The 51,494-nt window shown below is 39.9% G+C and overlaps 1 protein-coding gene across 2 annotated transcripts; it reads left to right on the top strand.

The window, feature by feature from the left end:
* Positions 1-25,518: 25,518 nt before the first annotated feature.
* LOC122671720 lies at positions 25,519-49,931 on the top strand. Of its 2 annotated transcripts, XM_043869105.1 has the most exons (7): positions 25,519-26,167; positions 26,385-26,722; positions 27,385-27,537; positions 28,039-28,131; positions 41,699-41,757; positions 49,271-49,364; positions 49,527-49,931. In XM_043869105.1, the coding sequence occupies exons 1-7, from the start codon at positions 25,663-25,665 to the stop codon at positions 49,746-49,748; spliced, it is 1,464 nt and encodes a 487-aa protein (XP_043725040.1). In that variant the 5' UTR covers positions 25,519-25,662; the 3' UTR covers positions 49,749-49,931. The 2 variants fall into 2 exon arrangements, with proteins under 2 accessions (XP_043725040.1, XP_043725041.1); XM_043869106.1 differs by lacking the exon at positions 49,271-49,364 and having other exon boundaries at positions 49,527-49,727.
* The last annotated feature ends 1,563 nt before the right edge of the window (positions 49,932-51,494 follow it).

Here is a 51,494-nt window from a genome sequence, read left to right as displayed (position 1 = left end):
TTCTTTTTCTCAATGACTTTCACAAACAGGGGTGGTAGGGAATGTAGTGGAGGGAGGAAGAAATGGGCCGGTCGGGTAGGGTGGGACGGGAGGAAGAACAAAAGGTGGGGCGAGAAGGATTGTAGAGGTTAAAGAAGAAGATGAGGGCAAGATCATTGTTTAAGAAGATTGTCTACGCCCATCTCACATATGATAGGTAGAGAATATGGTCAGTGGTACATGTACTACGATAGTAGGCATTGACCCACAATACCATAATTCCCTCCAAATTAAGGGTATGCACTTGACTTGAGTGTGTGTCAGCCGATAGGAATGGCATGGCACTCAGGATGGCTAAATTACATTGTAAGTCTAGGTGACGGACAGAATTGTCCACTCAACCAACATGCAAATGATGAACTCCGTTAGGCTAAGTTAGGAGCATAAGGTTTGATAAGTTCCAATACATACCTTATAAGAGAAGAGGGAAGCTTAAGGTATGATTAACCATTGATTGTGTTTTACCCCTATTTTTCAATGGTTATTGATCGTGTTAATCGTTATTTTTGTACATTGTGTAGATTTAATACTATGTTGACCCAAATCAACTACGTTAACCTTATCAAAGACCATATTTTCACTGGCCCAAATTATGTTGATTGGAGGAGGAACTTCAAATTACTCCTGTCTGCAGAAGATCTAATGTCAGTCCTTGAGCAAAATGAACCTAATTTCCCTAAAACCGAGGACCCTGAAGCCAAAGCGGCCTATGAGTTGTTCCGTCAGAATAACTCTAAGGTCAAGCTCCAAATATTGAATTCTGTGGAAAAGATCATCGCTGATTCTGTCAAGGATTTGTTCTTGACAAAGGACATGATGGAGGAGTTAAAGGAGATGTATGGGAGAAAAGAAAGACATGCCCATCATCAACTGCTGACACTTCTCCATAGCACAAAGCTGACCCAAGAAACTCCATTTATAGATCGTGTGGTGAAAATGCGAAACTTGTTCCAAGAACTGAAGAACCTAGGGATATCTTTCAAGTTGAATTATAGAATGGATGTTATCTTCTACTCTCTGCATCAAGATATCTACGGAACTTTTATTGTTAATTATAACATGAATAAAATCTCCGTCGAACTTCCTGAGCTTGGCAACATGTTACAAGAGGTAGAGGTTGCATTCCAAAAGCAAGAAGTGGAGGTCTTGACTCTTGACCACGGAGGATAAGCCTTCTTCCTCTAAGCCTAAGGCTAAGAAGAAAAAGAAGAAGACTGACAAGGGGAAGGCCCCCAAGGTCAAGTCAAAGGGAACTCAGAAAAATAAGAAGAAGGGAACTTGTTTCTATTGCAAGCAGGACGGGCCTTGGAAAAAGGAATGTCGAGCTTTCCTAGCATCTCAGAAGAAGAAGCTAGAAGAAGGTATTTTTGAAATCTTAGTCCTTTTTTAGTTTAATTTGTCGGAGGAACCTACTAATTTATGGTTGGTGGACTCTGGGTCTACTGCCCATATTTGCAACATGTTGCAAGGGTTCAAGCTGACATAAAGGCTGAGTAAGGATGAAGTTCGACTGAGAACGGGTACAGGAACTGAGGCTATAGGAGATTTTACTTTGCATTTTAATAAAACTACTTTAGTTTTGAAAGATTGTTTTCATGTCCCTTCTTTTAGGAGGAACATTACTTCTGTTAGTAAGCTAGTTTTGGACAAGGAGGAACATTATTTCTGTTAGTAAGCTAGTTTTGGACAAGGTTTAATATTTCACGATATCTCGGTATCTTGGGCCTACCGAGATATCCGCGATACCCAAAATATCACAAAATATAATCGAAATATTGCATTTTTTCTGTAATATTTTGGGGGTCCATCTCGAGGGGTATTTGGCCATATCTAGGCCTGAAACTTCATGGACAGTCTTATTTAAGCTTAATAAATACATTTAAACCATAAAATTGTAAAAATGTGAATTCAAATTGGTGTTTTGGGCTTGCACCCTTGATTGACATACGGTCACCGACCCTAATGTATAAATAGTTAAATACACATAGATTAGGCAGTTAATATTTAATAATAGTATTTAACTTCATCACATATCAAGTTAAAGCCAATACACATTGATGAGTACCATGATTCTCATAAACTCCATAATATTCAATAACTCGCTTAAAGCCTTAAAGGCAATACACTAAGTGTCAAAGTTAGTAAGTCATAAGACTCGCAACTCGCAAGTCACAATTCACAAGTTCATAGATCAATGAAATCAAAACTTAAGTTACAAATTACAAGTGCTAAACTGCTAATAGTTGTTGTTGTGCCTCCCTAGATCAATCCCACTCATGCCTCGCTGGGGTCGACGTCTATCGCTCTCTGTTTGAAGGACATATGTGGACCACGGTATAGAATCGGAGAAGAAACGAGTGTAGTCATCCACAAGTGTCACGTAAATGGAATCATCAACATATTGTAGGTAACCTATCCTAGGATATAAACTAGGGTTACCAATCGATCCAATCTGTGAAGAAGATGATCCACGTGATATGATGTTGGCGCCGGCGCAAGAGGCGATGGCATTGGTTGCATGTATGGCTGGTGAGGTTGGTAGCTAGGTCCGCTAGGGTATGCAAAGATGTTATCTACAAAAGATGATCCAGTATGTCCCGGGATGGGTGTAGTCATAGTCCCCTACCCCACTAAACGCCCATATGATGATGATCCATATCCATATCCACCGTAAGGTTGTGATGTACCATAATCCGATGCCAATGGAGTGGTATGTGAGTCAAAAGATGGGGCACGCCAATGTCCAGTCGGTCCTCCCTCCCTATCACCCATACTCAAACCACCAACGTGAGCTAGATAGGTTATCAATGTCCATGTGATCGGGTTGCAAGCTGTGTTTGTCGACCCCTACGCTTCTGTTGTATATATGTAGGGGGCCTCTTGAGGGTGGGGGTGCGGGGGCACGTGCTCTGTGGTCCGTATCTTGTGTGGCATGATCAAACTGTGTCTCTCTAGTGAATTGAAGTGGCTCTACAGGTGCCATATCCTGGGCCTCCTGGCCTACCACATAATGCTCTCGCATGCCGTCAAATTCTTTACCAGCATCACCACCACCAACATCACCACCACCAGCATTACCACCACCAGCATCACCATCACCACCACCAACATCACCATCATCACCATCATCATCATTTGAGGACTTAGACCAGTCTTCATCATCAGCAACATTGCCACCAGTGGGCTGGAATGGTATGGGTGAGGCTTCCCTTGCATGTATCGACCTCGTCGCCATATACTCGTCCACATCAACCCCAATCTCGGAAGCTATCATGGGGTCGGGCCTACCTCCTCCTCATCCAACACTGGCTCACCTCTATCCCTCACCCAATCCATAATAGGGTCCTCATCGTCCGAGTCAACTTAAAAGATGTCGGCTAGATCAATGGTGCCCCTCTGTCCCTCATGTCCCATGCGTATGTGTTGCGATTTCAGCCTCAAGTTGTAGTGCACATACACCATGTCGGATAAACGTTGAGACCCCAATCTGCGCCTCTTGGAGTAGATGAGTGCAAAGGTACTCCGGTTTCTCTCACAACCAGATGCAAAACATGTTTGGGCAAGGACTTTAATTGCTATTCTTCTTAAGTTTTCACCGATTCCCCATACAACACCCACCATTCAGCTGCATTACAAGTTTACAACAAAAAAGACATGTGTCAAATGTTGTTTCAACTTTCAACTTTCAAACTTCAATACATATGTAATTTAAAACTTAAAAGAATTACTAGCATCACCACGTGCTCTGCCTTGTATCGCAGCCTCAGTTCCAAAACTTCCCAATGCATCCCTAAAGACCTTGATCTACACCCATGTGGAAAATTAGTAAGTACTTCTTCACTACTTATTTGAAAGCATCAATAAGTTGAGTTTCCAAATGAACTCACCTCATTGTTGCAAATTACTTGTAGTGCACCATCTGGCTCCAACTTCTTCACTACTTGTTTCACAACATCAATAAGTTGAGTTTTCAACTCAAGCCTATTGTTATATTGATACTTAGGGTTCAAGTAGTATGCTGAAATATGACATATAGAATAGAGGTATTGTCAAATGCATAGGTAATTAGTAAATAATAATACTATGAATTAGTAAACATAAAACAAATTTACTCACCAGTCTTATGCAGTGGATGCATAAGTTGATTCTCCCAGCGAGCATTTATGATATCTAAGAAGTGTTTGCTACTGCGAGGAGCCACACCATAGACACTATCTTTCATCAAGTCTATTGCAGCATATAGGTGGCATGGTTGGGCCCTTCAGAGCGGAGTCAGCAACATGTAGAACTTTAACTACTGGCTCCAAAACTTTCACCACTTTGCTTAGTTTGGTCCAGAAGTCCTCAGATGATATCGTTGCTTGTGCTTCTCTCCCATTTGCAGTCTTGGAACCCTTCCATTCAAACCACTCCTTAGAAGCAAACATGCTTCTCAGCCCGGCCTTCTTTGTCTCAATGCTTTTGAGGGCAATATAGTTGGTGGCAAATCTTGTGATGCTAGGCCTAACCAAGTCACCCCCACATTTTTCCCTCAATAGATTGAGTGCATAAGAGTGGTTGTATACAAAGTTGGTGACTTATCTTGCACTTTCAACCACAGTCTTCATCAACTTTAACTTTTCCATATCTTTTAGCATTAAGTCAATGCAATGGGCTGCACAAGGAATCCAGAAGAGCCGGTACTTACTATTGTTCATCATCTTCTCACCGGCCAGCTTGAAGTTACTTTCATTGTCCGTTACAATCTGGACAACATTCTCAATACCCACATCTTTTTCCACTACTTCCTTTAACAATCAGTAAATATATTTTGCATCCTTTATCTCTTTGGATGCATCCACAGATTTGAGGAACACTGTCCTCCCATCACAATAAATCATGAAATTGATGATGGACTTTCTTGTAGGCCCAGTCCATCCATCTGCCATTATAGTCACCCCATATGTCTCCCACATATTCCTCATCTTACTAATGTACTCATCAATCTCACTCTTTTGTTGAGGTAGATAAATATTCATTACCTCATATGGGGTGGGGCCCTTGAATCCTGGGCCAGCCTCGCAATGGTATCTATCATGGTATCATAATGGGGGCCTTGTGCGATGTTCTTCGGGATGGTATGGTATAGCATCCACTTAGCTATTGATTCTTTAACCAATCCCTTCATCCCCTTCCATGCTCCTCGATTCTGGTTGTTGCTTCCTTTCTTCTTATGCAATTTAGGATCGATGTTGATGGTGGTACTGCATCTGTAGAGGTGTTGGGGCTGCCCTCACACTTTGTGATCTTTTAAAAGGATTCAAAGTTCTAGGACCTCCGAACTGCTAGCTCCTCCACTACCCCCTACTCTTTGTCTCTGTGATCATCTTGAAAACTTACTCTACTCCTTGAAACAATCCGCCTAAAATCCCTAGCCTCCTCTGCTATTTATATGTCATCAGTATTGCAATGTCATCATCGAGGAGGAGGAGGAGGAGAAGTCATCATCATCATCATTGTATCGTCTTCCTCCTCCCATCGAACTCCTCACTTGTATCCTCAAGTTGTTCTCGTATCCTTTGCTTGTCGGCCTTCCTCTTCTTTCTTCCCCTTAAACTATCACCAATCTCTGGCTACTTGAGAGGGACCATATGACAACCTACAACATCTTTAGATCCTCCAATCGATGTTGTTTAAGTCTCTCTGGACCCACCTCCCATAAATTGCATGTGACAATAGTTACATATAGATTTTCTCTTATCCCCATCAATGGGAGTACCATGTAACCATGCAATGTCACCCTATCTTTGTGGTGGTCTCTCTTGTTCCCTCTGTTCTCTTTGTTCCCTCTGCCCCTTTGTTGACTACTTTCCCCCACCTTTTGCTTGCCCTTCACACGTTGTCTATCACGATCCGCCATAATGATACTTGTTTACTGTAATGTAAGTAACACAAATAATTAAAAAACTTAATGTAGATGCACTTCAATTGACACTTTTAGATTACTAATACACTTGTATAGTTATTTAATATTTTTCTCCTAACCCTTATATTTTTCACATAATTAAAACCAATTTTTTATATATAATGTTAATATAAGTATTGACCTAACACAACAAAACCAAAAATTAGTAAACATAATATACATGTAATGCATCTCAAAACATATAGAAATAACTTTCATATTTTTTCATTATTTTTTAAACTTAAAACTCATATTTTTCCTTATTTATTTTTATTTTTTTAATTTTTAATATATTTTTCTTAATTTCTAAAAATTAAAATAATTATTTAAGAGCAGAAAAATAAATCCGACACTATAAAGCCGTAGATCGGCCATTGGTGTCTAACGTATATTTAATTCATTACCATCTAAGTCATATTACTCCTAATTATTTCCTATTTTAGTTGTAGGAAAATGAATTTTTAAAACCAGAAAAAAATAAGGCTATATTAATATCATCAACATCCAACAACATTTGTACAAAGTATTTTTAAAAAATAGTTTTAGAGAAATAGAATTTATCTTAAATAATGAAAATAGGCTTGGATGATGAGCTTAGATGACCCTCCGACGTCTTCCGGCGACAAGGAGCTTCAACAATGCTTGGATGAGGCTTGGAAGGGAGGAAGAAGAGCAAAAATGAGGAAGAAGAGAGAAAAATAGAGTTTCAGCAGCTCTCGATCGAAATATCGACCAAGAGCTGCGAAATATGGTATAAAATGGCCCTTAGTGTCACATTATTTGTCACTTTTTCAATATCTGGCGATATATCGTGAGATCCACGATATCTCACGATATATCAACGAGGTATTGTATTTTTTGGTTTCGGATGTGTTTCGTATCTCGGACATGTCGAGATATACGAAATGTGGCGATATATCGCCGAAATTTCACGAGATTTTATACCATAGTTTTGGATGGTTACACTTTTCAATTTGGTGAAGGTTTTTTTTTTTTTTTTTTGGCTAAAGGTTAGCAAAGGTCAATTAAAAAAAATGAAACAAAAGTTTAATGTTCAGGCATACCCAGACGATTACAAAGACACATAAATAGGGAAAAGAGCCCTACCCACAAAAACTCCACGAGGGAGAAGCACACTAGCAAAACCTATACCGAGGATGACCTAAAGCATCTTCGAGCAAGGGCAAGTTAATAGAAAAAGGAAAATCAAAGATTGAAGGAGTAGACCGCCCACTTTTCGTTGCTGATTTGGCCAAAAAATCCGCCACAGGGTTAGCCTCCCTAAGACAGTGAGTAATCTTCCAGTGAATGGATCGAAGAAAAGATTGGAGACCGATCCATTGTTGTCTAACGAACTAAGGAATTACCCCTGAATTGAAAGCTCCAATCACTGCCACAGAATCACACTCTATCCACAAACACGTCACACCCATCTCCTTAGCCCTTAGAAGACCATGCATGATCGCCCAAAACTCCACCACATAGTTGGTCCTAGTGCCAAGGAAAACATTGAAAGCCGAAAGGGAGACAGCCTAATCATTCCTAATGATGCCACCCGCACCAGCCCTACCTGGATTCGCTAAGGAGCATCTGTTAGCATTAAGCTTAACCCAACCCCTTGGAGGTCTACACCACCATACTTCCCTAATCAAGTACGTCGGTGTAGGAATCTAAGGGATATTTAACCGCCTGGCACAACCAAATCTTGGGTAGTTGACACCAGGATAGAAAAGGAACCCGAAGGCTCCCTAAGGGAATTAAGGACCTCAAGCAAAGACGCATCCACCAGTCTAGCCTTACCCTCAAACTTCCTACACTCCTTCCAAACTTCCTGGAGTTATTGCATTGTGCAACTTACTTTACAAGTTCATTTCAAAGATTTTGGCCAATAGGATCCAGAAGGTGGTTGGCCTCCTTGTCTCCCCTAACCAATCTACATTTATTAAGGGGAGAACAATTGTAGATAACATCTTGTTATGCCATGATGTTGGTAGGGGGATCACTAAAAATAATTCCTCTCCTGTGGCCATCCTCAATATTGATCTTTGCAAACCTTATGATTCGTTGAGGTGGAGCTACCTATTCCATATGATAGAGTTGATGGGGTTTCCTTATAGGTTTATTTTGTGGGTGAAACAGTGGGTGATGACTCCTATGTTCTCCGTTCTTGTGAATGGGAGCCCTGCAGGGTATTTTGTTGGAGGTAGGGAAATTAGACAAGGGGATCCTCTATCCCCTTACCTATTTACTATAGACATGGAAGGTTTTTCTATGAAGTTGAAGCAGGCTATGGTGGAAGAGCGGATTCAGCTTATCCCTAGGTGTAAACCTATGATGCTATCCCACCTAGCTTTTACAAATGATTTGATGGTTTTTGTTCGGGCGGAGTGTGATTCTATGTCGTCTGTGATGGAGACTCTCAGTACCTTTTCCAATAATTCAGGGCTTCAAGTAAACCAAGCCAAGTCTTCTATCATTATTGGCGATGTTAGCCCCCAGCTTCGGGAGAGTCTATTAGGAATGACCGGTTTCATTGATACCATTGATACCCAACTACCTATTAAGTATCTTGGAGTTCCATTGATCTCGGGAAAATTGAAAGCCATTGATTGTGCCCCTCCTTTTTATTTTAAAGGGATGGAAGTCTAGGTTTCTTTCTTTTGCTGGCCGCCTTCAGCGTATTCTTTCAGTCCTCCAAGGAAGATACATTTATTGGTTAGGATTCTTTGGGCTTCCTAGTAATGTTACCAAAAAGTTGGAATCAATGTTTTCTAATTTCTTGTGGTCTGGTCCATCCATGGAGAAGAAAATTCATTCTATTACTTGGGATACTATATGTAAGCCTAAAAATGAAGGAGGTCTTGGAGTGAGGCGTAGTAAAGATATGAATGTGGCAGGGATTTTGAAGCAAATTTGGTGGGTGGCTTCCAAAAAAGATTTTGTCTGGGTGAAGTGGATTCAACATGGATATTTAATGATGGAGACCATATGGATTGTTCAACCGGTCCAAAATTGCTCCTGGGTCTGGCAGAAGATATTGACGTACAATCACCGTGTGGAACCTTATATTCAGCATATAGTTGGTAATGCAGCATCTACATTGCTTTGGCTTGATCCTTGGCACCCTGTAGGAGTGCTTCTCAACAGATTCGGGGATCGCATTCGGTATGAGGCATACTCTAATATAATGGAAAGGGTACAAGCCATTATGGTGGATGGAAGTTGGAGACATACGCCTCCCACTTCTTCAGATCTTAGATATATTTGGGGGTAGCTTGTGGAGGATGATTCAGTCATTTGGATGTCTTCTCGTTCCGCTCTATTTTCTACTAAATCAGCATGGAATTTTGTGAGGTGTCGTTCCCCCAAGGTGGATTGATCGTCAACGATAACTTGGAGATGTTTGGTGGATGGTCTCTCTTATAAAGATCAGCTTTATAAACGTAAGATGTTGGTGGCTCCCTTTTGTAGCTTTTGTTGGGCGGGATTAGAGAGTAGGGATCATTTATTTTTTTGAATGCTCCTTTACCAAAAAAATTTAGAAAGATATATTGAGTCTTTATCATCCTTTTAGAAGCCCAATAGAGAGCATCCTATGGGAAGCAGGATGGATTGGGAAGACTTTCAAAGGAGACTCAATAGGATGTATAGCCAAGCTGGCATTCAATGCTACAGTTGCCCACATTTGGAAGGAGAGAAATTTGAGGTTATTTCGTAACAAGACAAAGACATTGACTTGCATCATAGAGGATATTAAAACGGATGTCGAGGACAAGTGTAGAGTTGTTGTTCCTAAGGGTAGGAAACCCCCAAGAACCTCTACCTAGCTCAAAAATGGGGTGTTCATCCAATCTGGATTGAAAGACGCAAGCCCCTGGAGATCTAATCCCAATGGTTGTTCCTTAAATTTTCTGTGCTTTTTGTTTGGTCTTTTCGAGCTGTACTGGCCTTGTGGTCCTAGTAGCTTTTTTAGTCTTGGGGGCCTTTCCCTTCAAACTTAGATTAGCTGCCTTTGAGTTGTAATTGTTTTCCTTCTTTTTCAATAAATTGATATTACCTATCCAAAAAAAATAACACCACACCTAACATCCAAACACTAGGAATGGACGCCACTTTGGATTTCCTCTTCTACCAAATAACTAAATCCTCAAAAGATGCCAAACCCGGCCAAAGAAAACAAAAGAATTCCAAAAATATTTACCACAAGAAATAGGAGAAAGCACATTCAAAAAATAAATGAGACGCTGACTCAACAACATCTTTGTAAAAATCACAACAGGACACCATCTGCAACCCTTTGGGCGATAGGGTAAGAATTTCTGTTGAAATTTTATTATGCGTCAATCTTCCAACAAAACAGGAGTGCCTCAGCAAAAGCACCTTGTTCCAAATGACACCGCTCCAAGGGAGCTTTGGGTTTCTCTTCCTAATAACTTCCCAGGCCGACTGAGCAATAAACATCCCTAAAGGGGTAAGACCCCAAAACAGAGATCCGCACAAGGCAAGGATGGCAACGGAATATTCCGAATAGAAGAGAAAATTTCCCCAAGAAAATTTGAATTTACCTGAGGGAGAGACCAGGTAGAATCCAAATTGAAGTCTGCCACCTTCGAAGATTTATCCTCAAAGTAATCCAACCCAAGACCCGACGTCGAGGCTATGGACTCGCTACCCACTCAGCAATCATTCCAGAAATTTACAGAGGACCCATTGCCAATAACCCATTGTTGATTCTGCTTCACCATATTCCATACCATTCTAAGGCTAGGCCAAATCGAGGAGGAAAAATAATGATTTTTCAAGGAACTATCCCCATTAACAAAGCGCCCCCTAAGAAAGTTTCTGACCAAGGAATCTTCATGCTTAACCGACCAGGCTAATTTACAAAGAAGCTCCAGGTTGACATCGTGAAGGCGTCTCAAGCCCAACCCCCTTCAAATTTGGGGCTACAAACCACATCCCACTTAACAATCAGAATCTTCCTAGACTCAATGTTCCCAGCCCAAATAAAATTATGGATCCATCTCTCCATCAGCGCCACCAGAGAAGCAGGCCACCAGTAAACCGAGAAGTTATGAACCAGAATACTCAACATCACCGACCTCACAAGCTCCACCCTACCTGCAACAGAGAGAAGCTTTCCTTTCCTCCCGGCGAAGCGATTCTTGAAATTATCAATCAAAGGCATCTGACTATCCTTGCCCTTCCCTTAAAAATTTCCACGCCCAGATACTTGGTAGGAAAGCTACAAATGGGAATATTCAGCAAATCAGAAATCCTTCGTCTTCTAGAGAGAATGATAAACCCGCAGAACAATTTTCTCTTTTCCAAATTATTTTTTTGGCCTGAAAAACATTGATATTTTTCCAAAAAAATCCTTCAACTCCCAAACATACCTGAATGTACCATTAATAAAAATAAAAACATCGTCAGCAAAAAGGTGACCAGGAGTAGGAATACCCCTAGGACTCAAAGGAAGAATTTTATTGTTCCACCACCATCCTTTTTAGGCCTCTACACAGAACTTCCTCCCCAATGATAAAGAGTAAAGGGGAGAGAGGATCTCCTTGGCCCAACCCCTGCTCCACCCCAAAGAAGCCCACCGGGCCGCCATTAACAAGAACAGAGCTTCAAGTAGAAGACAACAACTGGTGCAACCACATAACCCATCGATCACTAAAGCCAAATCTGCTCAACACCTTGAAGAAGAAATCTCAAGAAAGAGAGTCGTATACCTTCTGCACATCAAGCTTAAGACCAATACCACCGCCCCTCACCGCCTTATGCATCAAATTGCTCAATTTCGAGGCCAGACTGATGTTCGAAAAATATCACCTTCCCCTTCTGAAAAGCCCCTTGTTCCTCAAAGATTAGACGAGGCAAGAAGTCACTCAGCCTATTAGCCATAATTTTCAAAATAAGTTTCAAACAAAGTTGCCCATACAAATAGGGTGAAATTTCTCCAAGGAGACAGAACCATCCACTTTAGGGATCAATGTAAGAAAGCAATTATTAATTGCTTTAGGAATAATACTTTCCTTAAAGAAATTTGAAACTGCCATGCACACATCAACAACCACCACCTCCCACACTGCCTAAAAAAGCACCTTGAAATCCATCAGGATCGGGCGAACTATTAGGGTGAAGGTCCCACACCGCCTTCTTTATCTCCTCCCCCATGAGAATAGAGTCCAGCTTTACCTTATCATCATCACCAACCACAGATGGAATCACATCAAGAATATCCAAGTGCTCCTCAAGGGGAACAGATTTGTGAAAATTTTCAAAGAACTCACTAACATATTCCACCACACCATTCGGATCAGAAACCAAAGTACCATTGCTTTTTTAAGATACCTAATCTAATTTTTAGCACTTCTTAACAGCGTAGAGAGGTGGAAAAAATTAGAGTTGCGGTCCCCTTCTTTTAGCCATTTAATTCTTGACTTTTCATGTCAAAGCCTCTTACTATCCTTCAAAGCTAATAAGTATCTAGTCTTGGCATCCGCCTCCAAGCCAAACAAAGATTTATTGACCCCTATTGTCTCCATGGTCTCCTAAACATCATCTAAATCCACTTTTGCCTCCTTCAACCTCAAGTCAAAATTTGGGAATTCCAAACGTGCCCAAGACCTTAGCACTAGTTTGAGGCGTTTGAGCTTTTGACTCAAAATGAAAAGGGGAGTCCCCACCAAAGGCTGAGACCAAGATTGCTTCACCACATCTACAAAACCAAGATTATCCATCCAAAAATTATGGTAGTGAAAGGGAACATTTTCTGGCTTACCAAACGAATCTGAAGCAACAAATAAATGAGAGTGATCCAAAGCCACCCACGGCAAAACCCTCTGGCTACATGAGTGAAAAAATTCCAGCCATTTACCATCACAAAAAATTCGATCCAAGACCACAACCACATGACCACGGATCCTATTATTAGACCAAGTGAATTTATTCCCAATGGAGGAAATGGCTATGAGGCTACAAGAGTCGACCATGGCACCAACTCCATAGTCAAACCTAAAGAAAAAGCACTCAACCCTCTCTTCTCATTAGACAAAAGGGTAGCATTGAAGTCCCCAATCATGAGCTAAGGAGCTGAAACAACATTCAAATGACCCAAATCAAGCAACAGGTCCCTCTGATTAACTCTAAAACAGCTAGCATGAATTAGAGAAATGAAAACCACATTTTCATTCCATTGAAATGATAAAGAAAGTTGCTAATCCAAACTTGAAATCACAGAAGGGTGAGCCAAAACCAATCTCCAATTCACCCATAAATTTGGAACTAAGCTCGATTGGAAATTCTGAATAAAATCAGCCACATATCCCTTTTTATTAAATAAAGCTGGGAATCTACTAACCTCCACTTTAGGTTTTGCAATGCAAACCACATCCGGACAAGTCTCCGCTAAAATAGATGACAACGCCCTCGGAGCAACACTCTTCTTAATACCACAAATGTTCCAGAAAAGAACCTTTATTGAGCACTAATTGATTTAGAAGCCAGGCAGTCCGACCGCTTGCAACTCGGCTGTTCCCCCTCATGAACTTTCTTCCCTCTACGTTGCCTTTGTTGCACAAGAGAATCCTCCTTCTCTGCTACCACAGCAATGTGTCAATGTCAGCAACCTCAGCTGCATGTGCACCACCACCATACCATCAGGAAAAGAGGTAGGGGCAATAACAACCACCACATGAGACACCCCCACCAGAAGCACCACTTCCAAATCTCCCCCAACCATCGACAAATTGCCCTTGCCATGAGGAGGTAAGGGATGATGAATACCAGCATGCTTGCCCCCACGTGTAGAACACGCACGGAAGCCCACTGAAACACTAACCCTTTGCGACATACCACAACCATGGCCCAACACTTTGGACCCTCCATGACCCAAACCACGACCTGGACCCTAAGTTAGCTCCACAAATTCATTCAAATCTGAATTTGAGGAAACAATCATGGTCCGATCTTGTGGAAGATATGATTGATCCTCCACCACACCAGCTTCCACAAATCCAGCACCCACCAAGGATTGCAAATTATCTCCTTCCAAATTAGCCAAATCAGATTGATTTAGATTTGTAAGATCCCCTCCTAAAGAATTTCTTTCCAAAAAAGGTTCCACACCTTCAGTGCCTCCGCTCTCACCAGAATGATGAGAATCGGGCACCCTTGACAAAGATTCTGGTGACTTACTATGTCCACCACCACCTACAAAATGCGAAGAATGTAGTCTCGATGAAGATCCTTTACTGCCAGCACACGACATGTCATCCCCTCCCATAAGATCAACCTAGTCCTTCAACACCTTCTTAGCCTCCACATCAAGCCTTTCTTTATAGTTTCTAAAGGCATGACCTACCCTCAGGCAGAACCTACAATGCTCCATATTATCCTCGTATAACACCACTTATCTAACCAAAAATACTCCGATGAACCACAATGTTGGCGTTCCACCATTATCTCCTCAAGTCTATCTGCAAAGAGCTCCATATACACCAAGACTCAAGCAAAATGGCTAGTCGAACCCTCTCTAGTTCTTCTATCAAAGGCCACCGGAGTCCCTAATGCCTTCGCCAAAGAGAGAAGAATATTAGGATGCCAATACGCGTAAGGCATATCCAGAAAATGAACCTAAATGAGCTTCAGTGACTAGTGATTACCATTCACATTAAAATCGAAGCGCCATCTCTGCGAATAAGCTGATTCCCCCCTTATCGGACTACACCTCTAATTGATACTTATATCCGTCTCAGGCGAAAATCGAAAGATGATGAAGCCCTTACCAATCAGAATAGTGTCTACAGATTCCCTAAGCTTCCAAGAAGTCTTAATATCCTCCCTCAATTGAGCAAAAGTTACCGTTGTAGATTCAGCCTCCCAATCAATGCAAACTCAATCTCTGAATCGAGATTCATACATCCCCGAGGGATCTTCACCGAGTGATACCTCCTTCATGAACCAGGAGAAGGAACCATTATCACATCCGGAAGTATAGTCTCCCCCAGATCGACAAAATATTTGCCCCCGACCTTGGACAAAGAGGCATTAGGAGCCATGCCAGGAGCCAACCCTCCTTGAGATTCCTTCCACCATCTCCAGGATGAGGAGGATCATCATCATCCACATCCTTAAAGGAAGCATTCTCCACCTGGAAAACTCTTGCTAACCTTCCACTTGCCATCCTCAAGTTAAGTTAACTATTCGATTTAATAATTCTTTTGTTACTACTGGCTTACTAGATAACGGTTTATATCTGTTAAAACTAGTATTTGATGTGAATAAAATCTCCAATATATCTATAAAAAGAAAATAAGCTCAAGATAATTCAATGTATATTTTTCACTTAAGGTTAGATCATATTTGAGTAGAAAGGATAAATAAGTTGGTAAATGATGGACCTTTGGATTCTCTGAAGGCAGAACCTTATCCAACTTTTATGTCATGTCTACAAGGAAAAATGACCAAGAAACCCTTCTCTAACAAGGGAAGAAGAGCCAAAGTTTTGTTAGGATTGATACACTCTGATATATGTGTTTACATTATTGTTCAAGCGAGCTATGGTTATGAATACTTCGTAACTTTCACTGATGATTACTCTCGTTATGAATATATACTTGATGCACTGCAAATCGGAAACCTTTGATAAATTCAAGGAGTTTTGAGCAGAAATTGAAAAACATCTGGGTAATTGCACCAAGTGCCTCTAATTTGATCGAGGAGGAAAGTATATCAAATGAGTTTAGGGACTATCTGAAAGAAGCTAGGATAATATCTCAGTTGATGGCCCCAGGAACACTTCAACAGAATCGAGTCTTAGAAAGGCAAAATCGAACCTTGTTGGACATGGTTCGGTCCATATTGAGTTATTCACAATTACCATTGAGTTTTTGAGGTTTTACACTAGAAACTACAATCCATGTACTGAACAGGGTACCAACAATATCTGTACCTAAAACACCTTTTAAATTGTGGTATGGGTGCAAGCCCACTCTCCAACATATTAGGGTGTAGGGTTGCATAGCACATGTACCGAAGCAACAGACGGATAAGTTAGAATCTCATACAGATAGATGTTATTTCCTAGGATATCCTAAGACTATTATAAGCTACTATTTCTATGACACTATGAATTAGAAGGTCATAGTTAGTAAGCATGCGACGTTTCTTGATGATGACATGATCTCACTGAGATTAGATCCAATGGTCATAAAAGAAATATCTAATGACCAGGTACCATTTGCACCCATAGAAATTTCAGTTGACGAATTCATTGAGGAGCAACAACCTCTAGAGCCTAAACGGAGTGGGAGATCTATCCAACCACCAACTTGTTTGAATCTTCTCACAGAGGAAGATAAAAGAGTAGAAGAATTCCATATGATGTCTGATTGTTCAGACACGGATCCATATACCTATGTTGAGGCTCTAAAGGATGCTGACTCTGACAAATTGTAGGAAGCGATATGCTATGAAATAGATTCCATGCATTCTAACGATGTTTGGACTCTTAAGGATTTGCCACAAGGGATAAAACCCATTGGTTGTAAATGGATCTATAAGAGGAAGAGAGGTATTGATGGAAAGGTGGAACGTTTTAAGGCAAGACTGGTTGCGAAGGGATACACTCAGAAAGAGGGTATCGACTATGATGAGACCTCACCAGTAGCGATGATTAAATCCATTTGAATTCTATTATCGATTGTTGCATACCATGTTTATGAGATCTGGCAGATGGATGTACAAATAGCTTTTCTTAACCGATATCTTGATGAGGTCATATACATGGATCAGCCAGAGGGTTATGCTTCTCCTGGGGAAGAAAATAAGGTATATAAGTTGTTGAGGTCCATTTATGGGTTAAAACAGGCTTCTAAAAGTTGGAACATCCATTTTGATCAAACTATCAAGGATTTTGAGTTTGAATAAAACATTGATGAACCATGCGTGGATAAGAAAATCATTGGGTGTATAGTTTGTTTCCTTGTCTTATATGTGGATGATATACTGCTCATTGGAAATGATGTGGAGTTACTTTCATCTGTAAAGACGTGGTTATCCAAAACATTCTCAATGAAAGATCTGGGTGAATCCAGCTACATCCTAGGAATTAAGCTTGTGAGAGATCGCAAGGATAGGATGTTAGGGTTATCATAATCTACCTAGATTGATAAAGTGCTTAACATGTTCAACATACAGGATTCTAAGTGTTACGCTCAGGCCCAAAATCCGAGTGGTTGTGTTTGCCTAATTTAGTATATTTTGAAGATGCTAATAATTACAAACAACCCTCATCAAAACCCCTCTCAACCCCTACCTAAACATCCTTGAAGTAGGAGAAATCATCGGAGTCAATTTGTTTCTAGTTTGCTGTCATTGCATAACAGCCAGTTTCGAACCCAATTTCAAAGGCCTTCCCTTTTGATTTTGTTTTCTTTATGAAGAATGTAACCCTTTAAGTCTAGTTTACAACATATTTTGAATCATGTCATTTCGTTATGTATAGACCGAGTTATGGCCAAAACAGTAGGCAGAGGTCAAACCTTACGGATGATGCATTGAGCGAACGATGTACACAGTCCGCTCTATCCTTCTGTTGTATCATCCGCACAGGCCAAAAAGTGCCCAAAAATGTATTTTGTCTTATGGTTCCATCATGCCCAAGCTTGGGGCTTAACCCCTGATTATTTTAGACCTTTTATGACCTAAATGACCTAACCAAACCCTAAGATCACTAACCTAAGACCTATTTGGACTCTAATGGGTTTTAATCATCATTTTGGACCTTAAACCTACTCCCAACCAAACAAGCCCTTAGATCATTAGCTAAACAATATCAAAACCCTATCACTCTCCTCATTTCTGTCATTCTAACACCTAAGAGAGGAGATAAAATGTGGGAGACTGAAATAGAAGGAAGAAGGTGAAAGAAGAAGAAGAAAAGAAGGAGAAGAAGATGGTGGAGTGACTCCATTGTTGTCCCATCTTCATTTATGAGCTAACCTTGAGCTCCAATCTCATTCCAGCACCATAGGAGCTCATCCCAGCCAAGGAGATCATGGAGGAAAAGAAGATTGAGCCACTCCAAGCTCAAGAGCACCTCCTACAGCTACTTCCATCGATCTCCATTGTAAGCAGCCCCTTCCTCCCTTTGATTCCATTGATTTTTACTAGATTTCTCATGAAGATTGCTTAATTAGATCCCAAACCATGGGGCTTTTTGTTCTAAGTGTTTTATTCCTTCTATTTGATGTTAAAGACATCAACTATTGACCTAGAATCGCCCATCCACAGCCCCATGGCTTAGTTGCCATGAAACCCTCTTGGAGAACCTCCAATTGGAGGATTCTTGATGATGGAACCTATCCAATCTTTAACCAAACCATAGGGCTTCTTGCTCTATTGTATTTAAGCCTTCTAGTGAATGTTACTAATGCCAATTGATGACCTCTAATGACTGATTCCTGAGTCCATGACCAAACCACCATGAAACCCACTTGAAAAACCCCAAAAAAATGAGGAATCTTGATGCTAGAACCTAATCTTGTGTATGGAGATCCTATTTGAATTAAACCCATGTGTAATAGATTCCTTGGAGGCTAAGGACACTCCCCCCATAGACCCCCTGCAGGCCCCATGGCCATTGACCAAAGAATGGTTCGAGCTCAAGCTAAACTACAATAATTTTGACCTGAGCGGACGATGCATTGAGTGGACGATGTATCACCGCTCAGCCTGTTTGAAGCTGACTTGGAGATTGACCCCAAACTTGGTAGCCAGACTCTCACTCACCTATTATATGCTTGTGTATTGACATGTTAGGGTAATGTACACCTACGACAGAGGATGTACACTACACGGAACCCGTTATTGCATACACTTCGATGATTGTGAGTGGATTTGATACTTGGACTTAATTTATAGAGTGTTTTTGTGTTACTAGTGTAGAATGCCATTCATACATGTTTGTGATAAATAATATGCTGATCTATGCTAATTTTAATGCATGCTACTAATGATGGATCATAATAAGAGTGGTTTAAGATTATCATGTTGAATGCTAGTTGTTTAGGGGTTTACGATTATACTTGAACTGTTATCGTGAATGTGGATATTGGTTATGTGTTGAGACATGAATATGAGATGTGATTTCATAACGGTTATGCGATGAGACGTGAATGTGAATGATGGTTATATGTTGGATATGTGATATGTATGATGAACATGTGTGTTGGGATCTAAGTGTCATAAGTATGTCTTGGACTTGGGATCGCCATGAGTGTACGGGTTTTTGACCGAGCCGACCGTTATTCAGTATCACATCCATCGTATTCTCGCATGTGCATGTGTAAGCTAGAGGGGGCAAGAGGATAGTCGGACCGACCGTGATTTCACTACTATAGACTCGACCTCTGGCTTATACATGAGTGTGCACCCTTCTTTTTAGATGCATGGTTAGGATTACATTGCTTCAGCGCTACACCCCTTACCAACAGGGGGAAAGGTGTTGGGTAATCAATGGTGACTTCTAACGGACCAGGGTGCCATTCTCAACAGACCACCGTTTTGGGTGAGAGCTTGGGTTATCTCGGGGGCTTGTGAACAACCCGATGAGGGGGTCCGGTCTCACATGCTTCCAACCGCAACTCGGGTGCCATTGCCAAATAGTCACCATGTTTGACTATGAAGGTCGGGGATGCTACCTAAGGGATGTTACAGTAGCACTTTGTCCCAAAGACTTAAGCATTTTGTTTGTTAGGTGGAAAATAATAAAATGACCTCATTACATATTCTTTGCATGACTGTAAACTGGATTTGATGCACGAATTGTCCTAGATGTATGGGATATTATGGGATTCATCTATCATCTGTGGTTTACGTCCTTACATGATTGTTTGCGTATGCTTGTTTGATCTAATTGCTCACTAGGTTTAGTTGGAAGCTCATCCCTCAAGGGACCTCTCTTTTTAGATATGGATCCAGGTTTGGTGAAACTGGCTGATGGTGATTCGGCGTATTTGTACGTTGATGGCTATGAGACTTGGGATGTTCCTGGCAAGAGGGAGCAGGGACCGAAGTGTGCGTGTGAGACCTATACTCATGGTGTGGCTTAATGCGGGCTTGAGACCCACTTGAGTCTTGGACTGGTTTTGAAGGGTGATGTAATTGAGTATGAGCTTAGACTTGGAATTTATTTACTTGTATTTACATATTAATAGTTAATGTTTTACAAACTTTAAGGTGATGGAATAAGATGCCACTTATATATGATATCACATGTTTAACTTCTGCACTCTGATATTTTATATACGTTATATAGCTTTCGCACACACTCTTATTCGATTTGTTATTTGGGATCAGTGACCATGGTACTGCAAAGTGTAGATCTTAGGGTTAGTGTGGGATACCAAGGGTATTCCAGTCACACGTCGTAGGTGTAGAGGGATGGGTGTGACACTAAGAGAGGTAATATGCCTCTCAGACATGGAATCAAGTTTTCAAGTTACAATGTCCTCAAACTCATGAGGATGTTGAGGTTATGAAGAGAGTTCCTTATGCTTCGGTAGTAGGAAGTCTAATGTATGTCATATTGTGTACCAAGCCAGATATTTATCATGCAGTAGGGATTGTGAGCTGATATCAATCCAATCCGGGAGAAGAACATTGGACAGCGGTCAAGGGGATCCTCAAGTACCTAAGGTGGACCAAGGATTACTTCCTTGTTTTTGGTTTTGATCAGTTGTCAGTAGTTGGATAGACAGGTTTGGATTTTCAAATTGACAAAGATAACAAAAGTCCATCTCTGGGATGGTCTTTATGATTGGTGGCGGTACAGTGATTTGGAGGAGTGCCCAATTGAAGTAAATCGTCGATTCCACAATAGAAACTGAATACTTGACAGCTAGTGAAGCAGCCAAGGAAGGGGTCTAGCTCAAGAAATTCTTGACCGATTTAGGGGTGGTACCTGAGCTAGTGGAGTAACTCATACCATTGTTATGTGACAATAGGGAGGCTATAGCACAAGCAAAGGAACTAATAGCTCATCAGAGGAATAAGCATGTGGAGCGGAAGTATCACTTGATTCGTGAGATCATACAATGTGGTGATATAGCCATGGCTAAGGTTGACACTGTAGATAATTTATTTAACCCCATGACTAAAGGCTTATCTCCTAGTGTTTTTGAGAAACATGTTAGGAATATGGGCATAAGGTTAATGGGAAATTGGCTCTGATGTACAAACTCTTTTTGAATTAATGAATTTAATTTTGATTAGCATGATCAGTTCTTGAGCTCAGTTTTTGTCCATAGTTATACTTACCTAAAATTGTTCACCACTAGGGACAAGATTTGGCATCCTGTCTAGTATGGTGGTCACACTGTGTGTGCTTAAGGAGGTTATTTTTTTCAAGACACAAGTGTGAGTGTACATACGGTGTATACATTGGACTGGATCACATGAGAATTTCACATCTGGTGTACTGTCGGTTTATAAAGAAAATGAAATTAATTATCTTAAGTAGTTCACGATTGGTGCCTTGACCTGAGGGGTCCTTATCGTTGCATTCATATGTTGTGCGTTTTGGTGCACCAATGGTTGATGTCTCTTTGACTATATATCGGAACACTGGATTCACAGTAACTGACTGTATTCAAAAGAGATGTCTAACATGAAATCCACAACCCATACGTTAGGAGTATGTTGAGGAGAGTATTCTATACAAGATTGGACTCAAACCCGAATCTGATAGCATTTTCCAAATGGTTTGAAATGTTTTTAGATATATATAACCATTATCTATTTTCTCGAACCTTTTTGTTTGAAAATATATTTTCTTGGTCCAATCAAGGTAATAGAATCTCTTGTATAGTATATCGATTCATTGAGGATTGACAGTTTCAACACATGCCTTATATTGAACCATACAACATTGTGTTTGTGGGGGACTAATGTGTGTCTTAACTGCTTACCTTGGGTGTTGATTGTTACACCTACTTGGCACCTTTTGTGTTGGACACTTTAGAAGCTTAGTAGAATCTCATTGCAATCCTAACCCTTTCCTTTCAGTTCCATTCATTTGCACAACACAGTTGATCATGATTTCTTTTTCTTGATCCTCTTGTAAGATTGGATCTTATAGTAGGATGGAGGAGATTGTTAGAAAAGGAAAGATGTTGAGTCAATATTGAATATTGGACTCAATATTGGATTCCTCTAGCAATAAGGATCTTTCCTTGTCTGGAAAGATTTGAGGGCTTGGAGATTGAGTCCTACTAGGAAACTTAATATTCCTAGCCCATGTGTGCTACCAATTTAGGAATGGGAGAGTTATATCATACTTATACATGATATTACTCAAATCTCATGAGAATCTCACATCCTTGGAAAAATGTGGAGCACTCCCCTCCCCTAGAAACTTTCCTCTCTCTCTCTCTCTCTCTTGGTGTTTGATCTTGGAGCTAGTCTAGGGTTTTGAGAACCCTAGAGTGTGGAGGAGCTTGCTTGATTATTTGGGAATGCAAAGTTGTACGTGGTGTGTGGAACGAGTGTGAAAGGCTATATTCGATTGGAGGTTTTGCACTTGTGAAACTCAAGGTAACAATCGAAACCCTTTGTTGTTCTTGTTAATATCTCTCATCGGTAATCTTGATCCTTAATCGCTGACTTTCTTACACTTGTAACCCTCATCAACCCCCCTGTAATCCCCCCCCCCCCCCACCCCTGTTCTTGCTCCCTCCCTACCCCCCTACAACCCCTTACAGAAACTCCTCATCTCAATTCTCAAAAGTCTCTGAAAACCAGCAGTGCACATTAGAGATAGATAGAACTTCTATTAACTTCTTCGTATTGAAGTACTTTGTGTATATACATGTCTGAAACAAAATTAATTATTTTAGTGGTAGAATCCAAAAACTATTACATGTCTCAAGTTTATTAATTTGAAGGAAGGCCGGAACTGGAAGCATGGGAGAAGGATCCATCATCGAATTGAAAATTTAGAACTAGTCTAACAAATAATATGCAAAACTTTCTTGCAATTATTTCTTGTTATTTATAATAGGTTTTCCTGATCGTTCATCTATGTATGTTTTAGGGAAAATTTGGATTTGATTCACATTAATGTGTTACCAATTGTCAACACTGATTGAAGATGGTGCATGGTCCAAAGTAGTTTGAATTCAAACCTGTTTTTCTCATTGACTTTCACAAACAGGAATTTAGCTCGTCTCCAAGGAGCCCAGCACGCCCAGGGTGCATCCATCCGTTGGGCTGGGCTGCACACATCCCTAGGCATGCTCCAAGATGTGTGCGGCATAGCTCAACCGTTGGATGCCCCCCTTGGCGTTGGGCTCCCTAGAGACGATCCTGATCCCACAAACAGGGGCTGTAGGGATTGTACATGAGGGAGGAAGTAATGGGTTGGGCAAGTAGGATGGGACAGGAGGAAGAACAAAAGGTGGGGTGAGAGGGATTGCAGGGGTCAAAGAAGAAGAAGAAGAAGATGAGGGCAAGATCATTGTTCAAGAAGAAATAGTATGTAGTTTGGAAATACTACGGAAGGGAGGGGCAAGGGGTGGGGTAGCAGGGCGAGTGCAGGTGTGGGGTTGCAGGAACGGAGGGGCGTGAGCAAGGTTTAAAATTCAGATATCGGTCTCGGTATCGGTCATGGCCGATACCTTTCTGGATTGGGCTCAGATCGGTACAAATCGGTCGGGATCGGTCAAAAAACCCCCCAAAATCATTTTTTATGGATCAGGTAGTGTATTAGCCAGAATTGGTGGGTGTTGTGATCTCGGGATCAGATCGGCCGATATTATCCAGATCGGATTGATCAATATCGGTTCGTATCGGTCAGTATCAGTCAAAATAATATAAAAAATAAAAAAACTTAAAAAGATTTGAAAAAAAAATCCAAAAAACTTTAGGCAGATTGGATCGGATCTACCGATCCAACCGTATTTTCCGATCCCATAGCCGCTCCATCAGATCAGTCAAGGATCAATTGCATCTCGGGATCAACCTCGGCCGATACCGATCCGATCCGGCCGATATCAGCCAATCCGATCCGAAATTACGAACCATGGGTGTGAGGGAAGGAGAGAGACTATTTTGTATAGTTTTGCAAAAGCAAACCTGATTCTGTGAAACATTGGGTGCTTAGTTTTGTAAAGGAAAACCGAAAAGTGGGTAATCATGTAATTTTCTTTTCTTTTTTTCCTTTTTTTTCCGGGTAGATACCTCCGAATCTAGAATCATTGTCCCCTCCAATTCGCTGCCCCCTCCAATTCCTCCAATTCCTCACATGGGGGCAGAAATGACCACCCTATCCCCTACCCGAAAACATTGCCCCAAGGTGGGGTCCACTCCCCTATTAGAGGAATTGGAGGTGCCCGCGAATTGGAGGTGATAATTATTCTAGAATCTATATCCCCTACAATTCCCTGTCCATCCATTTCCTGCAATTCCTTTCATAGGGGTGGAAATTAGGGATGTCAAACGGTCACTTCGGCTCGGTTTCGGTCGGGCTGAATCGGGTTTCGATCTCGGAATGGTGAGACCAAAACCAAACCGTTTAGAAACTTTGGTTTTTGGTCGGTTTCGGTGCAGTGCGGTTTCAGTTTATTTTGGTTTTCAATATCGGGTTAGTACCGGTTTAGATCGGTTTGCTTTCTGGTTTGAGCCACAATGAAATCTTAAATTCATAATTTGTAGTGAGGAAAGATTCGATAACAACACTTCAATTCACCTTCCCAAATACAAAAAAAATATACAACCAAAAATAAGAAAATTGATTTTATTTGTTCATGTTGTAATCCCATCAAAGAAGAATAAATTATATGGGGAAGAATGGAAGATAATTACTATTCAAATCAATGGATAAATAGAGTTTGCAGTGAAATCATTGTTACAAATCATATAGTTATTTATCATTAATTGTAAGGAGAAGATACTTAAAATTGAAATTAATGAATAATCACTAAGAAGATAATTAATACTGAATCACAGAAAGAACCCTACTATCAAATTATTTTTTGATAATCAACTAATTTTGTATAGGAAACAAGGAGATCAATGGAAGAAGCATGGTTACAAATCAATTTCCTGTTTTTTCATAACCTCATACTCATTGATTTGTAACAATTCTCCTTACAACCAGAAAATTGCTCACTAATATTAAAATCAATGGATAATCAATCCACCTATTCATAACTTTATACTCAATATTTTTTTATCGATTTCATTCGGTTGGTTTTTGGTTTGTTATCAATTGATCCAATTTTTAGTCGGTCCTACATTACCCCAGTCCAAAACCAATCCAATAAGGATTGATTCAATTCGGTCTGAATTTTTTCGATCGGTCTTAACAGTTCAGGCTAGGTTTTGACATCATCCTACACCCTGCCTGAAGTCCAGAACACATTGTTGGTGTGGGGTCCACCCCTATTAGAGGGATTTGGGGAAATGGACCGGACTGAGAATTCCAAGAGATAATTTTCCGGATACCTCATGGATGTTATGTTAACTTCCAACGTTCCTTTATCCCAATGGGAAATCTGACTCACCGAAGGCTGGCTTGAAAACCCAGAATCTCGTAGCCATGGTTTCTCACCAGCCTCACCTCATTCTGTTCACAGAGACTTTCTCAATACCCTAGCCATATACTGTTAACCATGGATTCCTTAGCTCAATCTTCATGGGTTTTCTCTCTCAATTCCAGTAACGGCGTCTCTTTTTCTTCTTCTTTCAAAACCAACACTTACCCATCAACGTTCCTTAAGGCAGTGTCTTCAAGAAGTTTAAGAATCTTCTCGTCTCTAGAGAATACCAATTCAGATTCATCTCCATCCAATTCAGCAAATGATTCAGAGAGAATTGTTGGGGGCAAACCGGAAACAACCGACCCAGTGAAGCTTGCTTTTGCCAGAGCGAAGTCCTATAAGAAAGCGTTACAATCAAACCCGAGCCCCAAGAAAGACACGAGCCCGGTATCAGAAACTGTTGGCAGTGGAAATAGAACTGAAGGTTCGGTTGCAGAGAATGTTGACGGAAATACGAAGGAAGTCCCGATTTCTGTTAAGCTAGCAATGAAGAAAGCTAGAGAATATAAGCAGGACAAAGGAATTATAGGAAATTCGGGTAGTTCCAGCAATGTTGGAGAAACAGGGAGCGATTCAGGTATTCGCTGGAAATGATTCGTGCTTTTACAGTTTCCAATTGGATTTTAGTTGAATATGATTAACTTGAGTTGTTCTAACAAGTTCTATTCGCATATCTACTGACTGTATATAAAAAAGTTCTAGAACTAGGACTCAGAAATAGGTATTGAATTCTTTTGTTTAGGGGTTGATGGAAACTATTGGAAAGTGAATCGTCTTTGTACTTTCCATTCTAGGACTAGAGGAAGCCAAGGTGGGGACTTTGGGAGATGGGTTTGTTGAGAAAAGAGTTAGCAAGAATGAAGAGCCAATGATTTCTAGTATTGACTTTATGGGCCTTAATTTTTCGGATAAGAAGAAGAGCAAAGGACTGCCTGCAGGTTTGGCTCCACTGGTAGACCCTTTTGCAGATGGGGATTTGCCTGAGGTGGAGTTCATTGTTGGGGACTCTGGCAATTTCGAAGCTCCTACGCCTACTAATCCAGAGTTAAAGAAAGAAGTTGATTTTGATCTCTACAAACCTAAGGTTTCAACATGGGGAGTTTTCCCAAGGCCTGGCAACATTTCCAAGACGGTATGATATTGGTTGTCCATCTTCCATCTGTTACAAGCGCCACACAGTTCTCTCAACTGATAATGCTGATTTATATTTTCATATCCCTAGTAGGGGATGGCTGTGGGGACTAATTCCCTGATTACTTCTTCACTTAGCAAGCAATTGAGTGAATTGGATATGACCAATTTCCAATTCACCTCTGTCATTGCTAGCTTCTAGAAATCTACGGTTTTTTTTTCTCTGTGAGCATGATTTTCTCCCATATTGTTATATTTCACCTGGCTTGTTTATTATCTCTACTAAAAAAGTGTATCGCCCTTGAAAGTAATTTATGTCTGAACATTCTGTGATTCAGTAGGAAAGAGAAAGGAACTACCACAACCATATGGTTGGTTACACATTAAAATTTGGCCCGCTTTCCACATTTAGGTAAGGGAATCCTAATATTGTCACTTTGATGGATACGGCTGATACACACATTAAGTTTTGTTAGTCAAATTCGCACTAGGATGCGGTCTATGACTTCAATATGTAGCTTTCAATCCTTTTTCCTATGTCAATTTTCTCCATATTATGCATTTGTCTGATGCTTGATAGGATGTTGGAACATTATCTATATTTTAGTTTGTTTAGTTCTCATACCTTTGCTCCAATCTGTCTACAATGCGGTCTGATGTCAGTTTGGTGGTGGAAGAACTATTCGCCCTGGGGAGGTACTTGAAACTGCTGAAGATAAAGCTGCTAAAGAAGCACGCACTAGACAGTTACTTGCAGCCTACAAGAATAAGATGGGCTTAGTTATTGACCCCAAATTGAAATCTGAATGTAAGAAGGTATAGTTGAAACAAGGGAACCTTTTCCGTGTTTTCACATTCACAGTAATACTTTATGTGTGCTTTAGGAGATACCTATACATCACCTTTATAATCACATCTTTTAAACAACTATTCATCAGGGGGTGAGGGGATATCTTTTAACAACTGGCATTGACATAGATGGATATTTTTCATGGATGCTTAATGTGGGATGACAGACATTCAGAATCATCTTGCTTTTCAGAAACTACTACAGATTAGTTAATAACTTACCTTTCACAAAATCTGGTAAATCTGGTCTTACATGTTGGGAAGTTAAATTTAGTACTTCCATTGGCCACTATTTCGAAAATAAGCATAATTTTTCCCTTTCTTTGCATGCATGTATTGTCTTAGATATTTTATGATTCTAAGGTGCATCTTCTATACTTCTCTAGATGCATGATATTTTTTTTTTTCCCTCCTAATGAAGATCAAAAAAATATCATTGGCCTAATTACTTTGTTTGCGCAATAGTAGGCTTTGAAAGATGGTGACTACTTGATGGATCTTGGGAAGCTTAAGGAAGCATTGCCTTATTATGAAAAAGTGATGAAGGACTTAGCTTTTCAGGTAAATCTTTTTAATATACAAGACACTCTTTGAACTGATTTGAGCTATTGACAAGGTCAGGAATTTCATTCTCACTAATTTTCCAGTGTATTAAAACCTACAGGATTCAAATGTTTTCTCTATTTTCTTGTGGAAAATTTCTCAAAAGAACTGAAGTACTAAAACCATAGAACCAGATGTACACCCATGACCCAAGTGAGAATGTTCAAACACCATATGTTTTTCTTTTGACAAGTAAAATTTGTAATAAATAAAAGAAAAGGGCGGTGATGTTATGAGTTGGAAACAGAAAAGCTGGCAAAAGTAGGGATGGCGAGAACTTCATCCTACAGTATGAACATATTTTATGAGCAAACCTGGACTGTACAACATGATAAGCTTACATCACTACACTATCCCTCACTAAATATAGGACCCTGTTAATCAGCTGCCTATAGAAGATGCCAATATGGAATCCTCACCTACAGAAGAAAAAGTTGCTGGCTTTGCTTGATGGTGGATCTGTTGGACCCATCTTTGGGCTTTAGTGTTTCTTTTTGCTTTGAAGTATTCTACAACAACAATAGCAACATAGCCTTATCCCAACTGGGGTTGGCTACATGGATCCTTGCTCTCCTATCAGCTCTATTCTAAGTTATCCAAGATACAAGACCTAAGCTATGCATGTCTTTCCTTACCACTTCACTTAGAATTATTTCAGGCTTGCCCCTGGCTCGTTTTTTTTTTTTTTTTTTTTTGTTGGGTGAATAGCACATATGTCCAAAAAAGCACTGAAATATACAAGACACCCGAGAGAAAGAGTGGGGCGAAGAGAGGACAGGGAAAGGGAGGAGGGAGGAGGGAGGAGGGAGGGAGGGGGGTAGGGGCAATGCCGAATTAGCCTAGCCCTAAGGGGGGGGGGGAATTACATTCAAGAAGGAGGCAAGACCCTTGCTCTCTTAGTTCCTTCAATCTGAATCAAATCACTCCTCCGAACTGGAGCATCCTAAGGCCTCCGTTGAACATGGACATGCCACCTCAAACAACTTTCTTGTACATTGTCATGTATCGGAGCTACTCCTATCTGAAGGCATGCTACATGTTCGTATGTACAGGGTGGTCTTAGTGGATGAAGAATTAGTTGTTGATAGGAATTCAAAATTGTTCATTATCTCCTTCATTGTAGGGGTATTGCTTTAATAATAGCTCCGTTTATTTGAATGGAATTTTTTTCTTCTGGAATTGCTAGAAGCTAAAGGAACTTCTATTGGTCTAAAAAACCATACAAATAACATTTTGGAAAATGTCTTCTATTTTAAATTTCTTGATGTTGTTTTCTAGAAAAAAATGGTGTACACCCATGGAGGATACCAACTCCATCATATGGTTGGATTAGCTTCCTCACTTAACCATGCTTAATATGCTTCCTTGTCGTGTAATCCGAACTCTCAACAGAATATAAAAGAGGACGTCTCACAGAGAATTAAAGTAGGATGGATGAAATGGAGAGGTGCATCTGGAGTGTTATGTGATTGACGAATCCCTTTAAAGCTTTACAAGAGAGTCATAAGACCAGCTCTGATGTATGACACAGAGTGTTGGGCAGTTAAGAAGCGTCATATAGATAAGTGTAGCGGAGATGAGAATGCTGAGATGGATGAATGGCAAAACCAAAAAGGATAAAATAAGGAATGATCATATTAGAGCCGATTTGGGAGTAGCCTCGAGTCAAGATAAATTTTGAGAAAATTGTCTAAGGTGGCATGGCCATGTTCAACGGATGTCTTAGGATGCACCAGTGCGTAAGAGTGACTCGATTCGGATTGAAGTACTAAAAGAGCTAGGGGCAGGCCTAAAATGACCATAGGAGAACTGGGGAAGAAAGATATGCATAGTTGAGGTCTTGTTTCTAGTATGTCTTTGAATAGAGCTGATTGGAGGGCAAGGATCCGGGTACCCGATCCCAGTTAGTTTGTATAAGATTGTGCTGTAGTTGTTGTTGTTTTCCTTTTCTTTTACCTTATAATTTTTTTTTTTGTCTTTGCAAGGATCCATGTAGACAACCCCATTTAGTTGGGATAAGGCTGAGTAGTTGTTGTTGTCATGTACATTCCATGAAAGGACAGCGGTAAGGAAATACACAATAAATTTTATACAAAATAAGAGTCTATGGTGTGGAAAAAAATTTCCGTTGAAGCAAATGGATCCTTTTTTGAAACGGGAACTTAGTGTCAACTGTCAACTTATATAGTCATGGAGTGTCTCCAAATATTTTGAATAGTCTCTTGTGTTCATAGTTGTCAAGGCGTCGTTTAGGCACCGCCTAGGCGTCCAGGTGGATTTTTTAGGGTCTAGGTGGCTATCTCCTTTGTGGTATTGAACGCCTTGGCCCTTATTTATGCCAAATATCATTTAAGTAAATGAAATAACAAATATTATTTCATTTACTTAAGATATTATTCATAAATGTAGAATTCCGTAAATACTGGCTTGTCGATGAGACAGTGGTCATGCCTTTAGTTATAATCTTAGAATATTACAAATATGGAAAACTTGCTTAACACTCAACTAGCACATTTAACATGTGCATAATGAACCTAGACACTATAGGTACAAGGACCATATTACCCCTGAACCCATATTACAACACTCCCCCTCAAGTTGGAGCATACATATCAAACATGCCCAACTTGCTAATTACAGGAAAAAATAACTTATTACCGATTCCTTTGGTAAGGATATCAGCCAATTGTTCACTAGACTGTATAAACGGAATACAAATTATTCCCTGTTCTAATTTCTGTTTGATAAAGTGCCGGTCAATCTCAACATGTTTGGTATGATCATGTTGGACCGAGTTGTGAGCAATGGCTGACTTGCTGTCGCAATAAAGCCGCATTGGAAGATCAGCTTTCATCCCCAAATCTTGAAGAAGCCCCTTAAGCCAAAGTAGTTCACAAATACCCTGTGCCATAGGTCGGAACTCAGCTTCAGCACTAGACCGAGCCACAACAGCTTGCTTTTTGCTTCTCCAAGTAGTTAGGTTTCCTCCAACAAATGTGCAATACCCGAATGTGGACTTCCTATCACCAGGACTGCCAGCCCGATCTGCATCAGTGTACGCTTCTACTCGGAGATGGTTGTGTGGAGAAAACAAGACTCCTTTTTAAGTGAGAAGAGTGAGGATCAGGCATGTATTGACTGACAAGACTCACAACAAATGTGATATCTGGCCGGATATGTGAGAGGTAGATCGATTGGCCAACTAACCTCTGATAACTGCTCTTGTCCACCGGGTCACCTTCCTTACTCTTCAAATGCGTGTTGGGCTCAAGAGGGGTATCTGCTGGTTTGTACCCAAGCATCCCTGTTTCACTCAATAAATCCAAGGTATATTTCCTTTGAGAGAGAGATATGCCCTTAGCTGAATAGGCAACCTCAATCTCTAAGAAGTACCTTAATCGGCCCAAATCTTTGACTCAAACTCGGTGCCCAAATAAGTCTTCAACTTCTGGATTTCTTGTGCATCACTGCCTATGATCACTATATCATCAACATAGACAATTAACATTGTCACTTGATGTCCCATCCTCTTAACAAACAGTGTATGATCAGCATTGCTCTGCTTATACCCATAAGCAATCATAGCCTTATGGAATCGGCCAAAGCAAGCCCTTGGTTACTGCTTCATACCATATAGGGCCTTTTTCGACTTACATACCTTTCCCTGAGTTTTTTAAGAAGTAAAACCATGAGGTATCTCCATGTAAACATCTTCTTCCAAGTCTCCATGCAAGAAGGCATTCTTCACATCAAGTTGCTGGAGTTCCCATCCTTGATTCACAGCACAAGAAATAATAACCCGAACTGTATTCATCTTTGCTACAGGAGCAAAGGTCTCTTGATAGTCAATTCCTTGGGTTTGAATAAACCCTTTGGCAACTAGTCTTGCTTTGTACCTTTCCACTGAGCCATCAGCCTTGTGCTTCACAACAAAGACCCATTTACAACCAACAAATCTCTTTCCTGGTGGAGGACTCACTAAATCCCAAGTCTGATTCTTCTCAAGGGCATGCATTTCTTCATTTATCGCATCCTTGCATTTCTGTTCGGCTATTGCTTCCTGCCAATTGTTAGGGATAGAAACAGAGGATAAAGAAGGTATGAAGGTATGGAAAGCAGGAGTCCGTGAGTTGTATGACACCAAGTTGGAAATAGGATGCAGTGTAGTACTCCTCTTTGGTTTTTGAACAGCAATAGGTAAATCAAGACTGGGATCAAGAGAAGGCTTACCAGAAATATGACTAGGTGCAAGACTTGGAGCAGGAATAGATGCCAATTGTTTAGGATCAGTGATGGTGGTCTCTTTGTACCGAGGGCCGTCCAGAGGAAAATCAGTTCCCCGACTGTAAGTCTGCATATTATTTTGTTATTGCTGTCCCACTTCTTGTTTCTGACTTGTAACTCCATCTTCTAATTCAAGATAAACATCCTCTATAGTTGGTATCTCAATGTCTAGAGGAGCAATCAGCGGGACCTCGTCACCACTTATAATCTCCTCCTGTAGAGGTACCGGCTGTTTAAAGTAAGCCTCAGACTCCCGGAACATCACATCCATAGTGACAAACACCTTTCGGGTAGGAGGATGATAGCATTTATACTCCTTCTGGGTAGCGGAATAATCGAGAAATATGCACCGCACTCCCTTGGGATCAAACTTGCCGTGTACATGGTGATTTCTGGCAAACACGACACAGCCAAAGACCTTGGGAGCCACAACAAAAGTGGATTTCCCACAGAGCACATCTAAGGGGCAGCGCCCACCTAAAACACAAGAGGGAAGCTGATTGATAAGATATGTAGTTGTAAGGACAGCATCACCCCAAAAACAAGGAGGAACAGACATAATGAACATAAGAGAACGAGCAACCTCCAAAAGATGTCGGTTCTTGCGTTCAGCCACTCCATTTTGAGCAGGAGTGTCAACACAAGAGGTTTGATGAATGATCCCATGGCTGTCCAAATATGAACGAAAGGCACCATCCATATACTCCTTCCCATTATCCGACCTTAGAATCTTGACCTTGGCATTGAATTGTGTCTCGACCATTTTATGAAACAAAGTGAAACAGGTGAAGACTTCACTTTTACTATGCATCAAATACACCCAAGTCGTCCGGCTGAAACAGTCAATGAAAGTAACAAACCATCGAAACCCAGAGGTAGAGACACAACGGGCAGGGCCCCACACATCAGCAAACCAAAAGGATGCAAGCTTCTATTATCAAAAATTGGAAAAATGCTTCTAGTTTGTTTCGCCAAAGTGCAAGCATCACAAGAAAATTTATGTTTATTACACCTTTTTACTAAACTAGGAAATAAATCTGACAAAACACCAATCGGAGGATGGCCCAAACGACAATGCCAATTATTTAATTCAAAAAGTGCAGAATCAAAATCAGAAGATGCAGGCTGAGGTGTCAAAGCAGCTCGGGAACTGTCAAGCACGTACAGACTACTAACCACCTTACCACATGCAATCGTACTGTTCGTTGCCAGGTCCCGAAATAAACAATGAAAGGGAAAAAATGTTACTTTGCAATTTAAATCCTTAGTTATGCTACTAATGGAAAGCAAATTAGTAGTGAACTTCGGAACATGTAACACAGATGAAAGGCTAAGAGAGGAAGAGCACTACACGGATCCCTTTCCCGAGATAGGAGAAAGAGACCCATCAGCAACACGAACCTTACTATGACCAGATGGAGGAAAATATGTGGAATAAAAAAGGAAGAACCGGTCATATGGTTGGTTGCCCCTGAGTCAATTACCCAAGAATCGGGCATGACCGAGGTGCAGTTCCCACCAAATGAAATACCTGTGGAAGAAGGTGTATTGGGATTGGTAGGCAGAGACAGAACCGTGGCAACCATGGAAGGAGTTACAGATGCCAAAGAAGATGTGTCCAAGCGATTCACCATATCCCGTAAATTTTGTAAATCTACCATAGCTTGGGAAAGATCAGGCTATTCCTCAGTAGTTGCCTGATGAGCACGGGTGCTATTGGGCCAATTGGAACCACCCCTCCCACACCCGCGAGTATCGGCAGGGCGACCATGAAGCTTCCAACATCGATTGGTCCTTTGTATGCCATTCTTTCCCACAGTGATCGCATTTAATGGGAGGGCGATCACTAGATGGCTGATCAGTACTAGCAGAACGGGAAGAGCCTCCGTGGGAAGATTGCGAACCAGAAATAAGAGCCGAGTGCTCCTGAGTAACAGGATGAACCATGGTTGTACGTCGATTGTCCTCAGCCGAAAGAATCGCATAAGCCTGTTCAAGAGTTGGGAGAGAATCCCGATTCAAAATATTGGCCCAGATATGATCAAACTCAATATTCAGGCCGGCCAAGAAATCAAAGATGCGTAAACCATCCTCCCACTTGCTATAGGCCGTAGCATCAACATTAATGGTTGTAGTGAAGGTGCCCAGAAAATCCAACTGCTGCCACATCGTACACATGGTATTGTAATACTGAGAGAGGGTCAACTCCATCTATTTGGTAGAGTGGATTTTTTACGGAGTTCATAGCATTGGGCAGCATTCCTAACCTGAGAATAAGTATCCTTGGCTGTCTTCCATATCTTCGCAGCCGAATCAAGAAGAAGATAACGCCCAGCAATATCTTGGTCCATGGAATTAACCAGATACCACATTACCTAGAAATTAAATTCATCCAGCGATCTTGCGCAGAACCAGCTTCAGTAGGCATGACCGTAGTACCCGTGATGTAGCTAGATAGCCCACGGGAACCAATAGCAAACAAACAGGAACGAGACCACATAAGATAATTGTTGCCATTTAACTTGATGGTGTTCACCGGAAATGGAACAAAGTCACGTTGCGACGAACCATTGGAACCAAAGGAAGCCGAGGTGATCTCTGAATTGTCAAGAATAGTGGCTGGTTAAAAAAAAATTATGAAATACAGCCCCCAAAAATTCAGAACATAAGGAGGGAAGATAAAAAAAACCCTCGGTGGGAGTCAACTCACCACCAAGGATGGGTAAAAAGGAACGACAATGAAGGGAAAAAGCCCCTCGCGAGAGAAAAAAAGAAGGGCGAGAGGCCTACAGACTGGATAAAGTGGCGGAAGGGTGGTGGAGTGGCTGGCGGAAGCTGGCGGAGGTGGTGGAGGGGCTGCGGTGGTGGCTGCCTTAGGGCAGAATCACGATGGAGAAGAGAGAGAGAGAAAAGAAAAAAGAAAAGGAGAAAAAAAATCAATTCCCATATCCCCGGAATATTTTTAGCTCTGATACCATGTAGAATTCCGTGAATACTGGTTTGTCGATGAGACAGTGGCCATGCCTTTATTTATAATCTTAGAATATTACAAATATGGAAAACTTGCTTAACACTCAACTAGCACATTTAACATGTACATAATGAACCTAGACACTATGGGGTACAAGGACAATATTACCCCTGAACCCATATTACAACAATAAATAAGCAAATACCCCCCAATTTGAATCCAATAAAAATAGTTAAAAAATCAAATTCAAAAGGATACCAAGTTAACCCCCCCCGTCCCGTTCAAGAACAAAAACTAGATTTTCGACGATAGGTGAAATTTTCAACTTTCTAATGCTAGAGTTTTCTCAAAGGGTAAAGCTGTTTGTAACCAAGGTGGTTACAACTTATGATATAACCAGTCTTTTATGTCCATCACTAGACACCATTGCACTTGCCACATATAGGGATTAAATTGTCATTTTACTTTCAGTGTATAGCAAAAAAAAGGTTAAAGTGTCTATTACATGGGTATTAAGGTAATTTTGTTGTCACACACATGAAAAAGGAGGGAACTTGCTGGAGTCGCCGGTAATGGCCGGAATGCCACATCTGTACTAGTTGTAAGGAAAACCAACCATTGCTCACAGTTTTTACTCCACTTTCTAAATGATTTGAGAAATCAATCAAACCCATCGTATGGCTGAAGAAAGAATAATACCCAAATTTGAAGTTTTTAAAATTATTCAGCAAATCGTAGAAAACACAAAGTTTCAATCATACGACGGTCGATTCTCTGGTTTACAGTTCTTTCATATATATATGACAAGAAACCAGTACAAAGGGGCCTATTCTGGCCATTACTGGTGACTGATACTTATACATGACAAGAAACCAGAGAACCATTCATGACTTGCAGGAAGCATCCTTTATGGAGCACCCAACTGATGATTTCTTTCATACTTGTATATGAGAACCCATTCGTTGACTTATCCCCATTTGAGGATAAGCCATTAATGTTAACCAGAGAACCCATTCGTGTTTGAACCTACATCAACATCTCCCTTTTTCCACCACTCTCGAGCTTTCGTTCGACCCCAAAAAATAGGGGTTTTTGAGATAGATACAGAGCATGAGCAATGGGGGGTTTTTGAATCTTAAAAGAATGTGAAGATTAGAAAGGCTTTCCTACTTTGAGATAGGGAAGGAAGGGGAGGCTAGGTTAGAAAATGAAGTCCAGGGAAAGGGATCTTAACAAATGCGCCGTGGATTTTGGCCGGAATAGGGACGGAGCGTCGTTGTTTCCAAAACCTCCTTGGGGCACTTTTGTTTGATCAAGAATGCTCTTTTCACTGTTAAGGATTGGTTGTGAAATTCCCATTTTATCATTCTAACTCAATAAAACATAGATAATATAATCACTTTATATTTTTTGTGTGAAATTACATCAATTGTCCTTGAATAAAATGTTACATCAGTTGTATTAAAAAGCCATGTACAGTCCGGTTACAAAGTCTGTTTGTAACCTTCTTGGTTACAAACAGACTCACCCTTTCTCAAATCTAAAATGTCCATAAATCGTAATATGGTAAAACATTGCTAAAAAACAAAAGAGCGGTAAAATATTCATTTTTGGATATCTAAAAAAATATTTTCATTCAGAACGATTTTGACAGCATTCGAGCACACCAAGTAAGGTTTGACCGGAACATAGCTCCTTCAATATAAATCAGATTTAAGCAATCTTGGATTTGTTGGAAACCTGGTTTTGTTCTCTACCTAATACAGAAGTCTCATGTAAAAATAAAATCATTTGACTAGTCAAACTTCTTAGAGAACAAGAACATTTCTCTAAATCGAGAGCAATTTAATAATTTATAGATAAGATCATATTTTCTAAGAACATTATAAACCAAATGTAAGACTAGGTATACCATGACAATGAACAATTCCAAGAATAGTAAACCAACTATATGTTTTGATTGTTTCAAGCTTCCAATAGCTTGCTTCTTCAGTTATGTTGTCTTCTAGTTCTTGTTGATTTTTAATGACTTGATGTGGCTTAATATTGATTTTTGATGACTTGATGTGACTTAATGTTGATTTTTGATGACTTGATGTGGCTTAATGTTGATTTTTTATTTTAAAAGGTATTTATTGTAACATACTAAATAATATTAGAAAAGAGGGAAAATAAAACATAAAACTTGATCGCCTAAGGGTCGCCTTGCCGCCTTGACAAGTATGCTTGTGTTGGTGATCAGCCTAATGGTTTTTTTCTAATTATTATTATTATTATTTTTTTTTTTTGAACCATCATAGAAATTTGAGTTTAAAGAAACAATATAAAGACACTCCAAGCATCAGATTTAGCACAACAAAGCTTCCCACTTCATTAATGGTTGAACTAAACTCTACAAAAATAGTAATCTAATCATTTTTCTTCCCAATCTTTTTGTAAGAAGCTATTATGAGTAGGGATGGGCAGGTTGGGTTGCAGTGATGAGACCATGGAACCCATTTACAATCTACATGGCCAAAGATATCCACCTTAGTTCATGGGCTACCTGGGATATGAACTTCTACAAGGTAACCAGGAGTGAACCCATGGTTTGGGGAGGGAAGGATGGGATAGGGCCTTTGGAAATATTTTTCTTCTTATTTTTGCCTTACCAAAGCCAACCCTCATCTGTTAAAGGTTATACCAAACCTTAATTGATTGGGGTGGGCTGCTGTGGGCTGATTTGGGCCTTCGGTTTGACCTGCACTGATGTTTACCTAATTGTGAGATACTATATTGTGTACAAGTTGTCCAGCCTTATCGTTATCCTTTGCCTTGAAATTTCAATCAAAGTTATGATGTAGCTCTAAAACTGAGTGTGGGCTAAAATTAGTGTGATCCAATTAACTATGAACATAACCCAAGCAGAAGATGTCCAAACCCAAATGTGTGGCCCATCCTTTAAGAAATAAATACAGCATTAGTTCTCGAAATACCATTAGAAACCTGAAAAGAAGAAAAAGAAAATTTAATAATCACAAATTCATAGCTGTTGGATGTGACTAGAAGTGAATGTGGAATTCATCCTTTGTTTTTTTGTTTCCATGCACTCGATTCTCCCCAATGGAATGTTGAGACAAGACGTGTTGTCCTTCTTTTCTGCATTACTTTAATTTCAGCATTGTACTGGAGTTCCTTTCCCTGATCATTGTTTTTAACCCCTTGGATTCTTCACAGTGACAGTACTCATCCATTATCACTGATACCCTTTCCCTTCCATCCAATTCATATAGAATGATAGATTATTGAAGGTCATACAAATGAAAATTTCTGATCGAAAGATTATTTGCAAGAGGGGGAAACAACTATATCCTGATATATAATGATAGATTAATATTATATCCAGAAAGCTGGGTCAAACGTTAGAACTCGTTGATCTCTTAAAAAAAAAATGCCAAACTTCAGAACCCATTCCTTTGTGGTTGTGAAGTAGTGATTACCTTATAGTCATGGTCCGACTGGTAATTGTTAATGTACACTTAAGTCTCCATTAATTTCAAAAGAAAAATATTCACTGGGCAACAACAAAAAACTTAGTTTGTGTTTCTTTTCCTTCTTTTTTTTAAATACATTACTAGAGAGAGTATTTGGACATGGACAATTGAGAAGAATAATCCGGCCATATGATTGGGGTGGTGTCCACAGATCGAATCTGGAAGAGAATATGGGTAGGTATGAAAATAGATAGCTAAGTTGTAGAGCTGGAGTCCCACCAGTCTACCAGCCGTAGGAGTCCAACCTAGGCCAATCCGTAGGAGTCCCACGTGGGTTTGCTGAGTCCCACAGCACTTGTATCTCACAAGGGTTTCTCAAGATTGGATATTTTTTTTCAATGTTCTGGATTGCTGTAACAGCAACCCACACTTTCATTATATAGGGATAAAGGAGGCTTAACTGCCCCTTGGTTAAATGGACTGTTAGAATTCCAAGACTAAATAGAATTCCCAACACCTAGAAATTAAAACCCTTACATTGATACCAAACCCTTAGTCCTAGGAAGCAAAAACAAACATAGAAAATTACAACCAAGCAAGAATAAATACTTAGCTAGGAAAACTAAAAGACTAATTAATACTACCTAGGAAAGTAAAACCCACTACACTAATTAACCTAGGAACATAAAAAGACAAACAAAGAATAAAATATATCTTATCCAGCAGCTGTTCCAAAATAATCGACCCAAAAAAAAAAAAAGAACCATATAAAATAAACTCAGTAGGGCGGGTCCTGGCCAGCCTATCCGCAAGGTCTGGGCTTGGCTTGGTGCTGGTCTTGTACCAACATGTGGACTAGGTTCTGGAAAAAAACCTTGTGAGCCAATTTCTCCCTGCATCAATTCTCCCCTCCTTAGAAAAAACTCAACCTCGAGTTTTGGACGAGGAAGGGATCAGCTTGGTGTGATGGAGATCAGGCTTCAGCCCATAACAATGTTCTTGTAGTTCTTTGAAGCTTGAAATATAGTCCTGCAAGTGTGGTTCACGATCTTCAAAAAACTTGGGCGGAAAGATAAAGTCAGTATTTCCCACTTCTGGTTCAATTTCAGTTACGAAGGGAGTAACGACATATTATTCTTCAGAAACTATTTCACTATTGAGATAAAGTCAGTATCTCAATAGTGGAAAAAGTATCTGTACAAATCTTCAGATCTGCAACAGTCATCTTTGCTTCAATGGAAGTGCTGAACTTATCGATCGCGTTCTCATCTACTGTTTCAGCTTGGTCTACATGAATCTCTTCAACTTTGTTGACTTGAATTTCTTTAACAGAGACATCTTCAGTAGAATCTTCCATCAGTGCAATAGAATCTTTTGTCCGTGCACCTATCGTTGATGATGCCTCAATCACAATTTTCTTGTCTTGATCCTGTGTTGATTTGTTCGGCTCTTCCTGAACTTTTGGTCTGATTACCTTTGGCATTAAACCTTTGAGAACAACGGTGTTGTGTTAGATGGGGAGGCCTTAGGAAACACACATTGTTACTAGGGTCAATTGAACTTTGTCGATTCTCTAAAAAATCTCGACCCACTACAATAATTCTTTTTGGTCATGAAAACATTCGACCCCTTGCTCCATAATATGAGGATTGTTCAAATTCGACTTACACTCGACCCGTAGGTGTGATGCTTATCTCTCCTGTCTGGGACAACAAATCCACCACGAACTGTGAAATAACATTGTCTCGTCGCCTTCTATCAACAAATAATACGGCTGTTCTCTCGTTGGGTAAAAGGACTTGGGTCTTAAAAATTAAGGGCGTTGGATCAAGAGCCATCACTTGATGTGAGGTAGATGATTGATGTTGCTCTATAGCCAACATTCGATCAGTCAAAACCTTTAATGAATCAGCAATCTGTTATGAAGTAACAGAATTATTCTCACTTCCAGCCATGGCTCTGATACTAATTGATGCAAACCCGAATGGGTTGGCAAGCCAAGATCGAATCTGGAAGAGAATAGGGGTAGATATGAAAATAGATAGCTAAGTTGTAGAGCTGGAGTCCCACGTGGGTTTGCTGAGCCCCGCAGCACTTGTATCTCACAAGGGTTTCTCGAGAGGATTTTTTTTTTCACAATGTTCTGGATTGTTGTAACAGCAACCCACAATATCATTATATAGGGATAAAGGAGGTTTAACAGCCCCTTGGTTATATCAACTTGAATTAAATGGACTGCTGGAATTCCAAGACTAAATAGAATTCCCAACACCTAGAAACTAAAACCAATACATTGACTGGCCAGCCTATCCGCAGGGTCTGGGCTTGGCTTGGTGCTGGTCTTGTACCAACATGTGGACCAGGTTCTGGAAAAAACCTTGTGAGCCAATTTCTCCCTGCATCATGGCCTTTGTATCATTGACTAGGATTCCTTTGAAAGTTGTGGTCCTCTCTCTCTCGTGCCCGCGAAATAATTTCCATTTGCTTTTAAGAAAATTACTGTAAAACATTTTTAAGCCAAAGGGGAAAATGGCTTACATCCACAATAATGGCACATGGAATATTCTGGGAATGTTAATGGCACAGAATATTTCATTTTAACTCAGTTTATAATCATCTATTTTTGACAATCTTTTAGGCCCTGTCACATCTGAAAGTCCCCATATTAATTCATACTTGATTAGTTCTGAATTTAAGGAGCTTATGGAAGAACTCACTTTATGTCATATTTGTTGGAAAATCTTTCCGTATTTCTAAATGTATTTCTTGTATAATGCCATAAATATTGTTTATACAGAATGAACTTTATGGATTAGCAGCTTTGCAATGGTCTATTTGTCAAGATTCACTGAGCAGGTACCATTTCTTTTTCGGGATTGTATTTGGTGTTAAGTTTGGAATAGTTAGTGTTCGTTATTGTTACTTACTACGAAGGATTAATTTAGCAATAAAATGGTGCTATCCTCGTTGAAACTGGGAATACTTTGGTGATTCTATTCATGATTAGAAAAATTTTGATGTTTCCTTTGTTTTGGATTTTCTAAACCTAATGTATACACATACAAGATTCCTGTATACACATCTGTTTGTGGCTGTTGCAAGTTCATGAAGATTTGAAATAATATTTTGCTTTACTTAATAACATGAAATTTAGATTGAGAAAGGGAAAGGATTATCTGAAGCAACTCAAGAAAGGAGTTGAATTGGTTGCAGAGGGAGCTTTTGATAAAAGTGATCATGATGAAATTTAAAAAGGTTATGAAAATAATGCCCATAATCATCATAATGGTTAAGTCTATCCTAGCAGTGTGGAATGTTTAATCAATGAAGTCGAAGTGGTCATAGATGAGCTCCCCTCCCCCCCCCCCCCCCCCCCCCCCCCCCTCCTCCTCCTCCTCCTCCTCCTCCTTTTGGGGTCTGTTTTGGATACTGTGATTATAATGGAATTGGTATAGGTTGTGAGGATCATGGGCTCATTATTGAATCTTTGTTCCAACAGGATAGGAATAGAAGAGATTTTAGAGTGAGATGAGAAGAATTGGATCCTCCAATAGAACTTTGTGAGGAAACGAGTTTCTGTCTGATCTGGTGCTGCCACACATAACATAACACATAATTTTAGATGGAAAAGACTGCTAAATTAGCAGCTATAGATTCTCCTTTCCTTGTCGCATCAAGACATCCTGTAAGCGGCATAATAGGCATTGAACACTCTGAAACTTGGAATCCCTTGAACCACATCGGAGATCTAGAAATTATCATTTCCTTGTCATCCATGTTTTGTCCCTAGGTGAGTCCCTCACTGTTTCCTTATGTGCTCTGTGCCATACATTGGACCACAGCTGTATCATGGTGTACACCTTCATGCTCCAAGGAGTTCCTATTTGGATAGCCAATGATGGAGGAGCTTTCCTATTAAAGTTGTACCTGGTGCACAAGTTATTACAGGACCTGAAACTTGGCACACAACAGTATATTTCCAAAGTAAGAGTTCTGGAAGGACTTTCCTGATGCTGAATAAGAAGGAAGAATATAATTTGGTTCTGAAGTATGAGGCCCGGAAATCACAAGGTGCATCTCCAGTGAACAAAATGCAACCAGTGTATCAGAGAAGCTTCTGTTTCTTGAAAAACGTATATTGCATTATGAGGGATGTTGTGGGACTGGATTCTTAAATTCATCTAGTTCTAATATCTTTCTCTCTGTATGGTAACTCCTTTGTGGAATCACTCATATGTTATGACTTCTCCTGGAGTCTGAACTCTGATCTACCTGAAAACAAGGTAAGACAAACCACAAATCTCTCAAAAGGAGTCCAGAAATTACTGTTGATAGGTGTATTTGTACCATATGTTTTTTTTATCAAGCCTTAAGATGTAAAAGCAACTAGGGTATCAGAGAAGTTTCTGTCAATTGGAGTTTATTTGCCTTATACTTTAATTAAGGGAATGTTAGTTACTTCGCTATTTCCAGTAAGTAAGTGGGAAGCGATCATCATCCAAGAGTAATCCTATACTTTTTCTTCTTCTCATCTATTTCTTCAAATTTTTTATTTAAAACCAACCAGTCGAAAGACAAGCACTTCAGATGGAAAGCAAGTGCATATGACTAAATTTTATCCCAATTACATAAATTCTGTTCCATATCCACTATTTAGGGACATATCTTCTCTCAACTCATAAGAACTCGAATCTTTCTCTCCATTTAATGACTCCCATTGTCCTTTTTAATGCCTACAACTTGCTAGTTGCTGCATATGGCTGAATGAGCTCAATCGATTTTTGCTCATCATCACCTAATGGTGCTACTTGGAAGCCTAGTTAGTAAAGGCATGAATGATTCCTGAATTAAACTCACATCCCAGCTTTTTCAATAAAACTCCTGTTAGTGTTACAAATAGTGTACTATGGGGGTACAGTTTGGAGTGTGCCACGATAGGTGGAGTGTCTCTATCGTGGCTGATTACTTTAGTTATGGTGTTGGTTATTTACTTCCTAGTTAGATTAGTTATCTATTTCATATTCTAGCTAGGTGCCTAAAGTTGTAATCAGTTTAGGATTCTCTTACTTGCTCTCTAAGTTTGTACTTTGTTTATTATAAATTCCAGTAGTAGAGGGGGCTGCAGAGACCCTTCGCAGCCTCACCGCTTCCTTCCTCAATTCTCTCTCTTCTCCCTCTTGTGCGATTAATGATGTTTAGATCTTCATACTGTCACAAATCCCATTTGTGACATTTTCCCAAAGATACAGAAAAAAGTCGTGTTTATTACTCCTGTCTGAATTATTAGCTGGCTGTTGGAAAAGAATAGAAGAAAAACAGCAAGAAGTCATGAAATCCGTGTTGTTTGAAGGAGCCCTTTCCTTCCACATAAACCATACAAAAAAGAAAAAGTGAAAAACCTTGCTAAACCCCATCTCTTTCCCAAGCACTCGTGAGTCATGAAACCATTTTCTATGCCATTTGCTGTCCCTCTAAGAATGCTGCAATTTGTAAATCACGGCTACCAGAATTCTGGAACAAAATATTATTTTTTGGAAACAGTGTGATGCATGAGCCTCTCTCTTCCATGGTTCAAAATCTCGCAATATATCGCCGATATTTCAGTATATTTCGGATATCTCAACATTGTCGAGACGAGATGACCATACAAAATGAAAAAAGTCCAAATTTCGGTATATTTCGTGATATTTCATCGAAATTTCGTGAAATTTCAGTATATTTCGTAAATAAAGTGTATTTAACAATTTATAGATCAGGGTCCGACCGTATACTGTCAATCAAGGGTGCAAACCCAAAACACCACTTTGAGTTCATTTTTTTGCAATATGAAGGTTTAAATGTGTTTATTTAACTTAAATAAGGGTGTACATGAAGTATCAGGCCTTAATATGGCCAAAAACCCACGGAGATGGAGTGCCGAAATATGGTAGAAAAAATACCATATTTCGGTATATTTCGGATATCTCGACCAGCCCAAGATACCGAGATATCGCGAGATTTCAAACTATGGTGCCATGGTACAAAATTTTGCGATATATCGCCAAAATTTTGGTAAATTTCGGTAATTTCAATACTACCGAGACGAGATAGGCTTCCAAAATGAAAAAAGTTCAAATTTCATACAAATTTCGGTATATTTCGGTATATTTTGTAGAAAAACTGTGTATTTCGGTATATTTCAGTAAATTTCATAGAAATACTTTGTGTATTGAATATTGAACTATTGACTATTATGAAGTTTATGAGTTATGACTTATGCACTTGTGACTTTATGAGTTTAAACTTTAAGTTTAAACTAAAGGCTTCATTTGACTTTATTTTTGTTTCATTACTTTGTTTAAATTTCTTATTATGTTTTTTAGTACTTAAACAATATGTATTTAACTATTTTATACATCAGGGTCTGATCGTATACAGGCAATCAATGGTGCAAACCCAAAACACCACTTTGAGTTCATTTTTTTTGCAATATGAAGGTTAAATGTGTTTATTTAGCTTAAATAAGGGTGTACATGAAGTATCAGGCCTTAATATGGCCAAAAACCCATCGAGATGGAGTGCCGAAATATGGCAGAAAAAATACCATATTTCGGTATATTTCGGATATTTTGGTAGGCCCGAGATACCGATATATTGCGAGATATTGAACTATGCTATTCACTAACTCACTAAGTGACCTGCAACTTAGCAGATCTGGGAGTTGTTTACTCCAATATTCTTATATCAAGTTAGTTTCAGGTCTGTGTTTCTGTTTGTTAATCTTTAATTCTGTGTTCGGTTATAAACCAGTATATCAGATCTGACTTCTCTGTTAGTAAGATTCATAGCTAATATTCTTAATGTTTAGATTAAGATCCATTCTTCATATTTCTGTTAAGACTTTGCATAGCTATCGCATTAATCCCATGAGCCTGTTCTGCAGATGGATTTCACATACTCTTGGTACGTGAGAACTGTGGAACCAGACTGCATTAATCTCTCTCTCTCTCTCTCTAGGTTGCAAGTTAACCTGTTACTTTCAGCCCTTTCTCTCTATTCAGTTGCAAATTACGCCACCCCTACTCTCTCTCTCTCAGTTGTAACTTATTCCTCTCTCTCCCCATGAATTGCAATTTGGAGGCCTCTCTCCCCTTTGAGAGATGCTGCCCTCTGTGTGTCTCTGCAAGCTATGAGTTACAAAAGCCCTAATGCAAATTAAAAGTTGCCATTTTTTTTCGGTGAATGAAAAAATATTAAAGAAACAAGAAAAATCAGATACAACAGACTAGCCACTCAGGCTACCCAAAGGGGGACACCACTAACAGAGGAAACCAAGAACACCATCAAAGGGGGGATACTCCAAAAGCAGGGGAACAAAAAAACATTCAAACAAAGAGGGAGATACAAGAAAACAAGGGGAGGGGGAAAATACAGCCAACCGAAGAGGGGGATACAAGAAAACAAGCAGGGGGGAAGAAACAAACAACAAAAAAGGTGATACAACAAAACTAGGCTGTGGGAGCAAATTACGAGTAGTATCAGGGCATACTGACCAAATGGGGAGAATTTTATTTCTAATCTTTAAAGAGATGGTATCCCAAATTTGCTTAATAGAACACGATGAGGGAGTCCATCTTCTTGTGTTTCTTTCTCACCAGATATGATGAATCACTGCACTAAAAGCCAACTTACCAAGAATGTCACAAGATGATTTTCCATTAAAGGATTGCCTGATCCACCTTCATTCTCTGTTGAAAGGAAGGATAGCTCTAGGAGCAGGACAACATTTTCTAAGAATTCTTTTCCAGATAGAAGTGGGAAAAGGGCAGAAAAAGAAAAGATGATCCATACTTTTAATGGATTCCAACAAAGACAACAATTTGGGATAGACAGGCTTCTTTGAAGAAGAAACTCTTGAGTGGGAAGGGAGTTGGTCATTGCTCTCCAAATGGTGAAGCAATGTTGGATAGAAAAGCTAAACCAAACCATTCTAGACCAGGGAACTCTAGGAGCTCTAGATCTCACCAAACTCTAAGCAGATGCAGAAGAGAATTTTTTTAAAGATTTTGCACTCCATTGAACCGAATCTCCACTACCTTTGGGTCTCAAACGAATACTAGAAAGCTTACTCCAAACATCAATGAGGATAGAGGAATTTCTTGAACCAGAGAGCCAATTACCTTCACGAAGAATGGAAGACACCTTTGCTAATCTATCTGAACCAGCATCATACCTAATTATGTCACCAAATTTAGAGACAAAAACACCATCAGGCTGCCAATTATCAAGCCAAAGATAAGTGTTAGAACCATCATCAATAGATGTTTTAATAGAATCAGAAACAAGGTGCCTATAGTTAAGAATTTTTTCCAAGCCCAGGAAACGTCAAAAGGACACAAGATTGTCAGATTTGAGATATCTGGAATACATCCAGTCAACCCTCTTCTTTCTAGAAGCAATATTCCAAATAAGCTTGATAATGCCAGCAATGTTGGAATCCTTGACTCTACGAAGATCGAAACCTCCCTCATTCTTCAGAAGGCAAACCTTAGCCCAACTCAAAAGATGCAAAAAATCGGGGCTGTCATAGCCTTTCCAAATGAAAGAGGACATAAGAGATTCAATCTTGGAAGTAATAGAAGCTGACAAACCAAAAAACCCAGACCAGTAAATATAGGAATTTTGTGTAATTGATTTAATAAGTTCTAGGCGTCCTGCAAAAGAAAGAAGTTTACCCTTCCATAATTGAAGTCTCTTATGAAGCTTATCAAGAATAGAAGAATTGTGACGGGCAAGGTACTAAAACTCGGAACTCAACCCCAACTCGACCCTGGGAAAAACCGAGATCTCGGTCGAGTTGGTGCATTTTTTTTTTCTCGACTCGAAACCTCAACTCAGTGGGTTTTAGACCTAGTTTGGGTCTGAAACTTGGTATTCAGCCTATTTTAGGCCATTTAAACACAATGGCATTATCAGATTTTGCAAAAACAAAGTCCAAATAGGAGTTTAACTTCGGACCCTAAGTTGGTAGGCGACGACGTACTAAAATACCCTACTCTAAACATAATTTAGTAATAGAAAGCATTAAAGCAAGCAAAACATTCAATTAATAGCTAAACAACTTAAATAAGCATTAGAAATTTTAAAGTGTACAATACATCAATCTGTTTAAGATGTGTAGTTGAATCCTTCAAATGTGCAGCTGAATCAACTCTCCCGCAGGTTACCACTTCAAATCCATAGCTAAAATGAGTCACAACCTTCAAGTGGGGAAGAACACAGCTTTTGGACAAAACTCGATCGAGTTCTATCGAGTTCTGTCGAGTTAGGTGACTTTTAAAGAAGTAGATGGGTCAAGATCTGGGTCGACCCGAGATCTCGACCGAGAAATTGTAATTTTCTAACTCGTATACCAACTCGACTCGACCTCCCAAAAAACGAGATCTCGCGAGTTCTCTAACTATGGTGACGGGCAGAAAGCTTAGAAGAAATCAAAGGAAGTCCCAAGTATGTGAAAGGAAGATGGCTCTAAGGAAAACCCAGAATATCACATAACTAAACCTTAAGATGATCAGATACACACCCCCCCCCCCCACCCCAAAAAAAAAAAGAAAAGAAAGGGATTTTGGGGATTTATGGAAAGGTTCTGACATATTGTGAGCTTTAAGCATCAGAAATAGCTGACATAGAAGGCAGAGAGGCTTTGGAAAAGGTCATCAGCAAAAGATATATGAGTGATCTTCAACGCCTTGCACCTAGGAATTGGCTGGATGAAATTATCCTCAGTTTTAAGCAATAAAATTTTTGAGAGACCCTCCATGGCAATAGAGAAAAGAAGAGGAGAGATAGGAAAGCCTTGCCAAAGTTGCCATTCGGTTTGTATTATCCTTTGAAGGCTTATATATTTCAAAATGTGGTTTGTTCTTTAAGGCAAATATTGCAATAATAGTATATTATTTTTTAAATTATGATTGGTTAGATGTGCAGGAATAATGATAGTTGAGTTTATAGGCATATATAGCTGAATTTTTTAAGTGGAATTGTTTTATACTCAAACATAGTATTTCTGAATTGTTGCCATCTGCATTTTCTTGGACCAAAATCTTTACCATTTTCTTACAGTTCTCAAGCTTAATAATACCCAAACGTTTCCAGTATCAAATGTTGTCATTCCCAAACTTACTAACTAAGCTCCTAAGCTCCTTGAATGTATTTGTTCCTGATTCTATCCTTTCAAGTCTTGTCACTGGTCCATCTCAACGTATTCATCTTGGTTATCCCTGAATATTTATTCTGGATAGTGTTCAATTAATTTTTGTAGTTTGCAATTTTGGTACTAGATATTTTGGTTCCTTCATGAAGGGCTCATCACATAGTTGAAACAAAACAGGACAAATGAAGCTCGATTTATGTATGAGAGGCTCCAATCGCACCCAAATGTTCAAGTAAGCAAGAAGGCAAGGGAGTTCATGTTTAGCTTCCAGGTAGCTTTCCTTGCTGTCATTTTATATTCAATTATTCTGGATATAATTATCGTCATCATTATTGTTAATTTCCATTTTCTCCTGTCATCATTTATTATTTGTTTAATTGTATTAAGTACTATCATCATAGTTTCTTTGGTCTTTTAAATTCATTCACCACAGGCTATGGAGATGATGAAGATTACAGGCTCATCTCTCTCTCCAAAGACAACAGGCTTCCAGAGCTATTTTGAAGCATTTATAGAAGATAAACCCGATTACACTCAGGGAGGGAGCAAGGATGAACAATATTCACTAACTGAAGCCCTCCCATATATTTTGTTTCTTGTTTCTCCTATTTTTCTGGTACTACTTATAGCTGTGCAAAGAGGTACTTACTTTTGACATTTCATCTCTTAAGTAGGATTCATGTAATTATCCTCCAGTGTCCTCTGGAATCTATGGGAATCCAACATAATCTTTTTAACAGTTTTAGAATATTACGAAGCAGATTGTGTAAATAGAAGATTCTTTGCTAATTGTATACTATCATCAGACAAGAGATGCCATATTTTATTTTTTATTTTTTATTTTTTGACTTTAAAAGGCCATGAGCTGTTGTATTAGAACTCAGGTGTTTTATCATGAGAAAGTGAAACCCAGCATGCCTATAGATACTTATGGTTTTGCTTATTAGTGTGTCAGTTTGCTAAATTAATCAAGGTCAAGGTTTATGTTTATGTTTGCATTGAAACTATGTGATTCAAAATTCAATAAAGTCAAAGGAATTTACAATTGGAATCAGTCCAATTTACATCAGGGGGGTCGATCCTTAGAGAAGGTATCGAAATAGAGATCGAAGAGAAAGAGAAGATCGGAGAGAGGCGAGAGGCGGAACTCGAGAGCGGCGGAGCTAGGTGCTCTTTCTCTGAAGAAATGAGCGCCTTAAATAGATGGAGAGGTCGGCTACGATTCCAAAATTTTATTTCACTGGAATAGTAATCCGACGTGGCCGACGTAGGGGCGGCCGGTACTATTCAACACTGCTCATGGGTCCTGGATGATGTCATGGGTGGCGAGGGCGGCACTATTTACTGACGTCGGTGACGTAGGGCGGTTGCACTATTCATGTGGGACCATGCGATGTGAGGGATGACGTTAGTCGATCCGAGATGGACATCTTCGTCTACGTGACCGCAAAGAGGGGTCGTTGATGAGAGCAAGATCGGCGGCGGCTTCCTCGAGCGCAAGTTCGGCGGCGTCGCGGCTGCCATGGTTTCTACGCCGCAACATCGGCGAGGAGAGTGCCAGGGATGTCGAGGACGGAGAAAATGTCCGGAGCTCGTCGATCGCTGGAATGTATCGCAGAACTTCATCGTGGATTTCATAATCCATCATGAACCGGGTGACAAATATTCGTCAGTCCTGAGACAAGATAACGGTATCGTGGACAACCGTTGGGATGAGTGAGTCCAAGAACTTCTTTGTGTAAGGCGATCAAGGACTCGCTTTGTACGGGCTTCGCATGTATCCGCAAATTAGCAATGTGCGAGCTTCGCTTCATCGTAATAAGAGAAGGTTCCGCTAAGGAGTAGCAGGAGGCGGGGCGGAGATGCCGAGCGATAGGGTCGGAAGAAGCGTTCGCGTTCGCTCCACCGAGGTGCCGCAAATGGTGAATTCAAGTCCACTGGAGAATCTCCAATTGGCGACAGCATGGGCGATCATAGTTCTGATCATCATGGGCAATTGGTCGAGGACTCGCAGATTATCACTAGAGAAGACCAGTTGGCCTACTAGTCCCCATTCAACAGCAATACTCCAGGTTCGGAGCGGGTAGAAAATAAGGCGATCGATTATGTTGTTCAATCAGTATTATATTTTTGGGAAATTCCAGCATAAAATTTTGATAGTGCTGGGTATTGGTCATGATCACAATGACGTTGTATCATTGGAAATATTTCCCGGGGAAGGAGTTCTTTAGCTTTTAAATATAAACAGATTTTGTATGTTTTATAGAAGAGAGCATTTTTAAATGATCTTCAATACAATCGCAATCAAGAAAGTCATGTACTTTCTCGGGGAAGTAACATCGTCCCAATCGCTTGTCTAACTCGAGTCGAGTACAAGAGATTGAAGGGTGAGCCGCTTGGC

Source organism: Telopea speciosissima, chromosome 8 (genome assembly GCF_018873765.1).
Source record: "Telopea speciosissima isolate NSW1024214 ecotype Mountain lineage chromosome 8, Tspe_v1, whole genome shotgun sequence".
NCBI classification, from domain to species: Eukaryota; Viridiplantae; Streptophyta; class Magnoliopsida; order Proteales; family Proteaceae; genus Telopea; species Telopea speciosissima.
Note: the sequence above shows the minus strand (reverse complement) of the source record. Positions and strands in the feature narration are given on the sequence as shown.

Bases quoted from the DNA above. Each gene is read 5' to 3' on its own strand.
- LOC122671720 (XM_043869105.1), top strand. From the start codon at position 25,663: ATGGATTCCTTAGCTCAATCTTCATGGGTTTTCTCTCTCAATTCCAGT. The intron at 26,723-27,384 runs GTATGATATTGG...GTCTGATGTCAG, and splicing joins CTGGCAACATTTCCAAGACG to TTTGGTGGTGGAAGAACTAT. The intron at 49,365-49,526 runs GTAGCTTTCCTT...CATTCACCACAG, and splicing joins AGTTCATGTTTAGCTTCCAG to GCTATGGAGATGATGAAGAT.